This window comes from Somniosus microcephalus, chromosome 17 (genome assembly GCF_052327205.1).
Source record: "Somniosus microcephalus isolate GS21.2 chromosome 17, FLI_Smic_1.0, whole genome shotgun sequence".
Classification (NCBI taxonomy): Eukaryota; Metazoa; Chordata; class Chondrichthyes; order Squaliformes; family Somniosidae; genus Somniosus; species Somniosus microcephalus.
Genome location: NC_141003.1, coordinates 886,529 through 958,617, shown reverse-complemented (window position 1 = coordinate 958,617; position 72,089 = coordinate 886,529).

The following is a 72,089-nucleotide window of genomic DNA, read 5'->3' as shown; positions in this document are numbered from 1 at the left end:
GGGCAGGTACAGCACGGGTTCGATACAGAGTAAAGCTCCCTCTACACTGTCCCATCAAACACTCCCAGGACAGGTACAGCACGGGCTAGATACAGAGTAGAGCTCCCTCTACACTGTCCCATCAAACACTCCCAGGGCAGGTACAACACAGGGTTAGATACTGAGTAAAGCTCCCTCTGCACTATCCCATCAAACACTCCCAGGGCAGGTACAGCACGGGTTAGATACAGAGTAAAGCTCCCTCAACACTGTCCCATCAAACACTCCCAGGACAGGTACAGCACGGGTTAGATACAGAGTAAAGCTCCCTCTACACTGTCCCATCAAACACTCCCAGGTCAGGTCCAGCACAGGTTAGATACAGAGTAAAGCTCCCTCTACACTGTCCCATCAAACACTCCCAGGGCAGGTACAGCACAGGGTTAGGTACTGAGTAATTCTCCCTCTACACTGTCCCATCAAACACTGCCAGGGCAGGTACAGCACAGGGTTAGATACTGAGTAAAGCTCCCTCTACACTGCCCCATCAAACACTCCCAGGGCAGGTACAGCACGGGTTAGATACAGAGTAAAGCTCCCTCTACACTGTCCCATCAAACACTCCCAGGGCAGGTACAGCACGGGTTAGATACAGAGTAAAGCTCCCTCTACACTGTCCCATCAAACACTCCCAGGGCAGGTACAGCACGGGATAGATACAGAGTAAAGCTCCCTCTACACTGTCCCATCAAACACTCCCAGGGCAGATACAGCACAGGGTTAGATACAGAGTAAAGCTCCCTCTACACTGTCCCATCAAACACTCCCAGTGCAGGTACAGCACGGGTTAGATACAGAGTAAAGCTCCCTCTACACTGTCCCATCAAACACTCCCAGGGCAGGTACAGCACGGGTTGATAAAGAGTAAAGCTCCCTCTAAACTGTCCCATCAAACACTCCCAGGGCAGGTACAGCACGGTTTAGATACAGAGTAAATCTCCCTCTACACTGTCCCATCAAACACTCCCAGGGCAGGTACAGCACGGGTTAGATACAGAGTAAAGCTTCCTCTACACTGTCCCATCAAACACTCCCAGGGCAGGTACAGCACGGGTTAGATACAGAGAAAAGCTCCCTCTACACTGTCCCATCAAACACTCCCAGGGCAGGTACAGCACGGGTTAGATACAGAGTAAAGCTCTCTCTACACTGTCCCATCAAACACTCCCAGGGCAGGTACAGCACCGGTTAGATACAGAGTAAAGCTCCCTCTACACTGTCCCATCAAACACTCCCAGGGCAGGTACAGCACAGGGTTAGATACAGAGTAAAGCTCCCTCTGCACTGTCCCATCAAACACTCCCAGGGCAGGTACAGCACGGGTTAGATACAGAGTAAAGCTCCCTCTACACTGTCCCATCAAACACTCCCAGGGCAGGTACAGCACGGGTTAGATACAGAGTAAAGCTCCATCTACACTGTCCCATCAAACACTCCCAGGGCACGTACAGCACGGGTTAGATACAGAGTAAAGCTCCCTCTACACTGTCCCATCAAACACTCCCAGGGCAGGTACTGCACAGGGTTAGATACAGAGTAAAGCTCCCTCTACACTGTCCCATCAAACACTCCCAGTGCAGGTACAGCACGGGTTAGATACAGAGTTAAGCTCCCTCTACACTGTCCCATCCAACACTGCCGCGGTAGGTACAGCACGGGTTAGATACAGAGTAAAGCTCCCTCTACACTGTCCCATAAAACACTCCCAGGGCAGGTACAGCACGGGTTAGATAGAGAGTAAAGCTCCTTCAACACTGTCCCATCAAACACTCCCAGGGCAGGTACAGCACGGGTTCGATACAGTGTGAAGCTCCCTCTACACTGTCCCATCAAACATTCCCAGGGCAGGTACAGCACGGGTTAGATACAGAGTAAAGCTCCCTCTACACTGTCCCATCAAACACTCCCAGGGCAGGTACAGCACAGGGTTGAAACAGAGTAAAGCTCCCTCTAAACTGTCCCATCAAACACTCCCAGGGCAGGTACAGCACGGGTTAGATACAGAGTAAAGCTCCCTCTACACTGTCGCATCAAACACTCCCAGGGCAGGTACAGCACGGGTTAGATACAGAGTAAAGCTCCATCTACACTGTCCCATCAAACACTCCCAGGGCAGGTACAGCACGGGTTAGATACAGAGTAAAGCTCCCTCTACACTGTCCCATCAAACAGTCCCAGGGCAGGTACTGCACAGGGTAAGATACAGAGTAAAGCTCCCTCTACACTGTCCCATCAAACACTCCCAGTGCAGATACAGCACGGGTTAGATACAGAGTTAAGCTCCCTCTACACTGTCCCATCAAACACTCCCGGGGCAGTTACAGCACGGGTTAGATACAGAGTAAAGCTCCTTCGACACTGTCCCATCAAACACTCCCAGGGCAGGTACAGCACGGGTTCGATACAGTGTAAAGCTCCCTCTACACTGTCCCATCAAACATTCCCAGGGCAGGTACAGCACGGGTTAGATACAGAGTAAAGCTCCCTCTACACTGTCCCATCAAACACTGCCAGGGCAGGTACAGCACGGGTTAGATACAGTGTAAAGCTCCTTCGACACTGTCCCATCAAACACTCCCAGGGCAGGTACAGCACGGGTTAGATACAGAGTAAAGCTCCCTCTACACTGTCGCAGCAAACACTCCCAGGGCGGGTACAGCACAGGGTTATATACTGAGTAAAGCTCCCTCTATGCTGTCCCATCAAACACTCCCAGGACAGGTACAGCACGGGCTAGATACAGAGTAATGCTCCCTCTACACTGTCCCATCAAACACTCGCAGGGCTGGTACAACACAGGGTTAGATACTGAGTAAAGCTCCCTCTACACTATCCCATCAAATACTCCCAGGGCAGGTACAGCACGGGTTAGATACAGAGTAAAGCTCCCTCTACACTTTCCCTTCAAACACTCCCAGGGCAGGTACAGCACGGGTTAGATACAGAGTAAAGCTCCCTCTACACTGTCCCATCAAACACTCCCAGGGCAGGTACAGCACGGGTTAGATACAGAGTAAAGCTGCCTCTACGCTGTCCCATCAAACACTTCCAGGGCAGGTACAGCTGGGGTTAGATACAGAGTAAAGCTCCCTCTACACTGTTCCATCAAACACTCCCAGGGCAGGTACAGCACAGGGTTAGATACAGAGTAAAGCTCCCTCTACACTGTCCCATCAAACACTCCCAGTGCAGGTACAGCACGGGTTAGATACAGAGTTAAGCTCCCTCTACACTGTCCCATCAAACACTCCCGGGGTAGGTACAGCACGGGTTAGATACAGAGTAAAGCTCCCTCTATACTGTCCCATCAAACACTCCCAGGGCAGGTACAGCACGGGTTCGATACAGTGTAAAGCTCCCTCTACACTGTCCCATCAAACATTCCCAGGGCAGGTACAGCACAGGTTAGATACAGAGTAAAGCTCCCTCTACACTGTCCCATCAAACACTGCCAGGGCAGGTACAGCACGGGTTAGATACAGTGTAAAGCTCCTTCGACACTGTCCCATCAAACACTCCCAGGGCAGGTACAGCACGGGTTAGATACAGAGTAAAGCTCCCTCTACACTGTCCCAGCAAACACTCCCAGGGCGGGTACAGCACAGGGTTATATGCTGAGTAAAGCTCCCTCTACGCTGTCCCATCAAACACTCCCACGACAGGTACAGCACGGGCTAGATACAGAGTAAAGCTCCCTCTACACTGTCCCATCAAACACTCACAGGGCAGGTACAGCACAGGGTTAGATACAGAGTAAAGCTCCCTCGACACTGTCCCATCAAATACTCCCAGGGCAGGTACAGCACGGGTTAGATACAGTGTAAAGCTCCCTCTACACTGTCCCTTCAAACACTCCCAGGGCAGGTACAGCACGGGTTAGATACAGAGTAAAGCTCCCTCTACACTGTCCCTTCAAACACTCCCAGGCAGGTACAGCACGGGTTAGATACAGAGTAAAGCTCCCTCTACACTGTCCCATCAAACACTCCCAGGGCAGGTACAGCACAGGGTTAGATACAGAGTAAAGCTCCCTCTACACTGTCCCATCAAGCACTCCCAGGGCAGGTACAGCACGGGTTAGATACAGAGTAAAGCTCCCTCTACACTGTCCCATCAAACACTCCCAGGGCAGGTACAGCACGGTTTAGATACAGAGTAAAGCTCCCTCTACACTGTCCCATCAAATACTCCCAGGGCAGGTACAGCACGGGTTAGATACAGAGTAAAGCTCCCTCTACACTGTCCCATCAAACACTCCAAGGGCAGGTACAGCACGGGTTAGATACAGAGTTAAGCTCCCTCTACACAGTCCCATCAAACACTCCCGGGGCAGGTACAGCACGGGTTGGATACAGAGTAAAGCTCCCTCTACACTGTTCCATCAAACACTCCCAGGGCAGGTACAGCACGGGTTCGATACAGAGTAAAGCTCCCTCTACACTGTCCCATCAAACACTCCCAGGACAGGTACAGCACGGGCTAGATACAGAGTAGAGCTCCCTCTACACTGTCCCATCAAACACTCCCAGGGCAGGTACAACACAGGGTTCGATACAGAGTAAAGCTCCCTCTACACTGTCCCATCAAACACTCCCAGGGCAGGTACAGCACGGGTTAGATACAGAGTAAAGCTCCCTCTACACTGTCCCATCAAACAGTCCCAGGGCAGGTACTGCACAGGGTAAGATACAGAGTAAAGCTCCCTCTACACTGTCCCATCAAACACTCCCAGTGCAGGTACAGCACGGGTTAGATACAGAGTTAAGCTCCCTCTACACTGTCCCATCAAACACTCCCGGGGCAGTTACAGCACGGGTTAGATACAGAGTAAAGCTCCTTCGACACTGTCCCATCAAACACTCCCAGGGCAGGTACAGCACGGGTTCGATACAGTGTCTCTCTCTTTCTACACTGTCCCATCAAACATTCCCAGGGCAGGTACAGCACGGGTTAGATACAGAGTAAAGCTCCCTCTACACTGTCCCATCAAACACTGCCAGGGCAGGTACAGCACGGGTTAGATACAGTGTAAAGCTCCTTCGACACTGTCCCATCAAACACTCCCAGGGCAGGTACAGCACGGGTTAGATACAGAGTAAAGCTCCCTCTACACTGTCCCAGCAAACACTCCCAGGGCGGGTACAGCACAGGGTTATATACTGAGTAAAGCTCCCTCTATGCTGTCCCATCAAACACTCCCAGGACAGGTACAGCACGGGCTAGATACAGAGTAATGCTCCCTCTACACTGTCCCATCAAACACTCGCAGGGCTGGTACAACACAGGGTTAGATACTGAGTAAAGCTCCCTCTACACTATCCCATCAAATACTCCCAGGGCAGGTACAGCACGGGTTAGATACAGAGTAAAGCTCCCTCTACACTTTCCCTTCAAACACTCCCAGGGCAGGTACAGCACGGGTTAGATACAGAGTAAAGCTCCCTCTACACTGTCCCATCAAACACTCCCAGGGCAGGTACAGCACGGGTTAGATACAGAGTAAAGCTGCCTCTACGCTGTCCCATCAAACACTCCCAGGGCAGGTACAGCACGGGTTAGATACAGTGTAAAGCTCCATCTACACTTTCCCATCAAACAATACCAGGGCAGGTACAGCATGGGTTAGATACAGAGTAAAGCTCCCTCTACACTGTCCCATCAAACACTCCCAGGGCAGGTACAGCACGGGTTAGATACAGAGTAAAGCTCCCTCTACAGTGTCCCATCAAACACTCCCAGGGCAGGTACAGCACAGGGTTAGATACAGAGTAAAGCTCCCTCTATACTGTCCCTACAAACACTCCCAGGGCAGGTAAAGCACGGGTTAGATACAGAGTAAAGCTCCCTCTACACTGTCCCATCAAACACTCCCAGGGCAGGTACAGCACAGGGTTAGATACTGAGTAAAGCTCCCTCTACACTGTCCCATCAAGCACTCCCAGGGCAGGTACAGCACGGGTTAGATACAGAGTAAAGCTCCCTCTAAACTGTCCCATCAAACACTCCCAGGGCAGGTGCAGCATGGGTTGCTACAGAGTAAAGCTCCCTCTAAGCTGTCCCATCAAACACTCCCAGGGCAGGTACAGCACGGGTGAGATACAGAGTAAAGCTCCCTCTACACTGTCCCATCAAACACTCCCAGGGCAGGTACAGCACGGGTTCGATACAGAGCAAAGCTCCCTCTACACTGTCCCATCAAACACTCCCAGGGCAGGTACAGCACGTGTTAGATACAGAGTAGAGCTCCCTCTACACTGTCCCATCAAACACTGCCAGGGCAGGTACAGCACAGGGTTAGATACTGAGTAAAGCTCCCTCTACACTGCCCCATCAAACACTCCCAGGGCAGGTACAGCACGGGTTAGATACAGAGTAAAGCTCCCTCTACACTGTCCCATCAAACACTCCCAGGGCAGGTACAGCACGGGTTAGATACAGAGTAAAGCTCCCTCTACACTGTCCCATCAAACACTCCCAGGGCAGGTACAGCACGGGATAGATACAGAGTAAAGCTCCCTCTACACTGTCCCATCAAACACTCCCAGGGCAGATACAGCACAGGGTTAGATACAGAGTAAAGCTCCCTCTACACTGTCCCATCAAACACTCCCAGTGCAGGTACAGCACGGGTTAGATACAGAGTAAAGCTCCCTCTACACTGTCCCATCAAACACTCCCAGGGCAGGTACAGCACGGGTTGATAAAGAGTAAAGCTCCCTCTAAACTGTCCCATCAAACACTCCCAGGGCAGGTACAGCACGGTTTAGATACAGAGTAAATCTCCCTCTACACTGTCCCATCAAACACTCCCAGGGCAGGTACAGCACGGGTTAGATACAGAGTAAAGCTTCCTCTACACTGTCCCATCAAACACTCCCAGGGCAGGTACAGCACGGGTTAGATACAGAGAAAAGCTCCCTCTACACTGTCCCATCAAACACTCCCAGGGCAGGTACAGCACGGGTTAGATACAGAGTAAAGCTCTCTCTACACTGTCCCATCAAACACTCCCAGGGCAGGTACAGCACCGGTTAGATACAGAGTAAAGCTCCCTCTACACTGTCCCATCAAACACTCCCAGGGCAGGTACAGCACAGGGTTAGATACAGAGTAAAGCTCCCTCTGCACTGTCCCATCAAACACTCCCAGGGCAGGTACAGCACGGGTTAGATACAGAGTAAAGCTCCCTCTACACTGTCCCATCAAACACTCCCAGGGCAGGTACAGCACGGGTTAGATACAGAGTAAAGCTCCATCTACACTGTCCCATCAAACACTCCCAGGGCACGTACAGCACGGGTTAGATACAGAGTAAAGCTCCCTCTACACTGTCCCATCAAACACTCCCAGGGCAGGTACTGCACAGGGTTAGATACAGAGTAAAGCTCCCTCTACACTGTCCCATCAAACACTCCCAGTGCAGGTACAGCACGGGTTAGATACAGAGTTAAGCTCCCTCTACACTGTCCCATCCAACACTGCCGCGGTAGGTACAGCACGGGTTAGATACAGAGTAAAGCTCCCTCTACACTGTCCCATAAAACACTCCCAGGGCAGGTACAGCACGGGTTAGATAGAGAGTAAAGCTCCTTCAACACTGTCCCATCAAACACTCCCAGGGCAGGTACAGCACAGGTTCGATACAGTGTGAAGCTCCCTCTACACTGTCCCATCAAACATTCCCAGGGCATGTACAGCACGGGTTAGATACAGAGTAAAGCTCCCTCTACACTGTCCCATCAAACACTCCCAGGGCAGGTACAGCACAGGGTTGAAACAGAGTAAAGCTCCCTCTAAACTGTCCCATCAAACACTCCCAGGGCAGGTACAGCATGGGTTAGATACAGAGTAAAGCTCCCTCTACACTGTCCCATCAAACACTCCCAGGGCAGGTACAGCACGGGTTAGATACAGAGTAAAGCTCCATCTACACTGTCCCATCAAACACTCCCAGGGCAGGTACAGCACGGGTTAGATACAGAGTAAAGCTCCCTCTACACTGTCCCATCAAACAGTCCCAGGGCAGGTACTGCACAGGGTAAGATACAGAGTAAAGCTCCCTCTACACTGTCCCATCAAACACTCCCAGTGCAGATACAGCACGGGTTAGATACAGAGTTAAGCTCCCTCTACACTGTCCCATCAAACACTCCCGGGGCAGTTACAGCACGGGTTAGATACAGAGTAAAGCTCCTTCGACACTGTCCCATCAAACACTCCCAGGGCAGGTACAGCACGGGTTCGATACAGTGTAAAGCTCCCTCTACACTGTCCCATCAAACATTCCCAGGGCAGGTACAGCACGGGTTAGATACAGAGTAAAGCTCCCTCTACACTGTCCCATCAAACACTGCCAGGGCAGGTACAGCACGGGTTAGATACAGTGTAAAGCTCCTTCGACACTGTCCCATCAAACACTCCCAGGGCAGGTACAGCACGGGTTAGATACAGAGTAAAGCTCCCTCTACACTGTCCCAGCAAACACTCCCAGGGCGGGTACAGCACAGGGTTATATACTGAGTAAAGCTCCCTCTATGCTGTCCCATCAAACACTCCCAGGACAGGTACAGCACGGGCTAGATACAGAGTAATGCTCCCTCTACACTGTCCCATCAAACACTCGCAGGGCTGGTACAACACAGGGTTAGATACTGAGTAAAGCTCCCTCTACACTATCCCATCAAATACTCCCAGGGCAGGTACAGCACGGGTTAGATACAGAGTAAAGCTCCCTCTACACTTTCCCTTCAAACACTCCCAGGGCAGGTACAGCACGGGTTAGATACAGAGTAAAGCTCCCTCTACACTGTCCCATCAAACACTCCCAGGGCAGGTACAGCACGGGTTAGATACAGAGTAAAGCTGCCTCTACGCTGTCCCATCAAACACTTCCAGGGCAGGTACAGCTGGGGTTAGATACAGAGTAAAGCTCCCTCTACACTGTTCCATCAAACACTCCCAGGGCAGGTACAGCACAGGGTTAGATACAGAGTAAAGCTCCCTCTACACTGTCCCATCAAACACTCCCAGTGCAGGTACAGCACGGGTTAGATACAGAGTTAAGCTCCCTCTACACTGTCCCATCAAACACTCCCGGGGCAGGTACAGCACGGGTTAGATACAGAGTAAAGCTCCCTCTATACTGTCCCATCAAACACTCCCAGGGCAGGTACAGCACGGGTTCGATACAGTGTAAAGCTCCCTCTACACTGTCCCATCAAACATTCCCAGGGCAGGTACAGCACAGGTTAGATACAGAGTAAAGCTCCCTCTACACTGTCCCATCAAACACTGCCAGGGCAGGTACAGCACGGGTTAGATACAGTGTAAAGCTCCTTCGACACTGTCCCATCAAACACTCCCAGGGCAGGTACAGCACGGGTTAGATACAGAGTAAAGCTCCCTCTACACTGTCCCAGCAAACACTCCCAGGGCGGGTACAGCACAGGGTTATATGCTGAGTAAAGCTCCCTCTACGCTGTCCCATCAAACACTCCCACGACAGGTACAGCACGGGCTAGATACAGAGTAAAGCTCCCTCTACACTGTCCCATCAAACACTCACAGGGCAGGTACAGCACGGGTTAGATACAGAGTAAAGCTCCCTCGACACTGTCCCATCAAATACTCCCAGGGCAGGTACAGCACGGGTTAGATACAGTGTAAAGCTCCCTCTACACTGTCCCTTCAAACACTCCCAGGGCAGGTACAGCACGGGTTAGATACAGAGTAAAGCTCCCTCTACACTGTCCCTTCAAACACTCCCAGGCAGGTACAGCACGGGTTAGATACAGAGTAAAGCTCCCTCTACACTGTCCCATCAAACACTCCCAGGGCAGGTACAGCACAGGGTTAGATACAGAGTAAAGCTCCCTCTACACTGTCCCATCAAGCACTCCCAGGGCAGGTACAGCACGGGTTAGATACAGAGTAAAGCTCCCTCTACACTGTCCCATCAAACACTCCCAGGGCAGGTACAGCACGGTTTAGATACAGAGTAAAGCTCCCTCTACACTGTCCCATCAAATACTCCCAGGGCAGGTACAGCACGGGTTAGATACAGAGTAAAGCTCCCTCTACACTGTCCCATCAAACACTCCAAGGGCAGGTACAGCACGGGTTAGATACAGAGTTAAGCTCCCTCTACACAGTCCCATCAAACACTCCCGGGGCAGGTACAGCACGGGTTGGATACAGAGTAAAGCTCCCTCTACACTGTTCCATCAAACACTCCCAGGGCAGGTACAGCACGGGTTCGATACAGAGTAAAGCTCCCTCTACACTGTCCCATCAAACACTCCCAGGACAGGTACAGCACGGGCTAGATACAGAGTAGAGCTCCCTCTACACTGTCCCATCAAACACTCCCAGGGCAGGTACAACACAGGGTTCGATACAGAGTAAAGCTCCCTCTACACTGTCCCATCAAACACTCCCAGGGCAGGTACAGCACGGGTTAGATACAGAGTAAAGCTCCCTCTACACTGTCCCATCAAACAGTCCCAGGGCAGGTACTGCACAGGGTAAGATACAGAGTAAAGCTCCCTCTACACTGTCCCATCAAACACTCCCAGTGCAGGTACAGCACGGGTTAGATACAGAGTTAAGCTCCCTCTACACTGTCCCATCAAACACTCCCGGGGCAGTTACAGCACGGGTTAGATACAGAGTAAAGCTCCTTCGACACTGTCCCATCAAACACTCCCAGGGCAGGTACAGCACGGGTTCGATACAGTGTAAAGCTCCCTCTACACTGTCCCATCAAACATTCCCAGGGCAGGTACAGCACGGGTTAGATACAGAGTAAAGCTCCCTCTACACTGTCCCATCAAACACTGCCAGGGCAGGTACAGCACGGGTTAGATACAGTGTAAAGCTCCTTCGACACTGTCCCATCAAACACTCCCAGGGCAGGTACAGCACGGGTTAGATACAGAGTAAAGCTCCCTCTACACTGTCCCAGCAAACACTCCCAGGGCGGGTACAGCACAGGGTTATATACTGAGTAAAGCTCCCTCTATGCTGTCCCATCAAACACTCCCAGGACAGGTACAGCACGGGCTAGATACAGAGTAATGCTCCCTCTACACTGTCCCATCAAACACTCGCAGGGCTGGTACAACACAGGGTTAGATACTGAGTAAAGCTCCCTCTACACTATCCCATCAAATACTCCCAGGGCAGGTACAGCACGGGTTAGATACAGAGTAAAGCTCCCTCTACACTTTCCCTTCAAACACTCCCAGGGCAGGTACAGCACGGGTTAGATACAGAGTAAAGCTCCCTCTACACTGTCCCATCAAACACTCCCAGGGCAGGTACAGCACGGGTTAGATACAGAGTAAAGCTGCCTCTACGCTGTCCCATCAAACACTTCCAGGGCAGGTACAGCTGGGGTTAGATACAGAGTAAAGCTCCCTCTACACTGTCCCATCAAACACTCCCAGTGCAGGTACAGCACGGGTTAGATACAGAGTTAAGCTCCCTCTACACTGTCCCATCAAACACTCCCGGGGCAGGTACAGCACGGGTTAGATACAGAGTAAAGCTCCCTCTATACTGTCCCATCAAACACTCCCAGGGCAGGTACAGCACGGGTTCGATACAGTGTAAAGCTCCCTCTACACTGTCCCATCAAACATTCCCAGGGCAGGTACAGCACAGGTTAGATACAGAGTAAAGCTCCCTCTACACTGTCCCATCAAACACTGCCAGGGCAGGTACAGCACGGGTTAGATACAGTGTAAAGCTCCTTCGACACTGTCCCATCAAACACTCCCAGGGCAGGTACAGCACGGGTTAGATACAGAGTAAAGCTCCCTCTACACTGTCCCAGCAAACACTCCCAGGGCGGGTACTGCACAGGGTAAGATACAGAGTAAAGCTCCCTCTACACTGTCCCATCAAACACTCCCAGTGCAGGTACAGCACGGGTTAGATACAGAGTTAAGCTCCCTCTACACTGTCCCATCAAACACTCCCGGGGCAGTTACAGCACGGGTTAGATACAGAGTAAAGCTCCTTCGACACTGTCCCATCAAACACTCCCAGGGCAGGTACAGCACGGGTTCGATACAGTGTAAAGCTCCCTCTACACTGTCCCATCAAACATTCCCAGGGCAGGTACAGCACGGGTTAGATACAGAGTAAAGCTCCCTCTACACTGTCCCATCAAACACTGCCAGGGCAGGTACAGCACGGGTTAGATACAGTGTAAAGCTCCTTCGACACTGTCCCATCAAACACTCCCAGGGCAGGTACAGCACGGGTTAGATACAGAGTAAAGCTCCCTCTACACTGTCCCAGCAAACACTCCCAGGGCGGGTACAGCACAGGGTTATATACTGAGTAAAGCTCCCTCTATGCTGTCCCATCAAACACTCCCAGGACAGGTACAGCACGGGCTAGATACAGAGTAATGCTCCCTCTACACTGTCCCATCAAACACTCGCAGGGCTGGTACAACACAGGGTTAGATACTGAGTAAAGCTCCCTCTACACTATCCCATCAAATACTCCCAGGGCAGGTACAGCACGGGTTAGATACAGAGTAAAGCTCCCTCTACACTTTCCCTTCAAACACTCCCAGGGCAGGTACAGCACGGGTTAGATACAGAGTAAAGCTCCCTCTACACTGTCCCATCAAACACTCCCAGGGCAGGTACAGCACGGGTTAGATACAGAGTAAAGCTGCCTCTACGCTGTCCCATCAAACACTTCCAGGGCAGGTATAGCTGGGGTTAGATACAGAGTAAAGCTCCCTCTACACTGTTCCATCAAACACTCCCAGGGCAGGTACAGCACAGGGTTAGATACAGAGTAAAGCTCCCTCTACACTGTCCCATCAAACACTCCCAGTGCAGGTACAGCACGGGTTAGATACAGAGTTAAGCTCCCTCTACACTGTCCCATCAAACACTCCCGGGGCAGGTACAGCACGGGTTAGATACAGAGTAAAGCTCCCTCTATACTGTCCCATCAAACACTCCCAGGGCAGGTACAGCACGGGTTCGATACAGTGTAAAGCTCCCTCTACACTGTCCCATCAAACATTCCCAGGGCAGGTACAGCACAGGTTAGATACAGAGTAAAGCTCCCTCTACACTGTCCCATCAAACACTGCCAGGGCAGGTACAGCACGGGTTAGATACAGTGTAAAGCTCCTTCGACACTGTCCCATCAAACACTCCCAGGGCAGGTACAGCACGGGTTAGATACAGAGTAAAGCTCCCTCTACACTGTCCCAGCAAACACTCCCAGGGCGGGTACAGCACAGGGTTATATGCTGAGTAAAGCTCCCTCTACGCTGTCCCATCAAACACTCCCACGACAGGTGCAGCACGGGCTAGATACAGAGTAAAGCTCCCTCTACACTGTCCCATCAAACACTCACAGGGCAGGTACAGCACGGGTTAGATACAGAGTAAAGCTCCCTCGACACTGTCCCATCAAATACTCCCAGGGCAGGTACAGCACGGGTTAGATACAGTGTAAAGCTCCCTCTACACTGTCCCTTCAAACACTCCCAGGGCAGGTACAGCACGGGTTAGATACAGAGTAAAGCTCCCTCTACACTGTCCCTTCAAACACTCCCAGGCAGGTACAGCACGGGTTAGATACAGAGTAAAGCTCCCTCTACACTGTCCCATCAAACACTCCCAGGGCAGGTACAGCACAGGGTTAGATACAGAGTAAAGCTCCCTCTACACTGTCCCATCAAGCACTCCCAGGGCAGGTACAGCACGGGTTAGATACAGAGTAAAGCTCCCTCTACACTGTCCCATCAAACACTCCCAGGGCAGGTACAGCACGGTTTAGATACAGAGTAAAGCTCCCTCTACACTGTCCCATCAAATACTCCCAGGGCAGGTACAGCACGGGTTAGATACAGAGTAAAGCTCCCTCTACACTGTCCCATCAAACACTCCAAGGGCAGGTACAGCACGGGTTAGATACAGAGTTAAGCTCCCTCTACACAGTCCCATCAAACACTCCCGGGGCAGGTACAGCACGGGTTGGATACAGAGTAAAGCTCCCTCTACACTGTTCCATCAAACACTCCCAGGGCAGGTACAGCACGGGTTCGATACAGAGTAAAGCTCCCTCTACACTGTCCCATCAAACACTCCCAGGACAGGTACAGCACGGGCTAGATACAGAGTAGAGCTCCCTCTACACTGTCCCATCAAACACTCCCAGGGCAGGTACAACACAGGGTTAGATACTGAGTAAAGCTCCCTCTGCACTATCCCATCAAACACTCCCAGGGCAGGTACAGCACGGGTTAGATACAGAGTAAAGCTCCCTCAACACTGTCCCATCAAACACTCCCAGGACAGGTACAGCACGGGTTAGATACAGAGTAAAGCTCCCTCTACACTGTCCCATCAAACACTCCCAGGTCAGGTCCAGCACAGGTTAGATACAGAGTAAAGCTCCCTCTACACTGTCCCATCAAACACTCCCAGGGCAGGTACAGCACAGGGTTAGGTACTGAGTAATTCTCCCTCTACACTGTCCCATCAAACACTGCCAGGGCAGGTACAGCACAGGGTTAGATACTGAGTAAAGCTCCCTCTACACTGCCCCATCAAACACTCCCAGGGCAGGTACAGCACGGGTTAGATACAGAGTAAAGCTCCCTCTACACTGTCCCATCAAACACTCCCAGGGCAGGTACAGCACGGGTTAGATACAGAGTAAAGCTCCCTCTACACTGTCCCATCAAACACTCCCAGGGCAGGTACAGCACGGGATAGATACAGAGTAAAGCTCCCTCTACACTGTCCCATCAAACACTCCCAGGGCAGATACAGCACAGGGTTAGATACAGAGTAAAGCTCCCTCTACACTGTCCCATCAAACACTCCCAGTGCAGGTACAGCACGGGTTAGATACAGAGTAAAGCTCCCTCTACACTGTCCCATCAAACACTCCCAGGGCAGGTACAGCACGGGTTGATAAAGAGTAAAGCTCCCTCTAAACTGTCCCATCAAACACTCCCAGGGCAGGTACAGCACGGTTTAGATACAGAGTAAATCTCCCTCTACACTGTCCCATCAAACACTCCCAGGGCAGGTACAGCACGGGTTAGATACAGAGTAAAGCTTCCTCTACACTGTCCCATCAAACACTCCCAGGGCAGGTACAGCACGGGTTAGATACAGAGAAAAGCTCCCTCTACACTGTCCCATCAAACACTCCCAGGGCAGGTACAGCACGGGTTAGATACAGAGTAAAGCTCTCTCTACACTGTCCCATCAAACACTCCCAGGGCAGGTACAGCACCGGTTAGATACAGAGTAAAGCTCCCTCTACACTGTCCCATCAAACACTCCCAGGGCAGGTACAGCACAGGGTTAGATACAGAGTAAAGCTCCCTCTGCACTGTCCCATCAAACACTCCCAGGGCAGGTACAGCACGGGTTAGATACAGAGTAAAGCTCCCTCTACACTGTCCCATCAAACACTCCCAGGGCAGGTACAGCACGGGTTAGATACAGAGTAAAGCTCCATCTACACTGTCCCATCAAACACTCCCAGGGCACGTACAGCACGGGTTAGATACAGAGTAAAGCTCCCTCTACACTGTCCCATCAAACACTCCCAGGGCAGGTACTGCACAGGGTTAGATACAGAGTAAAGCTCCCTCTACACTGTCCCATCAAACACTCCCAGTGCAGGTACAGCACGGGTTAGATACAGAGTTAAGCTCCCTCTACACTGTCCCATCCAACACTGCCGCGGTAGGTACAGCACGGGTTAGATACAGAGTAAAGCTCCCTCTACACTGTCCCATAAAACACTCCCAGGGCAGGTACAGCACGGGTTAGATAGAGAGTAAAGCTCCTTCAACACTGTCCCATCAAACACTCCCAGGGCAGGTACAGCACGGGTTCGATACAGTGTGAAGCTCCCTCTACACTGTCCCATCAAACATTCCCAGGGCAGGTACAGCACGGGTTAGATACAGAGTAAAGCTCCCTCTACACTGTCCCATCAAACACTCCCAGGGCAGGTACAGCACAGGGTTGAAACAGAGTAAAGCTCCCTCTAAACTGTCCCATCAAACACTCCCAGGGCAGGTACAGCACGGGTTAGATACAGAGTAAAGCTCCCTCTACACTGTCGCATCAAACACTCCCAGGGCAGGTACAGCACGGGTTAGATACAGAGTAAAGCTCCATCTACACTGTCCCATCAAACACTCCCAGGGCAGGTACAGCACGGGTTAGATACAGAGTAAAGCTCCCTCTACACTGTCCCATCAAACAGTCCCAGGGCAGGTACTGCACAGGGTAAGATACAGAGTAAAGCTCCCTCTACACTGTCCCATCAAACACTCCCAGTGCAGATACAGCACGGGTTAGATACAGAGTTAAGCTCCCTCTACACTGTCCCATCAAACACTCCCGGGGCAGTTACAGCACGGGTTAGATACAGAGTAAAGCTCCTTCGACACTGTCCCATCAAACACTCCCAGGGCAGGTACAGCACGGGTTCGATACAGTGTAAAGCTCCCTCTACACTGTCCCATCAAACATTCCCAGGGCAGGTACAGCACGGGTTAGATACAGAGTAAAGCTCCCTCTACACTGTCCCATCAAACACTGCCAGGGCAGGTACAGCACGGGTTAGATACAGTGTAAAGCTCCTTCGACACTGTCCCATCAAACACTCCCAGGGCAGGTACAGCACGGGTTAGATACAGAGTAAAGCTCCCTCTACACTGTCGCAGCAAACACTCCCAGGGCGGGTACAGCACAGGGTTATATACTGAGTAAAGCTCCCTCTATGCTGTCCCATCAAACACTCCCAGGACAGGTACAGCACGGGCTAGATACAGAGTAATGCTCCCTCTACACTGTCCCATCAAACACTCGCAGGGCTGGTACAACACAGGGTTAGATACTGAGTAAAGCTCCCTCTACACTATCCCATCAAATACTCCCAGGGCAGGTACAGCACGGGTTAGATACAGAGTAAAGCTCCCTCTAAACTTTCCCTTCAAACACTCCCAGGGCAGGTACAGCACGGGTTAGATACAGAGTAAAGCTCCCTCTACACTGTCCCATCAAACACTCCCAGGGCAGGTACAGCACGGGTTAGATACAGAGTAAAGCTGCCTCTACGCTGTCCCATCAAACACTTCCAGGGCAGGTACAGCTGGGGTTAGATACAGAGTAAAGCTCCCTCTACACTGTTCCATCAAACACTCCCAGGGCAGGTACAGCACAGGGTTAGATACAGAGTAAAGCTCCCTCTACACTGTCCCATCAAACACTCCCAGTGCAGGTACAGCACGGGTTAGATACAGAGTTAAGCTCCCTCTACACTGTCCCATCAAACACTCCCGGGGCAGGTACAGCACGGGTTAGATACAGAGTAAAGCTCCCTCTATACTGTCCCATCAAACACTCCCAGGGCAGGTACAGCACGGGTTCGATACAGTGTAAAGCTCCCTCTACACTGTCCCATCAAACATTCCCAGGGCAGGTACAGCACAGGTTAGATACAGAGTAAAGCTCCCTCTACACTGTCCCATCAAACACTGCCAGGGCAGGTACAGCACGGGTTAGATACAGTGTAAAGCTCCTTCGACACTGTCCCATCAAACACTCCCAGGGCAGGTACAGCACGGGTTAGATACAGAGTAAAGCTCCCTCTACACTGTCCCAGCAAACACTCCCAGGGCGGGTACAGCACAGGGTTATATGCTGAGTAAAGCTCCCTCTACGCTGTCCCATCAAACACTCCCACGACAGGTACAGCACGGGCTAGATACAGAGTAAAGCTCCCTCTACACTGTCCCATCAAACACTCACAGGGCAGGTACAGCACGGGTTAGATACAGAGTAAAGCTCCCTCGACACTGTCCCATCAAATACTCCCAGGGCAGGTACAGCACGGGTTAGATACAGTGTAAAGCTCCCTCTACACTGTCCCTTCAAACACTCCCAGGGCAGGTACAGCACGGGTTAGATACAGAGTAAAGCTCCCTCTACACTGTCCCTTCAAACACTCCCAGGCAGGTACAGCACGGGTTAGATACAGAGTAAAGCTCCCTCTACACTGTCCCATCAAACACTCCCAGGGCAGGTACAGCACAGGGTTAGATACAGAGTAAAGCTCCCTCTACACTGTCCCATCAAGCACTCCCAGGGCAGGTACAGCACGGGTTAGATACAGAGTAAAGCTCCCTCTACACTGTCCCATCAAACACTCCCAGGGCAGGTACAGCACGGTTTAGATACAGAGTAAAGCTCCCTCTACACTGTCCCATCAAATACTCCCAGGGCAGGTACAGCACGGGTTAGATACAGAGTAAAGCTCCCTCTACACTGTCCCATCAAACACTCCAAGGGCAGGTACAGCACGGGTTAGATACAGAGTTAAGCTCCCTCTACACAGTCCCATCAAACACTCCCGGGGCAGGTACAGCACGGGTTGGATACAGAGTAAAGCTCCCTCTACACTGTTCCATCAAACACTCCCAGGGCAGGTACAGCACGGGTTCGATACAGAGTAAAGCTCCCTCTACACTGTCCCATCAAACACTCCCAGGACAGGTACAGCACGGGCTAGATACAGAGTAGAGCTCCCTCTACACTGTCCCATCAAACACTCCCAGGGCAGGTACAACACAGGGTTCGATACAGAGTAAAGCTCCCTCTACACTGTCCCATCAAACACTCCCAGGGCAGGTACAGCACGGGTTAGATACAGAGTAAAGCTCCCTCTACACTGTCCCATCAAACAGTCCCAGGGCAGGTACTGCACAGGGTAAGATACAGAGTAAAGCTCCCTCTACACTGTCCCATCAAACACTCCCAGTGCAGGTACAGCACGGGTTAGATACAGAGTTAAGCTCCCTCTACACTGTCCCATCAAACACTCCCGGGGCAGTTACAGCACGGGTTAGATACAGAGTAAAGCTCCTTCGACACTGTCCCATCAAACACTCCCAGGGCAGGTACAGCACGGGTTCGATACAGTGTAAAGCTCCCTCTACACTGTCCCATCAAACATTCCCAGGGCAGGTACAGCACGGGTTAGATACAGAGTAAAGCTCCCTCTACACTGTCCCATCAAACACTGCCAGGGCAGGTACAGCACGGGTTAGATACAGTGTAAAGCTCCTTCGACACTGTCCCATCAAACACTCCCAGGGCAGGTACAGCACGGGTTAGATACAGAGTAAAGCTCCCTCTACACTGTCCCAGCAAACACTCCCAGGGCGGGTACAGCACAGGGTTATATACTGAGTAAAGCTCCCTCTATGCTGTCCCATCAAACACTCCCAGGACAGGTACAGCACGGGCTAGATACAGAGTAATGCTCCCTCTACACTGTCCCATCAAACACTCGCAGGGCTGGTACAACACAGGGTTAGATACTGAGTAAAGCTCCCTCTACACTATCCCATCAAATACTCCCAGGGCAGGTACAGCACGGGTTAGATACAGAGTAAAGCTCCCTCTACACTTTCCCTTCAAACACTCCCAGGGCAGGTACAGCACGGGTTAGATACAGAGTAAAGCTCCCTCTACACTGTCCCATCAAACACTCCCAGGGCAGGTACAGCACGGGTTAGATACAGAGTAAAGCTGCCTCTACGCTGTCCCATCAAACACTTCCAGGGCAGGTACAGCTGGGGTTAGATACAGAGTAAAGCTCCCTCTACACTGTTCCATCAAACACTCCCAGGGCAGGTACAGCACAGGGTTAGATACAGAGTAAAGCTCCCTCTACACTGTCCCATCAAACACTCCCAGTGCAGGTACAGCACGGGTTAGATACAGAGTTAAGCTCCCTCTACACTGTCCCATCAAACACTCCCGGGGCAGGTACAGCACGGGTTAGATACAGAGTAAAGCTCCCTCTATACTGTCCCATCAAACACTCCCAGGGCAGGTACAGCACGGGTTCGATACAGTGTAAAGCTCCCTCTACACTGTCCCATCAAACATTCCCAGGGCAGGTACAGCACAGGTTAGATACAGAGTAAAGCTCCCTCTACACTGTCCCATCAAACACTGCCAGGGCAGGTACAGCACTGGTTAGATACAGTGTAAAGCTCCTTCGACACTGTCCCATCAAACACTCCCAGGGCAGGTACAGCACGGGTTAGATACAGAGTAAAGCTCCCTCTACACTGTCCCAGCAAACACTCCCAGGGCGGGTACAGCACAGGGTTATATGCTGAGTAAAGCTCCCTCTACGCTGTCCCATCAAACACTCCCACGACAGGTACAGCACGGGCTAGATACAGAGTAAAGCTCCCTCTACACTGTCCCATCAAACACTCACAGGGCAGGTACAGCACGGGTTAGATACAGAGTAAAGCTCCCTCGACACTGTCCCATCAAATACTCCCAGGGCAGGTACAGCACGGGTTAGATACAGTGTAAAGCTCCCTCTACACTGTCCCTTCAAACACTCCCAGGGCAGGTACAGCACGGGTTAGATACAGAGTAAAGCTCCCTCTACACTGTCCCTTCAAACACTCCCAGGCAGGTACAGCACGGGTTAGATACAGAGTAAAGCTCCCTCTACACTGTCCCATCAAACACTCCCAGGGCAGGTACAGCACAGGGTTAGATACAGAGTAAAGCTCCCTCTACACTGTCCCATCAAGCACTCCCAGGGCAGGTACAGCACGGGTTAGATACAGAGTAAAGCTCCCTCTACACTGTCCCATCAAACACTCCCAGGGCAGGTACAGCACGGTTTAGATACAGAGTAAAGCTCCCTCTACACTGTCCCATCAAATACTCCCAGGGCAGGTACAGCACGGGTTAGATACAGAGTAAAGCTCCCTCTACACTGTCCCATCAAACACTCCAAGGGCAGGTACAGCACGGGTTAGATACAGAGTTAAGCTCCCTCTACACAGTCCCATCAAACACTCCCGGGGCAGGTACAGCACGGGTTGGATACAGAGTAAAGCTCCCTCTACACTGTTCCATCAAACACTCCCAGGGCAGGTACAGCACGGGTTCGATACAGAGTAAAGCTCCCTCTACACTGTCCCATCAAACACTCCCAGGACAGGTACAGCACGGGCTAGATACAGAGTAGAGCTCCCTCTACACTGTCCCATCAAACACTCCCAGGGCAGGTACAACACAGGGTTAGATACTGAGTAAAGCTCCCTCTGCACTATCCCATCAAACACTCCCAGGGCAGGTACAGCACGGGTTAGATACAGAGTAAAGCTCCCTCAACACTGTCCCATCAAACACTCCCAGGACAGGTACAGCACGGGTTAGATACAGAGTAAAGCTCCCTCTACACTGTCCCATCAAACACTCCCAGGTCAGGTCCAGCACAGGTTAGATACAGAGTAAAGCTCCCTCTACACTGTCCCATCAAACACTCCCAGGGCAGGTACAGCACAGGGTTAGGTACTGAGTAATTCTCCCTCTACACTGTCCCATCAAACACTGCCAGGGCAGGTACAGCACAGGGTTAGATACTGAGTAAAGCTCCCTCTACACTGCCCCATCAAACACTCCCAGGGCAGGTACAGCACGGGTTAGATACAGAGTAAAGCTCCCTCTACACTGTCCCATCAAACACTCCCAGGGCAGGTACAGCACGGGTTAGATACAGAGTAAAGCTCCCTCTACACTGTCCCATCAAACACTCCCAGGGCAGGTACAGCACGGGATAGATACAGAGTAAAGCTCCCTCTACACTGTCCCATCAAACACTCCCAGGGCAGATACAGCACAGGGTTAGATACAGAGTAAAGCTCCCTCTACACTGTCCCATCAAACACTCCCAGTGCAGGTACAGCACGGGTTAGATACAGAGTAAAGCTCCCTCTACACTGTCCCATCAAACACTCCCAGGGCAGGTACAGCACGGGTTGATAAAGAGTAAAGCTCCCTCTAAACTGTCCCATCAAACACTCCCAGGGCAGGTACAGCACGGTTTAGATACAGAGTAAATCTCCCTCTACACTGTCCCATCAAACACTCCCAGGGCAGGTACAGCACGGGTTAGATACAGAGTAAAGCTTCCTCTACACTGTCCCATCAAACACTCCCAGGGCAGGTACAGCACGGGTTAGATACAGAGAAAAGCTCCCTCTACACTGTCCCATCAAACACTCCCAGGGCAGGTACAGCACGGGTTAGATACAGAGTAAAGCTCTCTCTACACTGTCCCATCAAACACTCCCAGGGCAGGTACAGCACCGGTTAGATACAGAGTAAAGCTCCCTCTACACTGTCCCATCAAACACTCCCAGGGCAGGTACAGCACAGGGTTAGATACAGAGTAAAGCTCCCTCTGCACTGTCCCATCAAACACTCCCAGGGCAGGTACAGCACGGGTTAGATACAGAGTAAAGCTCCCTCTACACTGTCCCATCAAACACTCCCAGGGCAGGTACAGCACGGGTTAGATACAGAGTAAAGCTCCATCTACACTGTCCCATCAAACACTCCCAGGGCACGTACAGCACGGGTTAGATACAGAGTAAAGCTCCCTCTACACTGTCCCATCAAACAGTCCCAGGGCAGGTACTGCACAGGGTTAGATACAGAGTAAAGCTCCCTCTACACTGTCCCATCAAACACTCCCAGTGCAGGTACAGCACGGGTTAGATACAGAGTTAAGCTCCCTCTACACTGTCCCATCCAACACTGCCGCGGTAGGTACAGCACGGGTTAGATACAGAGTAAAGCTCCCTCTACACTGTCCCATAAAACACTCCCAGGGCAGGTACAGCACGGGTTAGATAGAGAGTAAAGCTCCTTCAACACTGTCCCATCAAACACTCCCAGGGCAGGTACAGCACGGGTTCGATACAGTGTGAAGCTCCCTCTACACTGTCCCATCAAACATTCCCAGGGCAGGTACAGCACGGGTTAGATACAGAGTAAAGCTCCCTCTACACTGTCCCATCAAACACTCCCAGGGCAGGTACAGCACAGGGTTGAAACAGAGTAAAGCTCCCTCTAAACTGTCCCATCAAACACTCCCAGGGCAGGTACAGCACGGGTTAGATACAGAGTAAAGCTCCCTCTACACTGTCGCATCAAACACTCCCAGGGCAGGTACAGCACGGGTTAGATACAGAGTAAAGCTCCATCTACACTGTCCCATCAAACACTCCCAGGGCAGGTACAGCACGGGTTAGATACAGAGTAAAGCTCCCTCTACACTGTCCCATCAAACAGTCCCAGGGCAGGTACTGCACAGGGTAAGATACAGAGTAAAGCTCCCTCTACACTGTCCCATCAAACACTCCCAGTGCAGATACAGCACGGGTTAGATACAGAGTTAAGCTCCCTCTACACTGTCCCATCAAACACTCCCGGGGCAGTTACAGCACGGGTTAGATACAGAGTAAAGCTCCTTCGACACTGTCCCATCAAACACTCCCAGGGCAGGTACAGCACGGGTTCGATACAGTGTAAAGCTCCCTCTACACTGTCCCATCAAACATTCCCAGGGCAGGTACAGCACGGGTTAGATACAGAGTAAAGCTCCCTCTACACTGTCCCATCAAACACTGCCAGGGCAGGTACAGCACGGGTTAGATACAGTGTAAAGCTCCTTCGACACTGTCCCATCAAACACTCCCAGGGCAGGTACAGCACGGGTTAGATACAGAGTAAAGCTCCCTCTACACTGTCGCAGCAAACACTCCCAGGGCGGGTACAGCACAGGGTTATATACTGAGTAAAGCTCCCTCTATGCTGTCCCATCAAACACTCCCAGGACAGGTACAGCACGGGCTAGATACAGAGTAATGCTCCCTCTACACTGTCCCATCAAACACTCGCAGGGCTGGTACAACACAGGGTTAGATACTGAGTAAAGCTCCCTCTACACTATCCCATCAAATACTCCCAGGGCAGGTACAGCACGGGTTAGATACAGAGTAAAGCTCCCTCTAAACTTTCCCTTCAAACACTCCCAGGGCAGGTACAGCACGGGTTAGATACAGAGTAAAGCTCCCTCTACACTGTCCCATCAAACACTCCCAGGGCAGGTACAGCACGGGTTAGATACAGAGTAAAGCTGCCTCTACGCTGTCCCATCAAACACTTCCAGGGCAGGTACAGCTGGGGTTAGATACAGAGTAAAGCTCCCTCTACACTGTTCCATCAAACACTCCCAGGGCAGGTACAGCACAGGGTTAGATACAGAGTAAAGCTCCCTCTACACTGTCCCATCAAACACTCCCAGTGCAGGTACAGCACGGGTTAGATACAGAGTTAAGCTCCCTCTACACTGTCCCATCAAACACTCCCGGGGCAGGTACAGCACGGGTTAGATACAGAGTAAAGCTCCCTCTATACTGTCCCATCAAACACTCCCAGGGCAGGTACAGCACGGGTTCGATACAGTGTAAAGCTCCCTCTACACTGTCCCATCAAACATTCCCAGGGCAGGTACAGCACAGGTTAGATAGAGAGTAAAGCTCCCTCTACACTGTCCCATCAAACACTGCCAGGGCAGGTACAGCACGGGTTAGATACAGTGTAAAGCTCCTTCGACACTGTCCCATCAAACACTCCCAGGGCAGGTACAGCACGGGTTAGATACAGAGTAAAGCTCCCTCTACACTGTCCCAGCAAACACTCCCAGGGCGGGTACAGCACAGGGTTATATGCTGAGTAAAGCTCCCTCTACGCTGTCCCATCAAACACTCCCACGACAGGTACAGCACGGGCTAGATACAGAGTAAAGCTCCCTCTACACTGTCCCATCAAACACTCACAGGGCAGGTACAGCACGGGTTAGATACAGAGTAAAGCTCCCTCGACACTGTCCCATCAAATACTCCCAGGGCAGGTACAGCACGGGTTAGATACAGTGTAAAGCTCCCTCTACACTGTCCCTTCAAACACTCCCAGGGCAGGTACAGCACGGGTTAGATACAGAGTAAAGCTCCCTCTACACTGTCCCTTCAAACACTCCCAGGCAGGTACAGCACGGGTTAGATACAGAGTAAAGCTCCCTCTACACTGTCCCATCAAACACTCCCAGGGCAGGTACAGCACAGGGTTAGATACAGAGTAAAGCTCCCTCTACACTGTCCCATCAAGCACTCCCAGGGCAGGTACAGCACGGGTTAGATACAGAGTAAAGCTCCCTCTACACTGTCCCATCAAACACTCCCAGGGCAGGTACAGCACGGTTTAGATACAGAGTAAAGCTCCCTCTACACTGTCCCATCAAATACTCCCAGGGCAGGTACAGCACGGGTTAGATACAGAGTAAAGCTCCCTCTACACTGTCCCATCAAACACTCCAAGGGCAGGTACAGCACGGGTTAGATACAGAGTTAAGCTCCCTCTACACAGTCCCATCAAACACTCCCGGGGCAGGTACAGCACGGGTTGGATACAGAGTAAAGCTCCCTCTACACTGTTCCATCAAACACTCCCAGGGCAGGTACAGCACGGGTTCGATACAGAGTAAAGCTCCCTCTACACTGTCCCATCAAACACTCCCAGGACAGGTACAGCACGGGCTAGATACAGAGTAGAGCTCCCTCTACACTGTCCCATCAAACACTCCCAGGGCAGGTACAACACAGGGTTCGATACAGAGTAAAGCTCCCTCTACACTGTCCCATCAAACACTCCCAGGGCAGGTACAGCACGGGTTAGATACAGAGTAAAGCTCCCTCTACACTGTCCCATCAAACAGTCCCAGGGCAGGTACTGCACAGGGTAAGATACAGAGTAAAGCTCCCTCTACACTGTCCCATCAAACACTCCCAGTGCAGGTACAGCACGGGTTAGATACAGAGTTAAGCTCCCTCTACACTGTCCCATCAAACACTCCCGGGGCAGTTACAGCACGGGTTAGATACAGAGTAAAGCTCCTTCGACACTGTCCCATCAAACACTCCCAGGGCAGGTACAGCACGGGTTCGATACAGTGTAAAGCTCCCTCTACACTGTCCCATCAAACACTGCCAGGGCAGGTACAGCACGGGTTAGATACAGTGTAAAGCTCCTTCGACACTGTCCCATCAAACACTCCCAGGGCAGGTACAGCACGGGTTAGATACAGAGTAAAGCTCCCTCTACACTGTCCCAGCAAACACTCCCAGGGCGGGTACAGCACAGGGTTATATACTGAGTAAAGCTCCCTCTATGCTGTCCCATCAAACACTCCCAGGACAGGTACAGCACGGGCTAGATACAGAGTAATGCTCCCTCTACACTGTCCCATCAAACACTCGCAGGGCTGGTACAACACAGGGTTAGATACTGAGTAAAGCTCCCTCTACACTATCCCATCAAATACTCCCAGGGCAGGTACAGCACGGGTTAGATACAGAGTAAAGCTCCCTCTACACTTTCCCTTCAAACACTCCCAGGGCAGGTACAGCACGGGTTAGATACAGAGTAAAGCTCCCTCTACACTGTCCCATCAAACACTCCCAGGGCAGGTACAGCACGGGTTAGATACAGAGTAAAGCTGCCTCTACGCTGTCCCATCAAACACTTCCAGGGCAGGTACAGCTGGGGTTAGATACAGAGTAAAGCTCCCTCTACACTGTTCCATCAAACACTCCCAGGGCAGGTACAGCACAGGGTTAGATACAGAGTAAAGCTCCCTCTACACTGTCCCATCAAACACTCCCAGTGCAGGTACAGCACGGGTTAGATACAGAGTTAAGCTCCCTCTACACTGTCCCATCAAACACTCCCGGGGCAGGTACAGCACGGGTTAGATACAGAGTAAAGCTCCCTCTATACTGTCCCATCAAACACTCCCAGGGCAGGTACAGCACGGGTTCGATACAGTGTAAAGCTCCCTCTACACTGTCCCATCAAACATTCCCAGGGCAGGTACAGCACAGGTTAGATACAGAGTAAAGCTCCCTCTACACTGTCCCATCAAACACTGCCAGGGCAGGTACAGCACTGGTTAGATACAGTGTAAAGCTCCTTCGACACTGTCCCATCAAACACTCCCAGGGCAGGTACAGCACGGGTTAGATACAGAGTAAAGCTCCCTCTACACTGTCCCAGCAAACACTCCCAGGGCGGGTACAGCACAGGGTTATATGCTGAGTAAAGCTCCCTCTACGCTGTCCCATCAAACACTCCCACGACAGGTACAGCACGGGCTAGATACAGAGTAAAGCTCCCTCTACACTGTCCCATCAAACACTCACAGGGCAGGTACAGCACGGGTTAGATACAGAGTAAAGCTCCCTCGACACTGTCCCATCAAATACTCCCAGGGCAGGTACAGCACGGGTTAGATACAGTGTAAAGCTCCCTCTACACTGTCCCTTCAAACACTCCCAGGGCAGGTACAGCACGGGTTAGATACAGAGTAAAGCTCCCTCTACACTGTCCCTTCAAACACTCCCAGGCAGGTACAGCACGGGTTAGATACAGAGTAAAGCTCCCTCTACACTGTCCCATCAAACACTCCCAGGGCAGGTACAGCACAGGGTTAGATACAGAGTAAAGCTCCCTCTACACTGTCCCATCAAGCACTCCCAGGGCAGGTACAGCACGGGTTAGATACAGAGTAAAGCTCCCTCTACACTGTCCCATCAAACACTCCCAGGGCAGGTACAGCACGGTTTAGATACAGAGTAAAGCTCCCTCTACACTGTCCCATCAAATACTCCCAGGGCAGGTACAGCACGGGTTAGATACAGAGTAAAGCTCCCTCTACACTGTCCCATCAAACACTCCAAGGGCAGGTACAGCACGGGTTAGATACAGAGTTAAGCTCCCTCTACACAGTCCCATCAAACACTCCCGGGGCAGGTACAGCACGGGTTGGATACAGAGTAAAGCTCCCTCTACACTGTTCCATCAAACACTCCCAGGGCAGGTACAGCACGGGTTCGATACAGAGTAAAGCTCCCTCTACACTGTCCCATCAAACACTCCCAGGACAGGTACAGCACGGGCTAGATACAGAGTAGAGCTCCCTCTACACTGTCCCATCAAACACTCCCAGGGCAGGTACAACACAGGGTTAGATACTGAGTAAAGCTCCCTCTGCACTATCCCATCAAACACTCCCAGGGCAGGTACAGCACGGGTTAGATACAGAGTAAAGCTCCCTCAACACTGTCCCATCAAACACTCCCAGGACAGGTACAGCACGGGTTAGATACAGAGTAAAGCTCCCTCTACACTGTCCCATCAAACACTCCCAGGTCAGGTCCAGCACAGGTTAGATACAGAGTAAAGCTCCCTCTACACTGTCCCATCAAACACTCCCAGGGCAGGTACAGCACAGGGTTAGGTACTGAGTAATTCTCCCTCTACACTGTCCCATCAAACACTGCCAGGGCAGGTACAGCACAGGGTTAGATACTGAGTAAAGCTCCCTCTACACTGCCCCATCAAACACTCCCAGGGCAGGTACAGCACGGGTTAGATACAGAGTAAAGCTCCCTCTACACTGTCCCATCAAACACTCCCAGGGCAGGTACAGCACGGGTTAGATACAGAGTAAAGCTCCCTCTACACTGTCCCATCAAACACTCCCAGGGCAGGTACAGCACGGGATAGATACAGAGTAAAGCTCCCTCTACACTGTCCCATCAAACACTCCCAGGGCAGATACAGCACAGGGTTAGATACAGAGTAAAGCTCCCTCTACACTGTCCCATCAAACACTCCCAGTGCAGGTACAGCACGGGTTAGATACAGAGTAAAGCTCCCTCTACACTGTCCCATCAAACACTCCCAGGGCAGGTACAGCACGGGTTGATAAAGAGTAAAGCTCCCTCTAAACTGTCCCATCAAACACTCCCAGGGCAGGTACAGCACGGTTTAGATACAGAGTAAATCTCCCTCTACACTGTCCCATCAAACACTCCCAGGGCAGGTACAGCACGGGTTAGATACAGAGTAAAGCTTCCTCTACACTGTCCCATCAAACACTCCCAGGGCAGGTACAGCACGGGTTAGATACAGAGAAAAGCTCCCTCTACACTGTCCCATCAAACACTCCCAGGGCAGGTACAGCACGGGTTAGATACAGAGTAAAGCTCTCTCTACACTGTCCCATCAAACACTCCCAGGGCAGGTACAGCACCGGTTAGATACAGAGTAAAGCTCCCTCTACACTGTCCCATCAAACACTCCCAGGGCAGGTACAGCACAGGGTTAGATACAGAGTAAAGCTCCCTCTGCACTGTCCCATCAAACACTCCCAGGGCAGGTACAGCACGGGTTAGATACAGAGTAAAGCTCCCTCTACACTGTCCCATCAAACACTCCCAGGGCAGGTACAGCACGGGTTAGATACAGAGTAAAGCTCCATCTACACTGTCCCATCAAACACTCCCAGGGCACGTACAGCACGGGTTAGATACAGAGTAAAGCTCCCTCTACACTGTCCCATCAAACAGTCCCAGGGCAGGTACTGCACAGGGTTAGATACAGAGTAAAGCTCCCTCTACACTGTCCCATCAAACACTCCCAGTGCAGGTACAGCACGGGTTAGATACAGAGTTAAGCTCCCTCTACACTGTCCCATCCAACACTGCCGCGGTAGGTACAGCACGGGTTAGATACAGAGTAAAGCTCCCTCTACACTGTCCCATAAAACACTCCCAGGGCAGGTACAGCACGGGTTAGATAGAGAGTAAAGCTCCTTCAACACTGTCCCATCAAACACTCCCAGGGCAGGTACAGCACGGGTTCGATACAGTGTGAAGCTCCCTCTACACTGTCCCATCAAACATTCCCAGGGCAGGTACAGCACGGGTTAGATACAGAGTAAAGCTCCCTCTACACTGTCCCATCAAACACTCCCAGGGCAGGTACAGCACAGGGTTGAAACAGAGTAAAGCTCCCTCTAAACTGTCCCATCAAACACTCCCAGGGCAGGTACAGCACGGGTTAGATACAGAGTAAAGCTCCCTCTACACTGTCGCATCAAACACTCCCAGGGCAGGTACAGCACGGGTTAGATACAGAGTAAAGCTCCATCTACACTGTCCCATCAAACACTCCCAGGGCAGGTACAGCACGGGTTAGATACAGAGTAAAGCTCCCTCTACACTGTCCCATCAAACAGTCCCAGGGCAGGTACTGCACAGGGTAAGATACAGAGTAAATCTCCCTCTACACTGTCCCATCAAACACTCCCAGTGCAGATACAGCACGGGTTAGATACAGAGTTAAGCTCCCTCTACACTGTCCCATCAAACACTCCCGGGGCAGTTACAGCACGGGTTAGATACAGAGTAAAGCTCCTTCGACACTGTCCCATCAAACACTCCCAGGGCAGGTACAGCACGGGTTCGATACAGTGTAAAGCTCCCTCTACACTGTCCCATCAAACATTCCCAGGGCAGGTACAGCACGGGTTAGATACAGAGTAAAGCTCCCTCTACACTGTCCCATCAAACACTGCCAGGGCAGGTACAGCACGGGTTAGATACAGTGTAAAGCTCCTTCGACACTGTCCCATCAAACACTCCCAGGGCAGGTACAGCACGGGTTAGATACAGAGTAAAGCTCCCTCTACACTGTCGCAGCAAACACTCCCAGGGCGGGTACAGCACAGGGTTATATACTGAGTAAAGCTCCCTCTATGCTGTCCCATCAAACACTCCCAGGACAGGTACAGCACGGGCTAGATACAGAGTAATGCTCCCTCTACACTGTCCCATCAAACACTCGCAGGGCTGGTACAACACAGGGTTAGATACTGAGTAAAGCTCCCTCTACACTATCCCATCAAATACTCCCAGGGCAGGTACAGCACGGGTTAGATACAGAGTAAAGCTCCCTCTAAACTTTCCCTTCAAACACTCCCAGGGCAGGTACAGCACGGGTTAGATACAGAGTAAAGCTCCCTCTACACTGTCCCATCAAACACTCCCAGGGCAGGTACAGCACGGGTTAGATACAGAGTAAAGCTGCCTCTACGCTGTCCCATCAAACACTTCCAGGGCAGGTACAGCTGGGGTTAGATACAGAGTAAAGCTCCCTCTACACTGTTCCATCAAACACTCCCAGGGCAGGTACAGCACAGGGTTAGATACAGAGTAAAGCTCCCTCTACACTGTCCCATCAAACACTCCCAGTGCAGGTACAGCACGGGTTAGATACAGAGTTAAGCTCCCTCTACACTGTCCCATCAAACACTCCCGGGGCAGGTACAGCACGGGTTAGATACAGAGTAAAGCTCCCTCTATACTGTCCCATCAAACACTCCCAGGGCAGGTACAGCACGGGTTCGATACAGTGTAAAGCTCCCTCTACACTGTCCCATCAAACATTCCCAGGGCAGGTACAGCACAGGTTAGATAGAGAGTAAAGCTCCCTCTACACTGTCCCATCAAACACTGCCAGGGCAGGTACAGCACGGGTTAGATACAGTGTAAAGCTCCTTCGACACTGTCCCATCAAACACTCCCAGGGCAGGTACAGCACGGGTTAGATACAGAGTAAAGCTCCCTCTACACTGTCCCAGCAAACACTCCCAGGGCGGGTACAGCACAGGGTTATATGCTGAGTAAAGCTCCCTCTACGCTGTCCCATCAAACACTCCCACGACAGGTACAGCACGGGCTAGATACAGAGTAAAGCTCCCTCTACACTGTCCCATCAAACACTCACAGGGCAGGTACAGCACGGGTTAGATACAGAGTAAAGCTCCCTCGACACTGTCCCATCAAATACTCCCAGGGCAGGTACAGCACGGGTTAGATACAGTGTAAAGCTCCCTCTACACTGTCCCTTCAAACACTCCCAGGGCAGGTACAGCACGGGTTAGATACAGAGTAAAGCTCCCTCTACACTGTCCCTTCAAACACTCCCAGGCAGGTACAGCACGGGTTAGATACAGAGTAAAGCTCCCTCTACACTGTCCCATCAAACACTCCCAGGGCAGGTACAGCACAGGGTTAGATACAGAGTAAAGCTCCCTCTACACTGTCCCATCAAGCACTCCCAGGGCAGGTACAGCACGGGTTAGATACAGAGTAAAGCTCCCTCTACACTGTCCCATCAAACACTCCCAGGGCAGGTACAGCACGGTTTAGATACAGAGTAAAGCTCCCTCTACACTGTCCCATCAAATACTCCCAGGGCAGGTACAGCACGGGTTAGATACAGAGTAAAGCTCCCTCTACACTGTCCCATCAAACACTCCAAGGGCAGGTACAGCACGGGTTAGATACAGAGTTAAGCTCCCTCTACACAGTCCCATCAAACACTCCCGGGGCAGGTACAGCACGGGTTGGATACAGAGTAAAGCTCCCTCTACACTGTTCCATCAAACACTCCCAGGGCAGGTACAGCACGGGTTCGATACAGAGTAAAGCTCCCTCTACACTGTCCCATCAAACACTCCCAGGACAGGTACAGCACGGGCTAGATACAGAGTAGAGCTCCCTCTACACTGTCCCATCAAACACTCCCAGGGCAGGTACAACACAGGGTTCGATACAGAGTAAAGCTCCCTCTACACTGTCCCATCAAACACTCCCAGGGCAGGTACAGCACGGGTTAGATACAGAGTAAAGCTCCCTCTACACTGTCCCATCAAACAGTCCCAGGGCAGGTACTGCACAGGGTAAGATACAGAGTAAAGCTCCCTCTACACTGTCCCATCAAACACTCCCAGTGCAGGTACAGCACGGGTTAGATACAGAGTTAAGCTCCCTCTACACTGTCCCATCAAACACTCCCGGGGCAGTTACAGCACGGGTTAGATACAGAGTAAAGCTCCTTCGACACTGTCCCATCAAACATTCCCAGGGCAGGTACAGCACGGGTTCGATACAGTGTAAAGCTCCCTCTACACTGTCCCATCAAACATTCCCAGGGCAGGTACAGCACGGGTTAGATACAGAGTAAAGCTCCCTCTACACTGTCCCATCAAACACTGCCAGGGCAGGTACAGCACGGGTTAGATACAGTGTAAAGCTCCTTCGACACTGTCCCATCAAACACTCCCAGGGCAGGTACAGCACGGGTTAGATACAGAGTAAAGCTCCCTCTACACTGTCCCAGCAAACACTCCCAGGGCGGGTACAGCACAGGGTTATATACTGAGTAAAGCTCCCTCTATGCTGTCCCATCAAACACTCCCAGGACAGGTACAGCACGGGCTAGATACAGAGTAATGCTCCCTCTACACTGTCCCATCAAACACTCGCAGGGCTGGTACAACACAGGGTTAGATACTGAGTAAAGCTCCCTCTACACTATCCCATCAAATACTCCCAGGGCAGGTACAGCACGGGTTAGATACAGAGTAAAGCTCCCTCTACACTTTCCCTTCAAACACTCCCAGGGCAGGTACAGCACGGGTTAGATACAGAGTAAAGCTCCCTCTACACTGTCCCATCAAACACTCCCAGGGCAGGTACAGCACGGGTTAGATACAGAGTAAAGCTGCCTCTACGCTGTCCCATCAAACACTTCCAGGGCAGGTACAGCTGGGGTTAGATACAGAGTAAAGCTCCCTCTACACTGTTCCATCAAACACTCCCAGGGCAGGTACAGCACAGGGTTAGATACAGAGTAAAGCTCCCTCTACACTGTCCCATCAAACACTCCCAGTGCAGGTACAGCACGGGTTAGATACAGAGTTAAGCTCCCTCTACACTGTCCCATCAAACACTCCCGGGGCAGGTACAGCACGGGTTAGATACAGAGTAAAGCTCCCTCTATACTGTCCCATCAAACACTCCCAGGGCAGGTACAGCACGGGTTCGATACAGTGTAAAGCTCCCTCTACACTGTCCCATCAAACATTCCCAGGGCAGGTACAGCACAGGTTAGATACAGAGTAAAGCTCCCTCTACACTGTCCCATCAAACACTGCCAGGGCAGGTACAGCACGGGTTAGATACAGTGTAAAGCTCCTTCGACACTGTCCCATCAAACACTCCCAGGGCAGGTACAGCACGGGTTAGATACAGAGTAAAGCTCCCTCTACACTGTCCCAGCAAACACTCCCAGGGCGGGTACAGCACAGGGTTATATGCTGAGTAAAGCTCCCTCTACGCTGTCCCATCAAACACTCCCACGACAGGTACAGCACGGGCTAGATACAGAGTAAAGCTCCCTCTACACTGTCCCATCAAACACTCACAGGGCAGGTACAGCACGGGTTAGATACAGAGTAAAGCTCCCTCGACACTGTCCCATCAAATACTCCCAGGGCAGGTACAGCACGGGTTAGATACAGTGTAAAGCTCCCTCTACACTGTCCCTTCAAACACTCCCAGGGCAGGTACAGCACGGGTTAGATACAGAGTAAAGCTCCCTCTACACTGTCCCTTCAAACACTCCCAGGCAGGTACAGCACGGGTTAGATACAGAGTAAAGCTCCCTCTACACTGTCCCATCAAACACTCCCAGGGCAGGTACAGCACAGGGTTAGATACAGAGTAAAGCTCCCTCTACACTGTCCCATCAAGCACTCCCAGGGCAGGTACAGCACGGGTTAGATACAGAGTAAAGCTCCCTCTACACTGTCCCATCAAACACTCCCAGGGCAGGTACAGCACGGTTTAGATACAGAGTAAAGCTCCCTCTACACTGTCCCATCAAATACTCCCAGGGCAGGTACAGCACGGGTTAGATACAGAGTAAAGCTCCCTCTACACTGTCCCATCAAACACTCCAAGGGCAGGTACAGCACGGGTTAGATACAGAGTTAAGCTCCCTCTACACAGTCCCATCAAACACTCCCGGGGCAGGTACAGCACGGGTTGGATACAGAGTAAAGCTCCCTCTACACTGTTCCATCAAACACTCCCAGGGCAGGTACAGCACGGGTTCGATACAGAGTAAAGCTCCCTCTACACTGTCCCATCAAACACTCCCAGGACAGGTACAGCACGGGCTAGATACAGAGTAGAGCTCCCTCTACACTGTCCCATCAAACACTCCCAGGGCAGGTACAACACAGGGTTAGATACTGAGTAAAGCTCCCTCTGCACTATCCCATCAAACACTCCCAGGGCAGGTACAGCACGGGTTAGATACAGAGTAAAGCTCCCTCAACACTGTCCCATCAAACACTCCCAGGACAGGTACAGCACGGGTTAGATACAGAGTAAAGCTCCCTCTACACTGTCCCATCAAACACTCCCAGGTCAGGTACAGCACAGGTTAGATACAGAGTAAAGCTCCCTCTACACTGTCCCATCAAACACTCCCAGGGCAGGTACAGCACAGGGTTAGGTACTGAGTAATTCTCCCTCTACACTGTCCCATCAAACACTCCCAGGGCAGGTACAGCACGGGTTAGATAGAGAGTAAAGCTGCCTCTACGCTGTCCCATCAAACACTTCCAGGGCAGGTACAGCTGGGGTTAGATACAGAGTAAAGCTCCCTCTACACTGTCCCATCAAACACTCACTGGGCAGGTACAGTACGGGTTAGATACAGAGTAAAGCTCCCTCTACACTGTCCCATCAAACACTCCCAGGGCAGGTACAGCACGGGTTAGATACAGAGTAAATCTCCCTTTACACTGTCCCATCAAACACTCCCAGGGCAGGTACAGCATGGGTTAGATACAGATTAAAGCTCCCTCTACACAGTCCCATCAAACACTCCCAGGGCAAGTACAGCACGGGTTAGATACAGAGTAAAGCTCCCTCTACACTGTCCCATCAAACACTCCCAGGGCAGGTACAGCACGGGTTAGATACAGAGTAAAGCTCCCTCTACAGTGTCCCATCAAACACTCCCAGGGCAGGTACAGCACAGCATTAGATACAGTGTAAAGCTCCCTCTACACTGTCCCTTCAAACACTCCCAGGGCAGGTACAGCACGGGTTAGATACAGAGTAAAGCTCCCTCTACACTGTTCCATCAAACACTCCCAGGGCAGGTACAGCACAGGGTTAGATACCGAGTAAAGCTCCCTCTACAATGTCCCATCAAACACTCCCAGGGCAGGTACAGCACGGGTTAGATACAGAGTAAAGCTCCCTCTACACTATCCCATCAAACACTCCCAGTGCAGGTACAGCACAGGGTTAGATACAGAGTAAAGCTCCCTCTACACTGTCCCATCAAACACTCCCAGTGCAGGTACAGCACGGGTTAGATACAGAGTTAAGCTCCCTCTGCACTGTCCCATCAAACACTCCCGGGGCAGGTACAGCACGGGTTGGATACATAGTAAAGCTCCCTCTGCACTGTCCCATCAAACACTCCCAGGGCAGGTACAGCACGGGTTAGATAGAGAGTAAAGCTCCTTCGACTCTGTCCCATCAAACACTCCCAGGGCAGGTACAGCACGGGTTCGATACAGAGTAAAGCTCCCTCTACACTGTGCCATCAAACACTCCCAGGGCAGGTACAGCACGGGTTAGATACAGAGTAGAGCTCCCTCCACACTGTCCCATCAAACACTGCCAGGTCAGGTACAGCACAGGGTTAGATACTGAGTAAAGCTCCCTCTACACTGCCCCATCAAACACTCCCAGGGCAGGTACAGCACGGGTTAGATACAGAGTAAAGCTCCCTCTAAACTGTCCCATCAAACACTCCCAGGGCAGGTACAGCATGGGTTAGATACAGAGTAAAGCTCCCTCTAAACTGTCCCATCAAACACTCCCAGGGCAGGTACAGCATGGGTTAGATACAGAGTAAAGCTCCCTCTACACTGCCCCATCAAACACTCCCAGGGCAGGTACAGCACGGGTTAGATACAGAGTAAAGCTCCCTCTAAACTGTCCCATCAAACACTCCCAGGGCAGGTACAGCATGGGTTAGATACAGAGTAAAGCTCCCTCTGCACTGTCCCATCAAACACTCCCAGGGCAGGTACAGCATGGGTTAGATACAGAGTAAATCTCCATCTACACTGTCCCATCAAACACTCCCAGGGCAGGTACAGCACGGCTTAGATACCAGAGTAAAGCTCCCTCTACACTGTGCCATCAAACACTCCCAGGGCAGGTACAGCACAGGGTTAGATACAGAGTAAAGCTCCCTCTACAATGTCCCATCAAACACTCCCAGGGCAGGTACAGCACGGGTTAGATACAGAGTAAAGCTCCCTCTACACTATCCCATCAAACACTCCCAGTGCAGGTACAGCACAGGGTTAGATACAGAGTAAAGCTCCCTCTACACTGTCCCATCAAACACTCCCAGTGCAGGTACAGCACGGGTTAGATACAGAGTTAAGCTCCCTCTGCACTGTCCCATCAAACACTCCCGGGGCAGGTACAGCACGGGTTGGATACATAGTAAAGCTCCCTCTGCACTGTCCCATCAAACACTCCCAGGGCAGGTACAGCACGGGTTAGATAGAGAGTAAAGCTCCTTCGACTCTGTCCCATCAAACACTCCCAGGGCAGGTACAGCACGGGTTCGATACAGAGTAAAGCTCCCTCTACACTGTGCCATCAAACACTCCCAGGGCAGGTACAGCACGGGTTAGATACAGAGTAGAGCTCCCTCCACACTGTCCCATCAAACACTGCCAGGTCAGGTACAGCACAGGGTTAGATACTGAGTAAAGCTCCCTCTACACTGCCCCATCAAACACTCCCAGGGCAGGTACAGCACGGGTTAGATACAGAGTAAAGCTCCCTCTAAACTGTCCCATCAAACACTCCCAGGGCAGGTACAGCATGGGTTAGATACAGAGTAAAGCTCCCTCTAAACTGTCCCATCAAACACTCCCAGGGCAGGTACAGCATGGGTTAGATACAGAGTAAAGCTCCCTCTACACTGCCCCATCAAACACTCCCAGGGCAGGTACAGCACGGGTTAGATACAGAGTAAAGCTCCCTCTAAACTGTCCCATCAAACACTCCCAGGGCAGGTACAGCATGGGTTAGATACAGAGTAAAGCTCCCTCTGCACTGTCCCATCAAACACTCCCAGGGCAGGTACAGCATGGGTTAGATACAGAGTAAATCTCCATCTACACTGTCCCATCAAACACTCCCAGGGCAGGTACAGCACGGCTTAGATACCAGAGTAAAGCTCCCTCTACACTGTGCCATCAAACACTCCCAGGGCAGGTACAGCACAGGGTTAGATACAGAGTAAAGCTCCCTCTACACTGTCCCATCAAACACTCCCAGTGCAGGTACAGCACGGGTTAGATACAGAGTTAAGCTCCCTCTACACTGTCCCATCAAACACTCCCGGGGCAGGTACAGCACGGGTTAGATACAGAGTAAAGCTCCCTCTACACTGTCCCAGCAAACACTCCCAGGGCAGGTACAGGACGGGTTAGATAGAGAGGAAAGCTCCTTCGACACTGTCCCATCAAACACTCGCAGGGCAGGTACAGCACGGGTTCAATACAGAGTAAAGCTCCCTCTACACTTTCCCATCAAACACTCCCAGGGCAGGTACAGCACGGGTTAGATACAGAGTAAAGCTCCCTCTGCACTGTCCCATCAAACACTGCCGGGGCAGGTACAGCACGGGTTAGATACAGAGTAAAGCTCCTTCGACACTGTCCCATCAAACACTCCCAGGACAGGTACAGCGCGGGTTAGATACAGAGTAAAGCTCCCTCTACACTGTTCCATCAAACACTCCCAGGGCAGGTACAGCACAGGGTTAGATACCGAGTAAAGCTCCCTCTACAATGTCCCATCAAACACTCCCAGGGCAGGTACAGCACGGGTTAGATACAGAGTAAAGCTCCCTCTACACTATCCCATCAAACACTCCCAGTGCAGGTACAGCACAGGGTTAGATACAGAGTAAAGCTCCCTCTACACTGTCCCATCAAACACTCCCAGTGCAGGTACAGCACGGGTTAGATACAGAGTTAAGCTCCCTCTGCACTGTCCCATCAAACACTCCCGGGGCAGGTACAGCACGGGTTGGATACATAGTAAAGCTCCCTCTGCACTGTCCCATCAAACACTCCCAGGGCAGGTACAGCACGGGTTAGATAGAGAGTAAAGCTCCTTCGACTCTGTCCCATCAAACACTCCCAGGGCAGGTACAGCACGGGTTCGATACAGAGTAAAGCTCCCTCTACACTGTGCCATCAAACACTCCCAGGGCAGGTACAGCACGGGTTAGATACAGAGTAGAGCTCCCTCCACACTGTCCCATCAAACACTGCCAGGTCAGGTACAGCACAGGGTTAGATACTGAGTAAAGCTCCCTCTACACTGCCCCATCAAACACTCCCAGGGCAGGTACAGCACGGGTTAGATACAGAGTAAAGCTCCCTCTAAACTGTCCCATCAAACACTCCCAGGGCAGGTACAGCATGGGTTAGATACAGAGTAAAGCTCCCTCTAAACTGTCCCATCAAACACTCCCAGGGCAGGTACAGCATGGGTTAGATACAGAGTAAAGCTCCCTCTACACTGCCCCATCAAACACTCCCAGGGCAGGTACAGCACGGGTTAGATACAGAGTAAAGCTCCCTCTAAACTGTCCCATCAAACACTCCCAGGGCAGGTACAGCATGGGTTAGATACAGAGTAAAGCTCCCTCTGCACTGTCCCATCAAACACTCCCAGGGCAGGTACAGCATGGGTTAGATACAGAGTAAATCTCCATCTACACTGTCCCATCAAACACTCCCAGGGCAGGTACAGCACGGCTTAGATACCAGAGTAAAGCTCCCTCTACACTGTGCCATCAAACACTCCCAGGGCAGGTACAGCACAGGGTTAGATACAGAGTAAAGCTCCCTCTACAATGTCCCATCAAACACTCCCAGGGCAGGTACAGCACGGGTTAGATACAGAGTAAAGCTCCCTCTACACTATCCCATCAAACACTCCCAGTGCAGGTACAGCACAGGGTTAGATACAGAGTAAAGCTCCCTCTACACTGTCCCATCAAACACTCCCAGTGCAGGTACAGCACGGGTTAGATACAGAGTTAAGCTCCCTCTGCACTGTCCCATCAAACACTCCCGGGGCAGGTACAGCACGGGTTGGATACATAGTAAAGCTCCCTCTGCACTGTCCCATCAAACACTCCCAGGGCAGGTACAGCACGGGTTAGATAGAGAGTAAAGCTCCTTCGACTCTGTCCCATCAAACACTCCCAGGGCAGGTACAGCACGGGTTCGATACAGAGTAAAGCTCCCTCTACACTGTGCCATCAAACACTCCCAGGGCAGGTACAGCACGGGTTAGATACAGAGTAGAGCTCCCTCCACACTGTCCCATCAAACACTGCCAGGTCAGGTACAGCACAGGGTTAGATACTGAGTAAAGCTCCCTCTACACTGCCCCATCAAACACTCCCAGGGCAGGTACAGCACGGGTTAGATACAGAGTAAAGCTCCCTCTAAACTGTCCCATCAAACACTCCCAGGGCAGGTACAGCATGGGTTAGATACAGAGTAAAGCTCCCTCTAAACTGTCCCATCAAACACTCCCAGGGCAGGTACAGCATGGGTTAGATACAGAGTAAAGCTCCCTCTACACTGCCCCATCAAACACTCCCAGGGCAGGTACAGCACGGGTTAGATACAGAGTAAAGCTCCCTCTAAACTGTCCCATCAAACACTCCCAGGGCAGGTACAGCATGGGTTAGATACAGAGTAAAGCTCCCTCTGCACTGTCCCATCAAACACTCCCAGGGCAGGTACAGCATGGGTTAGATACAGAGTAAATCTCCATCTACACTGTCCCATCAAACACTCCCAGGGCAGGTACAGCACGGCTTAGATACCAGAGTAAAGCTCCCTCTACACTGTGCCATCAAACACTCCCAGGGCAGGTACAGCACAGGGTTAGATACAGAGTAAAGCTCCCTCTACACTGTCCCATCAAACACTCCCAGTGCAGGTACAGCACGGGTTAGATACAGAGTTAAGCTCCCTCTACACTGTCCCATCAAACACTCCCGGGGCAGGTACAGCACGGGTTAGATACAGAGTAAAGCTCCCTCTACACTGTCCCAGCAAACACTCCCAGGGCAGGTACAGGACGGGTTAGATAGAGAGGAAAGCTCCTTCGACACTGTCCCATCAAACACTCGCAGGGCAGGTACAGCACGGGTTCAATACAGAGTAAAGCTCCCTCTACACTTTCCCATCAAACACTCCCAGGGCAGGTACAGCACGGGTTAGATACAGAGTAAAGCTCCCTCTGCACTGTCCCATCAAACACTGCCGGGGCAGGTACAGCACGGGTTAGATACAGAGTAAAGCTCCTTCGACACTGTCCCATCAAACACTCCCAGGACAGGTACAGCGCGGGTTAGATACAGAGTAAAGCTCCCTCTGCACTGTCCCATCAAACACTCCCAGGGCGGGTACAGCACAGGGTTAGATACTGAGTAAAGCTCCCTCTACACTGTCCCATCAAACACTCCCAGGACAGGTACAGCACGGGTTAGATACAGAGTAAAGCTCCCTCTACACTGTCCCATCAAACACTCCCAGGGCAGCTACAGCACAGGGTTAGATACTGAGTAAAGCTCCCTCTACACTGTCCCATCAAACACTCCAAGGGCAGGTACAGCACGGGTTAGATACAGAGTAAAGCTCCCTCTACACTGTCCCATCAAACACTCCCAGGGCAGGTACAGCACGGGTTAGATACAGAGTAAAGCTCACTCTGCACTGTCCCATCAAACAATCCCAGGGCAGGTACAGCATGGGTTAGATACAGAGTAAAGCTCCCTCTACACTGTCCCATCAAACACTCCCAGGGCAGGTACAGCACAGGGTTAGATACTGAGTAAAGCTCCCTCTACACTGTCCCATCAAACACTCCCAGGGCAGGTACAGCACGGGTTAGATACAGAGTAAAGCTCACTCTACAATGTCCCATCAAACACATCCAGGGCAGGTGCAGCTGGGGTTAGATACAGAGTAAAGCTCCCTCTACACTATTCCATCAAACACTCCCAGGGCAGGTACAGCACAGGGTTAGATACAGAGTAAAGCTCCCTCTACACTGTCCCATCAAACACTCACAGGGCAGGTACAGTACGGGTTAGATATAGAGTAAAGCTCCCTCTACACTGTCCCATCAAACACTCCCAGGGCAGGTACAGCACGGGTTAGATACAGAGTAAATCTCCCTTTACACTGTCCCATCAAACACTCCCAGGGCAGGTACAGCATGGGTTAGATACAGATTAAAGCTCCCTCTACACTGTCCCATCAAACACTCCCAGGGCAGGTACAGCACGGGTTAGATACAGAGTAAAGCTCCCTCTACACTGTCCCATCAAACACTCCCAGGGCAGGTACAGCACGGGTTAGATACAGAGTAAAGCTCCCTCTACAGTGTCCCATCAAACACTCCCAGGGCAGGTACAGCACAGGGTTAGATACTGAGTAAAGCTCCCTCTACACTGTCCCATCAAACACTCCCAGGGCAGGTACAGCACGGGTTAGATACAGAGTAAAGCTCCCTCTACACTGTCCCATCAAACACTCCCAGGGCAGGTACAGCACGGGTTAGATACAGAGTAAAGCTCCCTCTACACTGTCCCATCAAACAGTCCCAGGGCAGGTACAGCACAGGGTTAGATACAGAGTAAAGCTCCCTCTACACTGTCCCATCAAACACTCCCAGTGCAGGTACAGCACGGGTTAGATACAGAGTTAAGCTCCCTCTACACTGTCCCATCAAACACTCCCGGGGCAGGTACAGCACGGGTTGGAAACAGAGTAAAGCTCCCTCTACACTGTCCCATCAAACACTCCCAGGGCAGGTACAGCACGGGTTAGATCGAGAGTAAAGCTCCTTCGAATCTGTCCCATCAAACACTCCCAGGGCACGTACAGCACGGGTTCGAAACAGAGTAAAGCTCCCTCTACACTGTCCCATCAAACACTCCCAGGGCAGGTACAGCACGGGTTAGATACAGAGTAAAGCTCCCTCTACAGTGTCCCATCAAACACTCCCAGGGCAGGTACAGCACGGGTTAGATACAGAGCAAATCTCCTTCGACACTATCCCATCAAACACTCCCAGGACAGGTACAGCACGGGTTAGATACAGAGTAAAGCTCCCTCTAAACTGTCCCATCAAACACTCCCAGGGCAGGTACAGCACAGGTTAGATACAGAGTAAAGCTCCCGCTACACTGTCCCATCAAACACTCCCAGGGCAGGTACAGCACAGGGTTAGATACTGAGTAAATCTCCCTCTACACTGTCCCATCAAACACTCCCAGGGCAGGTACAGCATGGGTTAGATACAGAGTAAAGCTGCCTCTACGCTGTCCCATCAAACACTTCCAGGGCAGGTACAGCTGGGGTTAGATACAGAGTAAAGCTCCCTCTACACTGTTCCATCAAACACTCCCAGGGCAGGTACAGCAAAGGGTTAGATACAGAGTAAAGCTCCCTCTACACTGTCCCATCAAACACTCACAGGGCAGGTACAGTACGGGTTAGATACAGAGTAAAGCTCCCTCTACACTGTCCCATCAAACACTCCCAGGGCAGGTACAGCACGGGTTAGATACAGAGTAAATCTCCCTTTACACTGTCCCATCAAACACTCCCAGGGCAGGTACAGCATGGGTTAGATACAGATTAAAGCTCCCTCTACACTGTCCCATCAAACACTCCCAGGGCAGGTACAGCACGGGTTAGATACAGAGTAAAGCTCCCTCTGCACTGTCCCATCAAACACTCCCAGGGCAGGTACAGCACAGGTTAGATACAGAGTAAAGCTCCCTCTACACTGCCCCATCAAACACTCCCAGGGCAGGTACAGCACGGGTTAGATACAGAGTAAAGCTCCCTCTAAACTGTCCCATCAAACACTCCCAGGGCAGGTACAGCATGGGTTAGATACAGAGTAAAGCTCCCTCTACACTGTCCCATCAAACACTCCCAGGGCAGGTACAGCACGGGTTAGATACAGAGTAAATCTCCATCTACACTGTCCCATCAAACACTCCCAGGGCAGGTACAGCACGGCTTAGATACAGAGTAAAGCTCCCTCTACACTGTGCCATCAAACACTCCCAGGGCAGGTACAGCACAGGGTTAGATACAGAGTAAAGCTCCCTCTACACTGTCCCATCAAACACTCCCAGTGCAGGTACAGCACGGGTTAGATACAGAGTTAAGCTCCCTCTACACTGTCCCATCAAACACTCCCGGGGCAGGTACAGCACGGGTTAGATACAGAGTATAGCTCCCTCTACACTGTCCCAGCAAACACTCCCAGGGCGGGTACAGCACAGGGTTAGATACTGAGTAAAGCTCCCTCTACACTGTCCCATCAAACACTCCCAGGGCAGGTACAGCACGGGTTAGATACAGAGTAAATCTCCTTCGACACTGTCCCATCAAACAATCCCAGGACAGGTACAGCACGGGTTAGATACAGAGTAAAGCTCCCTCTACACTGTCCCATCAAACACTCCCAGGTCAGGTACAGCACAGGGTTAGATACTGAGTAAAGCTCCCTCTACACTGTCCCATCAAACACTCCCGGGGCAGGTACAGCATGGGTTAGATACAGAGTAAAGCTCCCTCTACACTGTCCCATCAAACACTCCCAGGGCAGGTACAGGACGGGTTAGATAGAGAGGAAAGCTCCTTCGACACTGTCCCATCAAACACTCGCAGGGCAGGTACAGCACGGGTTCAATACAGAGTAAAGCTCCCTCTACACTTTCCCATCAAACACTCCCAGGGCAGGTACAGCACGGGTTAGATACAGAGTAAAGCTCCCTCTACACTGTCCCATCAAACACTGCCAGGGCAGGTACAGCACGGGTTAGATACAGAGTAAAGCTCCTTCGACACTGTCCCATCAAACACTCCCAGGGCAGGTACAGCACGGGTTAGATACAGAGTAAAGCTCCCTCTACACTGTCCCATCAAACACTCCCAGGGCAGGTACAGCACAGGGTTAGATACAGAGTAAAGCTCCCTCTACACTGTCCCATCAAACACTACCAGGGCAGGTACAGCACGGGTTAGATACAGAGTAAAGCTCCCTCTACAGTGTCCCATCAAACACTCCCAGGGCAGGTACAGCACGGGTTAGATACAGAGTAAATCTCCTTCGACACTGTCCCATCAAACAATCCCAGGACAGATGCAGCACGGGTTAGATACAGAGTAAAGCTCCCTCTACACTGTCCCATCAAACACTCCCAGGTCAGGTACAGCACAGGGTTAGATACTGAGTAAAGCTCCCTCTACACTGTCCCATCAAACACTCCCAGGGCAGGGACAGCACGGGTTAGATACAGAGTTAAGCACCCTCTACACTGTCCCATCAAACACTCCCGGGGCAGGTACAGCACGGGTTCAATACAGAGTAAAGCTCCCTCTACACTTTCCCATCAAACACTCCCAGGGCAGGTACAGCACGGGTTAGATACAGAGTAAAGCTCCCTCTACACTGTCCCATCAAACACTGCCAGGGCAGGTGCAGCACGGGTTAGATACAGAGTAAAGCTCCTTCGACACTGTCCCATCAAACACTCCCAGGACAGGTACAGCGCGGGTTAGATACAGAGTAAAGCTCCCTCTACACTGTCCCATCAAACACTCCCAGGGCAGGTACAGCACAGGGTTAGATACTGAGTAAAGCTCCCTCTACACTGTCCCATCAAACACTCCCAGGACAGGTACAGCACAGGGTTAGATACTGAGTAAAGCTCCCTCTACACTGTCCCATCAAACACTCCCAGGGCAGGTACAGCACGCGTTAGATACAGAGTAAAGCTCCCTCTACACTGTCCCATGAAACACTCCCAGGGCAGGTACAGCACGGGTTAGATACAGAGTAAAGCTCACTCTGCACTGTCCCATCAAACAATCCCAGGGCAGGTACAGCACGGGTTAGATACAGAGTAAAGCTCCCTCTACACTGTCCCATCAAACACTCCCAGGGCAGGTACAGCACAGGGTTAGATACTGAGTAAAGCTCCCTCTACACTGTCCCATCAAACACTCCCAGGGCAGGTACAGCACGGGTTAGATACAGAGTAAAGCTCACTCTACAATGTCCCATCAAACACATCCAGGGCAGGTGCAGCTGGGGTTAGATACAGAGTAAAGCTCCCTCTACACTGTTCCATCAAACACTCCCAGGGCAGGTACAGCACAGGGTTAGATACAGAGTAAAGCTCCCTCTACACTGTCCCATCAAACACTCACAGGGCAGGTACAGTACGGGTTAGATATAGATTAAAGCTCCCTCTACACTGTCCCATCAAACACTCCCAGGGCAGGTACAGCACGGGTTAGATACAGAGTAAATCTCCCTTTACACTGTCCCATCAAACACTCCCAGGGCAGGTACAGCATGGGTTAGATACAGATTAAAGCTCCCTCTACACTGTCCCATCAAACACTCCCAGGGCAGGTACAGCACGGGTTAGATACAGAGTAAAGCTCCCTCTACACTGTCCCATCAAACACTCCCAGGGCAGGTACAGCACGGGTTAGATACAGAGTAAAGCTCCCTCTACAGTGTCCCATCAAACACTCCCAGGGCAGGTACAGCACAGGGTTAGATACAGTGTAAAGCTCCCTCTGCACTGTCCCTTCAAACACTCCCAGGGCAGGTGCAGCACGGGTTAGATACAGAGTAAAGCTCCCTCTACACTGTCCCATCAAACACTCCCAGGGCAGGTACAGCACAGGGTTAGATACTGAGTAAAGCTCCCTCTACACTGTCCCATCAAACACTCCCAGGGCAGGTACAGCACGGGTTAGATACAGAGTAAAGCTCCCTCTACACTGTCCCATCAAACACTCCCAGGGCAGGTACAGCACAGGGTTAGATACAGAGTAAAGCTCCCTCTACACTGTCCCATCAAACACTCCCAGTGCAGGTACAGCACGGGTTAGATACAGAGTTAAGCTCCCTCTACACTGTCCCATCAAACACTCCCGGGGCAGGTACAGCACGGGTTGGAAACAGAGTAAAGCTCCCTCTACACTGTCCCATCAAACACTCCCAGGGCAGGTACAGCACGGGTTAGATCGAGAGTAAAGCTCCTTCGAATCTGTCCCATCAAACACTCCCAGGGCACGTACAGCACGGGTTCGATACAGAGTAAAGCTCCCTCTACACTGTCCCATCAAACACTCCCAGGGCAGGTACAGCACGGGTTAGATACAGAGTAAAGCTCCCTCTACAGTGTCCCATCAAACACTCCCAGGGCAGGTACAGCACGGGTTAGATACAGAGCAAATCTCCTTCGACACTATCCCATCAAACACTCCCAGGACAGGTACAGCACGGGTTAGATACAGAGTAAAGCTCCCTCTAAACTGTCCCATCAAACACTCCCAGGGCAGGTACAGCACAGGTTAGATACAGAGTAAAGCTCCCGCTACACTGTCCCATCAAACACTCCCAGGGCAGGTACAGCACAGGGTTAGATACTGAGTAAATCTCCCTCTACACTGTCCCATCAAACACTCCCAGGGCAGGTACAGCACGGGTTAGATACAGAGTAAAGCTGCCTCTACGCTGTCCCATCAAACACTTCCAGGGCAGGTACAGCTGGGGTTAGATACAGAGTAAAGCTCCCTCTACACTGTTCCATCAAACACTCCCAGGGCAGGTACAGCAAAGGGTTAGATACAGAGTAAAGCTCCCTCTACACTGTCCCATCAAACACTCACAGGGCAGGTACAGTACGGGTTAGATACAGAGTAAAGCTCCCTCTACACTGTCCCATCAAACACTCCCAGGGCAGGTACAGCACGGGTTAGATACAGAGTAAATCTCCCTTTACACTGTCCCATCAAACACTCCCAGGGCAGGTACAGCATGGGTTAGATACAGATTAAAGCTCCCTCTACACTGTCCCATCAAACACTCCCAGGGCAGGTACAGCACGGGTTAGATACAGAGTAAAGCTCCCTCTACACTGTCCCATCAAACACTCCCAGGGCAGGTACAGCACGGGTTAGATACAGAGTAAAGCTCCCTCTACAGTGTCCCATCAAACACTCCCAGGGCAGGTACAGCACAGGGTTAGATACAGTGTAAAGCTCCCTCTACACTGTCCCTTCAAACACTCCCAGGGCAGGTACAGCACAGGGTTCGATACAGTGTAAAGCTCCCTCTACACTGTCCCTTCAAACACTCCCAGGGCAGGTACAGCACGGGTTAGATACAGAGTAAAGCTCCCTCTACACTGTCCCATCAAACACTCCCAGGGCAGGTACATCACAGGGTTAGATACTGAGTAAAGCTCCCTCTACACTGTCCCATCAAACACTCACAGGGCAGGTACAACACGGGTTAGATACAGAGTAAAGCTCCATCTACACTGTCCCATCAAACACTCCCAGGGCAGGTACAGCACGGGTTAGATACAGAGTGAAGCTCCCTCTACACTGTCCCATCAAACACTCCCAGTGCAGGTACAGCACGGGTTAGATACAGAGTTAAGCTCCCTCTACACTGTCCCATCAAACACTCCCGGGGCAGGTACAGCACGGGTTGGAAACAGAGTAAAGCTCCCTCTACACTGTCCCATCAAACACTCCCAGGGCAGGTACAGCACGGGTTAGATCGAGAGTAAAGCTCCTTCGAATCTGTCCCATCAAACACTCCCAGGGCAGGTACAGCACGGGTTCGATACAGAGTAAAGCTCCCTCTACACTGTCCCATCAAACACTCCCAGGGCAGGTACAGCACGGGTTAGATACAGTGTAAAGCTCCCTCTACAGTGTCCCATCAAACACTCCCAGGGCAGGTACAGCACGGGTTAGATACAGAGCAAATCTCCTTCGACACTATCCCATCAAACACTCCCAGGACAGGTACAGCACTGGTTAGATACAGAGTAAAGCTCCCTCTAAACTGTCCCATCAAACACTCCCAGGGCAGGTACAGCACAGGTTAGATACAGAGTAAAGCTCCCGCTACACTGTCCCATCAAACACTCCCAGGGCAGGTACAGCACAGGGTTAGATACTGAGTAAATCTCCCTCTACACTGTCCCATCAAACACTCCCAGGGCAGGTACAGCACGGGTTAGATACAGAGTAAAGCTGCCTCTACGCTGTCCCATCAAACACTTCCAGGGCAGGTACAGCTGGGGTTAGATACAGAGTAAAGCTCCCTCTACACTGTTCCATCAAACACTCCCAGGGCAGGTACAGCAAAGGGTTAGATACAGAGTAAAGCTCCCTCTACACTGTCCCATCAAACACTCACAGGGCAGGTACAGTACGGGTTAGATACAGAGTAAAGCTCCCTCTACACTGTCCCATCAAACACTCCCAGGGCAGGTACAGCACGGGTTAGATACAGAGTAAATCTCCCTTTACACTGTCCCATCAAACACTCCCAGGGCAGGTACAGCATGGGTTAGATACAGATTAACGCTCCCTCAACACTGTCCCATCAAACACTCCCAGGGCAGGTACAGCACGGGTTAGATACAGAGTAAAGCTCCCTCCACACTGTCCCATCAAACACTCCCAGGGCAGGTACAGCACGGGTTAGTTACAGAGTAAAGCTCCCTCTACAGTGTCCCATCAAACACTCCCAGGGCAGGTACAGCACAGGGTTAGATACAGTGTAAAGCTCCCTCTACACTGTCCCTTCAAACACTCCCAGGGCAGGTACAGCACAGGGTTCGATACAGTGTAAAGCTCCCTCTACACTGTCCCTTCAAACACTCCCAGGGCAGGTACAGCACGGGTTAGATACAGAGTAAAGCTCCCTCTACACTGTCCCATCAAACACTCCCAGGGCAGGTACATCACAGGGTTAGATACTGAGTAAAGCTCCCTCTACACTGTCCCATCAAACACTCCCAGGGCAGGTACAGCACGGGTTAGATACAGAGTAAAGCTCCCTCTACATTGTCCCATCAAACACTCCCAGGGCAGGTACAGCACGGGTTAGATACAGAGTAAAGCTCCCTCGACACTGTCCCATCAAACACTCCCAGGGCAGGTACAGCACAGGGTTAGATACAGAGTAAAGCTCCCTCTACACTGTCCCATCAAACACTCCCAGTGCAGGTACAGCACGGGTTAGATACAGAGTTAAGCTCCCTCTACACTGTCCCATCAAACACTCCCGGGGCAGGTACAGCACGGGTTGGATACAGAGTAAAGCTCCCTCTACACTGTCCCATCAAACACTCCCAGGGCAGGTACAGCACGGGTTAGATAGAGAGTAAAGCTCCTTCGACTCTGTCCCATCAAACACTCCCAGGGCAGGTACAGCACGGGTTCGATACAGAGTAAAGCTCCCTCTACACTGTCCCATCAAACACTCCCAGGGCAGGTACAGCACGGGTTAGATACAGAGTAGAGCTCCCTCTACACTGTCCCATCAAACACTGCCAGGTCAGGTACAGCACAGGGTTAGATACTGAGTAAAGCTCCCTCTACACTGCCTCTTCAAACACTCCCAGGGCAGGTACAGCACGGGTTAGGTACAGAGTAAAGCTCCCTCTACACTGTCCCATCAAACACTCCCAGGGCAGGTACAGCACGGGTTGATACAGAGTAAAGCTCCCTCTAAACTGTCCCATCAAACACTCCCAGGGCAGGTACAGCATGGGTTAGATACAGAGTAAAGCTCCCTCTACACTGTCCCATCAAACACTCCCACGGCAGGTACAGCACGGCTTAGATACAGAGTAAAGCTCCCTCTACACTGTCCCATCCAACACTCCCAGGGCAGATACAGCACAGGGTTAGATACAGAGTAAAGCTCCCTCTACACTGTCCCATCAAACACTGCCAGTGCAGGTACAGCACGGGTTAGATACAGAGTTAAGCTCCCTCTACACTGTCCCATCAAACACTCCCGGGGCAGGTACAGCACGGGTTAGATACAGAGAAAGCTCCCTCTACACTGTCCCATCAAACACTCCCAGGGCAGGTACAGCACGGGTTAGATAGAGAGTAATGCTCCTTCGACACTGTCCCATCAAACACTCCCAGGGCAGGTACAGCACGGGTTCGATACAGAGTAAAGCTCCCTCTACACTGTCCCATCAAACACTCCCAGGACAGGTACAGCACGGGTGAGAAACAGAGTAAAGCTCCCTCTACACTGTCCCATCAAACACACCCAGGGCAGGTACAGCACGGGTTAGATACAAAGTAAAGATCCATCTACACTGTCCCATCAAACACTCCCAGGGCATGTACAGCACGGCTTAGATACAGAGTAAAGCTCCCTCTACACTGTCCCATCCAACACTCCCAGGGCAGGTACAGCACAGGGTTAGATACAGAGTAAAGCTCCCTCTACACTGTCCCATCAAACACTGCCAGTGCAGGTACAGCACGGGTTAGATACAGAGTTAAGCTCCCTCTACACTGTCCCATCAAACACTCCCGGGGCAGGTACAGCACGGGTTAGATACAGAGTAAAGCTCCCTCTACACTGTCCCATCAAACACTCCCAGGGCAGGTACAGCACGGGTTAGATAGAGAGTAAAGCTCCTTCGACACTGTCCCATCAAACACTCCCAGGGCAGGTACAGCACGGGTTCGATACAGAGTAAAGATCCCTCTACACTGTCCCATCAAACACTCCCAGGACAGGTACAGCACGGGTTAGATACAGAGTAAAGCTCCCTCTACACTGTCCCATCAAACACTCCCAGGGCAGGTACAGCACGGGTTAGATACAGAGTAAACCTCCCTCTACACTGTCCCATCAAACATCCCAGGGCAGGTACAGCACGGGTTAGATACAGAGTAAAGCTCCCTCTACAGTGTCCCATCAAACACTCCCGGGGCAGGTACAGCACGGGTTAGATACAGAGTAAAGCTCCCTCTACACTGTCCCATCAAACACTCCCAGGGCAGGTACAGCACGGGTTAGATAGAGAGTAAAGCTCCTTCGACACTGTCCCATCAAACACTCCCAGGGCAGGTACAGCACGGGTTCGATACAGAGTAAAGCTCCCTCTACACTGCCCCATCAAACACTCCCAGGGCAGGTACAGCACGGGTTAGGTACAGAGTAAAGCTCCCTCTACACTGTCCCATCAAACACTCCCAGGGCAGGTACAGCACGGGTTGATACAGAGTAAAGCTCCCTCTAAACTGTCCCATCAAACACTCCCAGGGCAGGTACAGCATGGGTTAGATACAGAGTAAAGCTCCCTCTACACTGCCCCATCAAACACTCCCAGGGCAGGTACAGCACGGTTTAGATACAAAGTAAAGCTCCATCTACACTGTCCCATCAAACACTCCCAGGGCAGGTACAGCACGGCTTAGATACAGAGTAAAGCTCCCACGACACTGTCCCATCCAACACTCCCAGGGCAGGTACAGCACAGGGTTAGATACAGAGTAAAGCTCCCTCTACACTGTCCCATCAAACACTGCCAGTGCAGGTACAGCACGGGTTAGATACAGAGTTAAGCTCCCTCTACACTGTCCCATCAAACACTCCCGGGGCAGGTACAGCACGGGTTAGATACAGAGTAAAGCTCCCTCGACACTGTCCCATCAAACACTCCCAGGGCAGGTACAGCACGGGTTAGATAGAGAGTAAAGCTCCTTCGGCACTGTCCCATCAAACACTCCCAGGGCAGGTACAGCACGGGTTCGATACAGAGTAAAGCTCCCTCTACACTGTCCCATCAAACACTCCCAGGACAGGTACAGCACGGGTTAGATACAGAGTAAAGCTCCCTCTACACTGTCCCATCAAACACTCCCAGGGCAGGTACAGCACGGGTTAGATACAGAGTAAAGCTCCCTCTTCACTGTCCCATCAAACATCCCAGGGCAGGTACAGCATGGGTTAGATACAGAGTAAAGCTCCCTCTACAGTGTCCCATCAAACACTCCCAGGGCAGGTACAGCACGGGTTAGATACAGAGTAAATCTCCTTCGACACTGTCCCATCAAACACTCCCAGGACAGGTACAGCACGGGTTAGATACAGAGTAAAGCTCCCTCTACACTGTCCCATCAAACACTCCCAGGTCAGGTACAGCACAGGGTTAGATACTGAGTAAAGCTCCCTCTACACTGTCCCATCAAACACTCCCAGGGCAGGGGCAGCACGGGTTAGATACAGAGTAAAGCACCCTCTGCACTGTCCCATCAAACACTCCCAGGGCAGGTACAGCACGGGTTGATACAGAGTAAAGCTCCCTCTAAACTGTCCCATCAAACACTCCCAGGGCAGGTACAGCACGGATTAGATACATAGATACATAGAAGATAGGAGCAGGAGTAGGCCATTCGGCCCTTCGTGCCTGCTCCGCCATTCGATGAGATCATGGCTGATCCTTTAATTCAGTATCCCGTCCCCGCCTTCTCTCCGTAACCCTTAACCCCTTTTGCCCGTAGAAATATATCTAATTCCCTCTTAAATATATTTAATGAGCTGGCGTACACTGCCCTCTGTGGCAATGAGTTCCACAGGTTCACCACTCTCTGAGTGAAGAAATTCCCCCTCATCTCTGTCCTAAATGGTTTAGCCCTTATCCTTAAATTATGTCCTCTAGTTCTGTTCTCACCCGCCAAGGGAAACATTCCTTCTGCATCCAGTCTGTCTAGACCTGTCAGAATTTTATACACTTCTATGAGGTCCCCTCTCAATCTTCTAAACTCCAATGTGTACATCCCTAAACTACATAGTCTCTCCTCATAGGTCATTCCCGCCATTCCTGGTATCAGCCTGGTGAATCGCCGCTGCACCCCCTCCATGGCAAGAACATCCTTCCTCAGATGAGGCGACCAAAACTGTACACAGTACTCGAGGTGTGGTCTCACCAGTGCCCTGTACAGCTGCAGCAAGGTATCCCTGTTCCTGTATTCTAACCCTTTTGCTATGAAGGCCAGCATACCGTTTGCCTTCTTGACCGCCTGTTGCACCTGCATGCTCGCCTTCAGTGACTGGTGTACAAGAACACCCAGGTCTCTCTGTACTTCCCCCTCTCCCAATCTATTGCCATTTAAATAATAATTTGCCCTCCCGTTCCTGCACCCAAGGTGGATAACTTCGCACTTGTCCACATTATAGTGCATCTGCCATTTATCCGCCCAATCGCCCAGTCTGTCCAAATCGCTCTGGAGCTTCCTGGTCTCTTCCTCTGAGCCCACCCCCCCTCCTAGTTTAGTGTCGTCTGCAAATTTGGAAATGCTGCATCCGACTCCCTGATCCAGGTCATTAATGTAAATTGTGAACAGCTGGGGGCCCAGGACAGATCCCTGTGGTACCCCACTTGTTACTGCCTGCCATTCAGAAAATGAGCCGTTTATTCCAACTCTCTGTTTTCTATCTGACAGCCAGTTCCCTATCCACGCCAAAACTTTCCCCTTTATCCCATGAGCCTCAATTTTCCATGCTAATCTTTTATGTGGGACCTTATCGAAGGCCTTTTGGAAGTCCAGGTACACCACATCTACTGGCTCTCCCCCATCTATTCTACCAGTTACTCCCTCAAAAAATTCCAATAGATTAGTCAAGCACGATTTACCCTTTGTAAATCCATGTTGACTCTGTCCTATCCTGTCCCCATTTGCTAAGTGCTCCGCTATTTCATCCTTAATGATGGACTCCAGCATTTTGCCCACAACTGATGTAAGGCTTACAGGTCTGTAATTACCTGCTTTTTCCCTACCCCCCTTTTTGAATAGTGGGGTAACGTTAGCTACCCTCCAATCCATCGGCACTGTTCCCGAGTCTAATGAATTCTGAAAAATCATCCTTAGTGCATCCGCTATCTCTAGGGCCACCTCCTTCAGTACCCTAGGATGCATGTTATCAGGCCCTGGGGATTTGTCCACCTTCAATCCCTTTAGCTTCCTTAACACCATATCCTTAGAGATATTGATTTGCGTCAGTTCCTCCTTTGCCAATGTCCCTATTTTTCCCGATATCCCAGGGAGGTTTTTTGTGTCTTCCTTCGTAAAGACTGACCCAAAGTATGCATTTAGTTGATCTGCCATTTCCTTATTTCCCATTATATATTCCCCCGTATCTGACTGCAATGGACCAACTTTGGTTTTCACCAGTCTTTTCCTTTTGATATACTTATAAAAGCTTTTGGAGTTAGTTTTTATATTTTCCGCCAGCTTGTTTTCGTAAGCTATTTTGCCCCTCTTGATTATGCCCTTTGCCCTCCTTTGCTCTATCTTAAACTGTTCCCAATCTTCCGCTCTGGCGCTTTTTTTGGCTATTTTATACGCCCTATCTTTGGATTTTATGCTGTCTCTAATTTCCCCTGTTATCCACGGTTGAGTCACCTTTTTAGATTTCCTTTTATGCCAGATTGGTATAAACAATTTTTGCAATTTTGTCATTCTATCTTTAAATGTTTGCCATTGTTTATCTACCTCCAGTCCTCCCAGGAACGTTGTCCAATCAGACCTACTCAGTTCCCGTCTCATGGCATCATAATTCCCCTTGTTTAAATTCAGGACCTTAGTCTCTGAGTCAATTTCTTCGCTCTCCATTTCGAGTGAGAAATCGATCATGTTATGATCGCTCTGACCCAAGGGTCCCCGTACAACAAGATTACTGATTAGTCCCTTCTCATTGCACAGTACCCAGTCCAATATAGCCTGTTCCCGAGTTGGTTCCTCGACATATTGATCCAGATAACCATCCCTCAAACACTCAAGGAATTCCTCCTCCTCATTATTTTTACTGATTAGGCTAGTCCAATCTATATGTAAGTTAAAGTCACCTATGATGACAGCTGTGCTCTTATTGCACGCTTCTCTAATTTCCCTCGTGATGCCCTCCCTAACCTCTATTTTACTATTTGGAGGCCTATATACCACTCCTATTAATGTTTTTCGCCCCTCGCTATTTCTTAGCTCCACCCATATAGATTCTGTATTAACTGAGTTAATATCCTTCCTTTCAATTGCATTTATCCCCTCTTTTACTAGCAATGCTACCCCTCCTCCCTTTCTTTTTTGTCGATCCTTCCTAAATACTGAATACCCCTGTATGTTAAGCTCCCAGCCCTGCTCACCCTGCAACCATGTTTCCGTAATCCCAATTAGGTCATAATTATTAACCTCTATTTCCACAGCTAATTCATCTACCTTGTTCCTGATGCTTCTCGCATTAAGGTATAAAACCCTCAGGCTTTTTTTATGCTCACATTTTTTATGAATTAGTTTGGCCCTTTGTTTTTTGTTCCTCACCCTTTTATCATTTATTTCTGTCTGCCTTTCACTTTCCTCTATTTCACTACATAGGTTTCTAGCCCCCTGCCATACTAGTTTAAATGCTCCCGAACTGCTTTATCAAAAATTACCCCGAGAACATCAGTTCCATCTCTGCACAGGTGTAGACCGTCCCTTTTGTATAGGTCACACCTACCACAAAACTGGTTCCAATGCCTCAAAAATTTAAAACCCTCCCTCTTACACCACTGCTCAAGCCACGTATTTAGCCTAACTATCCTGTTCTCTGTACTCTTACTAGCACGTGGCACTGGTAGTAATCCAGAGATTACTACCTTCGAGGTCCTACTTTTTAGCTTGGCTCCTAACTCCCGAAATTCTACTTGTAGGACCTCTTCCCTTTTTTTAGCTACGTCGTTGGTACCAACATGTATCACGACAACTGGCTGTTCCCCCTCCCCCTCCAGAATGTTCTGCACCCGCGCCGAGACATCCTTGACCCTTGCACCAGGGAGGCAACATACCATCCTGGAGTCTCGGTCGCGACCACAGAAACCCCTATCTATTCCCCTTACAATCGAATCCCCTATTACTATAGCCCTGCCACTCTTTTTCCCTCCCTTCTTTGCAACAGAGCCAGTCATGGTGCCATGAGCCTGGCTGCTGGTGCCTTCCCCCGATGTGTCACCCCCCCCGACAACAGTACCTAAGGCGGTGAACCTGTTGCTAAGGGAGACAACCCCAGGGGATTTCTGCACTACCTTCCTGCCCTTGCTCTGCCTTTTGGTCACCCATGTACTGTCTACGCTGGCCTTAACCTGCGGTGTGACCAACTCACTAAATGTGCTATCCACACCCCTCTCAGAATCGTGGATGCTCCAAAGTGAGTCCATCTGCAGCTCAAGGGCCGTCATGCGGTCCCACATGAGCTGCAGCTGGACACACTTCCTGCACACATAGTCGTCAGGGACACAGGAAGCGTCCCTGATTTCCCACATGTTACAGGAGGAGCATGACACAGGTCCGAGCTCTACTGCCATGACTTAACCCTTATATTACTTTTAATTTTCTAGTTTTAGTTTATTTATCGACTTTTGTTTTCCCGAAGCTTACTTAGACCAATGTATACTGTACTCCTCTTATTCCTTTTTAAACTAACCAAATCCCACTAGTTTTGGTTTTACTTCCTAGGAAGGTTTGAGGAAAGTACTTACCAGTTAGTCTTACCTCCCTGGTCTTTCGCTGACTTCCCGGTCCTGTGTCCCCTTGGTCCTACGCCGACTTCCCGCTCCTCCCGGTTCCTGCCCTGCTGAAAAGAAACTGAGACCAAAAAATTTGTGACCTCTGTTTTTAGACAGCTGCTAAAAGACTACTAGGTTAGAGGAGGGGGGCGGTGGGGGTTCCTACTCTGTAGGAACTCGGGTTTAAGCCACCACCCTCCTTAAATACCTTTCACCTGGGTGCTTCCCACCAGGTCCGCTTCTGAAAAAAAGCTCAAGAGCTGGACTTCCGCCTCAGCTGTTTTTTAAATGGCCCCGAGTCTCGCCGACTGCTGCCTCTCCGCTGCTGCTCTCTCCCGACTGGTCTCGGGCCTCGCTGGTCGCCGGGTTTCCTGCCGAGCTCCTCCTCGCTGCTCCCGCTGGTCCCGACTGGTACAGAGTAAAGCTCCCTCTACACTGTCCCATCAAACACTCCCAGGGCAGGTACAGCACAGGGTTAGATACAGAGTAAAGCTCCCGCTACACTGTCCCATCAAACACTCCCAGTGCAGGTACAGCACGGGCTAGATACAGAGTTAAGCTCCCTCTACACTGTCCCATCAAACACTCCCAGGGCAGGTACAGGACGGGTTAGATAGTGAGTAAAGCTCCTTCGACACTGTCCCATCAAACACTCGCAGGGCAGGTACAGCACGGGTTCGATACAGAGTAAAGCTCCCTCTACACTTTCCCATCAAACACTCCCAGGGCAGGTACAGCACGGGTTAGATACAGAGTAAAGCTCCCTCTACACTGTCCCATCAAACACTGCCAGGGCAGGTACAGCACGGGTTAGATACAGAGTAAAGCTCCTTCGACACTGTCACATCAAACACTCCCAGGACAGGGACAGCGCGGGTTAGATACAGAGTAAAGCTCCCTCGACACTGTCCCATCAAACATTCCCAGGACAGGTACAGCACGGGTTAGATACAGAGTAAAGCTCCCTCTACACTGTCCCATCAAACACTCCCAGGGCAGGTACAGCACAGGGTTAGATACTGAGTAAATCTCCCTCTACACTGTCCCATCAAACACTCCCAGGGCAGGTACAGCACGGGTTAGATACAGAGTAAAGCTCCCTCTACACTGTCCCATCAAACACTCCCAGGGCAGGTACAGCACGGTTTAGAGGCAGAGTAAAGCTCCCTCTACACTGTCCCATCAAACACTCCCAGGGCAGGTACAGCACGGGTTAGATACAGAGTAAAGCTCCCTCTACACTGTCCCATCAAACACTCCCAGGGCAGGTACAGCACGGGTTAGATACAGAGTAAAGCTCCCTCTACACTGTCCCATCAAACACATCCAGGGCAGGTACAGCTGGGGTTAGATACAGAGTAAAGCTCCCTCTACACTGTTCCATCAAACACTCCCAGGGCAGGTACAGCATGGGTTAGATACAGATTAAAGCTCCCTCTACACTGACCCATCAAACACTCCCAGGGCAGGTACAGCACGGGTTAGATACAGGGTAAAGCTCCCTCTACACAGTCCCATCAAACACTGCCAGGTCAGGTACAGCACAGGGTTAGATACTGAGTAAAGCTCCCTCTACACTGCCCCATCAAACACTCCCAGGGCAGGTACAGCACCGGTTAGATACAGAGTAAAGCTCCCTCTACACTGTCCCATCAAACACTCCCAGGGCAGGTACAGCACAGGTTGATACAGAGTAAAGCTCCCTCTAAACTGTCCCATCAAACACTCCCAGGGCAGGTACAGCATGGGTTAGATACAGAGTAAAGCTCCCTCTACACTGTCACATCAAACACTCCCAGGGCAGGTACAGCACGGGTTAGATACAGAGTAAAGCTCCATCTACACTGTCCCATCAAACACTCCCAGGGCAGGTACAGCACGGGTTAGATACAGAGTAAAGCTCCCTCTACACTGTCCCATCAAACACTCCCAGGGCAGGTACAGCACAGGTTTAGATACAGAGTAAATCTCCCTCTACACTGTCCCATCAAACACTCCCAGGGCAGGTACAGCACAGGGTTGGATACAGAGTAAACTCCCTCTACACTGTCCCATGAAACACTCCCAGGGCAGCTACAGCACGGGTTAGATACAGAGTAAAGCTCCCTATACACTGTCCCATCAAACACTAACAGGGCAGGGACAGCACGGGTTAGATACAGAGTAAAGCTCCCTCTACACTGTCCCATCAAACACTTCCAAGGCAGGTACAGCACAGGGTTAGATACAGAGTAAAGCTCCATCTACACTGTCCCATCAAACACTCCCAGGGCAGGTACAGCACAGGGTTGGATACAGAGTAAATCTCCCTCTACACTGTCCCATCAAACACTCCCAGGGCAGGTACAGCACAGGGTTGGACACAGAGTAAAGCTCCCTCTACACTGTCCCATCAAACACTCCCAGGGCAGGTACAGCACAGGGTTAGATACAGAGTAAAGCTCCCTCTGCACTGTTCCATCCAACAGTCCCAGGGCAGGTACAGCATTGGACAGATAGAGAGTTAAGCTCCCTCTGCACTGTCCCATCAAACACTCCCAGGGCAGGTACAGCACGGGTTAGATACAGTGTAAAGCTCCATCTACACTGTCCCATCAAACACTCCCAGGGCAGGTACAGCACGTGTTAGATACAGAGTAAAGCTCCCTGTACACTGTCCCATCAAACACTCCCAGGGCAGGTACAGCACAGGGTTAGATACTGAGTAAAGCTCACTCTACCCTGTCCCAACAAACACTCCCACGGCAGGTACAGCACGGGTTAGATACAGAGTAAAGCTCCCTCTACAGTGTCCCATCAAACACTCCCAGGGCAGGTACAGCACGGGTTAGATACAGAGTAATGCTCCCTCTACACTGTCCCATCAAACACTCCCAGGGCAGGTACAGCACAGGGTTAAATACAGAGTAAAGCTCCCTCTACACTGTCCCATCAAACACTCCCAGGGCAGGTACAGCACGGGTTGATACAGAGTAAAGCTCCCTCTAAACTGTCCCATCAAACACTCCCAGGGCAGGTACAGCATGGGTTAGATACAGAGTAAAGCTCCCTCTACACTGTCCCATCAAACACTCCCAGGGCAGGTACAGCACGGGTTAGATACAAAGTAAAGATCCATCTACACTGTCCCATCAAACACTCCCAGGGCAGGTACAGCACGGCTTAGATACAGAGTAAAGCTCCCTCTACACTGTCCCATCCAACACTCCCAGGGCAGGTACAGCACAGGGTTAGAAACAGAGTAAAGCTCCCTCTACACTGTCCCATCAAACACTGCCAGTGCAGGTACAGCACGGGTTAGATACAGAGTTAAGCTCCCTCTACACTGTCCCATCAAACACTCCCAGGGCAGGTACAGCACGGCTTAGATACAGAGTAAAGCTCCCTCTACACTGTCCCATCCAACACTCCCAGGGCAGGTACAGCACAGGGTTAGAAACAGAGTAAAGCTCCCTCTACACTGTCCCATCAAACACTCCCAGGGCGGGTACAGCACAGGGTTAGACACTGAGTAAAGCTCCCTCTACACTGTCCCATCAAACACTCCCAGGGCAGGTACAGCACAGGGTTAGATACTGAGTAAAGCTCCCTCTACACTGTCCCATCAAACACTCCCAGGGCAGGCACAGCACGGGTTAGATACAGAGTAAAGCTCCCTCTACACTGTCCCATCAAACACTCCCAGGGCAGGTACAGCACGGGTTAGATACAGAGTAAATCTCCCTCTACACTGTCCCATCAAACACTCCCAGGGCAGGTACAGCACGGGTTAGATACAGAGTAAAGCTCCCTCTTCACTGTCCCATCAAACACTCCCAGGGCAGGTACAGCACAGGGTTAGATACAGAGTAAAGCTCCCTCTAGACTGTTCCATCAAACACTCCCAGGGCAGGGACAGCACGGGTTAGATACACAGTAAAGCTCCCTCTACACTGTCACATCAAACACTCCCAGGGCAGGTGCAGCACAGGATTAGATACAGAGTAAAGCTCCCTCTACGCTGTCCCATCAAACACTCCCAGGGCAGGTACAGCACAGGGTTGGATACAGAGTAATGCTCCCTCTACACTGTCCCATGAAACACTTCCAGGGCAGCTACAGCACGGGTTAGATACAGAGTAAAGCTCCCTCTACACTGTCCCATCAAACACTCCCAGGGCAGGGACAGCACGGGTTAGATACAGAGTAAAGCTCCCTCTACACTGTCCCATCAAACACTCCCAGGGCAGGTACAGCACAGGGTTAGATACAGAGTAAAGCTCCATCTACACTGTCCCATCAAACACTCCCAGGGCAGGTACAGCACAGGGCTGGATACAGAGTAAATCTCCCTCTGCAGTGTCCCATGAAACACTCCCAGGGCAGCTACAGCACGGGTTAGATACAGAGTAAAGCTCCCTCTACACTGTCCCATCAAACACTCCCAGGGCAGGTACAGCACAGGGTTAGATACAGAGTAAAGCTCCCTCTGCACTGCTCCATCAAACAGTCCCAGGGCAGGTACAGCATTGGACAGATACAGAGTTAAGCTCCCTCTACACTGTCCCATCAAACACTCCCAGGGCAGGTGCAGCACGTGTTAGATACAGTGTAAAGCTCCATCTACACTGTCCCATCAAACACTCCCAGGGCAGGTACAGCACGGTTAGATACAGAGTAAAGCTCCCTCTACACTGTCCCATCAAACACTCCCAGGGCAGGTACAGCACAGGGTTAGATACTGAGTAAAGCTCCCTCTACCCTGTCCCAACAAACACTCCCACGGCAGGTACAGCACGGGTTAGATACAGAGTAAAGCTCCCTCTACACTGTCCCATCAAACACCCCCAGTGCAGGTACAGCACGGGTTAGATACAGAGTAAAGCTCCCTCTACACTGTCCCATCAAACACTTCCAGGGCAGGTACAGCACAGGGTTAGATACAGAGTAAAGCTCCCTCTACACTGTCACATCAAACACTCCCAGGGCAGGTACAGCATGGGTTAGACAAAGAGTAAAGCTCCCTCTACACTGTCCCATCAAACACTCCCAGGGCAGGTGCAGCACAGGGTTAGATACAGAGCAAAGCTCCCTCTACACTGTCCCATCAAACACTCCCAGGGCAAGTACAGCACGGGTTAGATACAGAGTAAAGCTCCCTCTACACTGTCCCATCAAACACTCCCAGGGCAGGTACAGCACGGGTTAGATACAGAGTAAAGCTCCCTCTACACTGTCCCATCAAACACTCCCAGGGCAGGTACAGCACAGGGTTAGATACTGAGTAAAGCTCCCTCAACACTGTCCCATCAAACACTCCCAGGGCAGGTACAGCACGGGTTAGATACAGAGTAAAGCTCCCTCTACACTGTCCCATCAAGCACTCCCAGGGCAGGTACAGCACAGGGTTAGATACTGAGTAAAGCTCCCTCTACACTGTCCCATCAAACACTCCCAGGGCAGGTACAGCACGGGTTAGATACAGAGTTAAGATCCCTCTACACTGTCCCATCAAACACTCCCGGGGCAGGTACACCACGGGTTAGATACAGAGTAAAGCTCCCTCTACACTGTCCCATCAAACACTCCCAGGGCAGGTACAGCACGGGTTAGATAGAGAGTAAAGCTCCTTCGACACTGTCCCATCAAACACTCCCAGGGCAGGTACAGCATGGGTTAGATACAGAGTAAAGCTCCCTCAACACTGTCCCATCAAACACTCCCAAGGCAGGTACAGCACGGGTTAGATACAGAGTAAAGCTCCCTCTACACTGTCCCATCAAACACTCCCAGGGCAGCTACAGCACGGGTTAGATACAGAGTAAAGCTTCTTCGACACTGTCCCACCAAACACTCCCAGGACAGGTACAGCACGGGTTAGATACAGAGTAAAGCTCCCTCTCCACTGTCCCATCAAACACTCCTAGGGCAGGTACAGCACGGGTTAGATACAGAGTAAAGCTCCCTCTACACTGTCCCATCAAACACCCCCAGGGCAGGTACAGCACGGGTTAGATCCAGAGTAAAGCTCCTTCGACACTGTCCCATCAAACACTCCCAGGACAGGTACAGCACGGGTTAGATACAGAGTAAAGCTCCCTCTACACTGTCCCATCAAACACTCCCAGGGCAGGTACAGCACGGGTTAGATACAGAGTAAAGCTCCCTCTACACTGTCCCATCAAACACTCCCAGGGCAGGTACAGCACGGGTTAGATACAGAGTAAAGCTCCCTCTAAACTGTCCCATCAAACACTCCCAGGGCAGGTACACCACATGGTTAGATACAGAGTAAAGCTCCCTCTACACTGTCCTGTCAAACACTCCCACGGCAGCTACAGCAAGGGTTAGATACAGAGTAAAGCTCCCTCTTGTAAGATTCGCAATTTTCAGCAAAAATCACGCAAGAAAACTGGATAAAATAAGACTGTTTATTGACCAAAGTAAGCTTGCACAGAAAAACCTTAGATAAAAGGGCATACAAAATGGCCGCCAGGCCCCGTGATCAGTTTATGAACCATTTTATTTCTGTTACTGCAAGCCAGACAGGCTTGTGGATTGAAGACAGTGAGCCCGCGAAAGCCAGTATCTGGGAACCGAAACTCAGAGCAACAGCATACATATTCAATGGATTATAAGTACAGGATGGGGCCCATCAAGATATGGGCGGACAATGTAAAAACACTTATACCCATTTATCGTACAAAGGAAAAACCGTTTAGCAGCCATCAAGGAAAATGTCCGGACCGATCAATATGCGAACCGAGCCGCGGTGACAATGCAAAGGACATTAACAGACATTATCGGCCAGGAAGGCCAGTTCAAGTTATCACCGGCTCCGTTACAAGACAAAGCGCCCCTGCAGAGATTTCTGCCCGCCAAAATTAATACAAAGACAGGACTATGATTTGGCGGGAGATAAGACTGTCCCAAAAGAGTATAACTATGGATTGAAAGTCCATCTAAGTTACTTCGGACTTCGGGTTACTTGAACAACTTCTTCTTCACTGCTACGGCTTCTTGTTGGGCGACTTCAGGCTTCCATTTCTTCAAGAACTTTCTTCTACGAGGAACGAACGAAGGGCGGACGGTGCCCGGATCGGCGCCTCTTCCACTTCGGCAGATCGATGAAAACGTTTTCGTCTTTTTTTAAAGACGGACGGTTTCGGAAAAAGGACAACGTGGCCGGTGTTCAGCCAAACAAGGCTCGGCCACGACGAGAAGACGACAAGGGTGGCCCGGGTACTGGGGTCGGGAGATCATCGACGACCCAGGCCGACGGAGAAGAAACCCTCTGGAGAACCGGCGATCGATGCCACAAGATTCTCCCATGTGCATAACCTGCATCTAGGTCTACTCCACGAACAAAAATCCACGATTGTGGATCTCAACCTTGACGAGCGCTCATCGAGGCTGGGTCTACCCCACCGCCTCGAGGGAGGAGAGAATATCAACTGCGCCAGAAGCTTCCAATCCACGTGACGACGGGAAGCGGTGTCAAAAAGTCTGCGAACCCCTTTTCGCGATTTCGAGAGTGGTGAGCATGATCCCAAGTTCCCCAGGTCGAAACTTAGTTTAGGTATAGGGGAGGGAGTTAAGGGAAATCGTAATGTGTTTCCCCTTTTACGATGTGCCGTGTGTTCCCCATTTCCATAGAGTCAAGTTCATAAATTTGTGCATGATTGTAGTTACTTTAATCTGTGCCTATGACATGTATTTTGTAATGCTTCAAACTGTTCAAAAATAAAAGCATCCATTTCGTGCTATTCAGCCTGGTCTATTGAGTCCTCTTCTCTGCACTACTGTTCTCTGCATCTAAGTCCAAGGTCTAGAACCGTAGGGGGGGGTGGGTCGAACCACTCAAGGGTAATTCTTGCACGAAGCCTGGCAGGGGGCCAGAACGGGCAAGAGAGCAGGAAAAAAAAACCTACAGAAATGGTGACCGCGGCAGGACCTTGGCAGCAGGAAAGTAGTGTGTTAGATCAAGATCTGAATAAACGAAATGTGATGGATGAAAGAATAGCAGATTATGTTTTCGGAAAAGTCAACTTCACAAAACAATGGATATCTGATCTACTAAGGGATAGGCGCCTGCTAGACGCAGCCATCAAGTGGACAGCGGGTAGAGAGCATAAGAAATCTGTAGAAAAGGCGGTCTGGCTGATGTGCTACAAGAAGCAAGTCCAGCTTTTGGACCAGGTAGTTGCAGCACAGACAGTCCAGATCAACGGCTTGCTTAAAGACGTAGAGGAAAAGGTTGCGGGAGGTCAAAAACTGATTGAATCGCTTGACGCGCTGAATCAGGAACGCCGCTCTGTAATTCGCTGCCACGAAACCCGGGTAGAATATTTAAAATGTCAGGTCATTGAGGCCAAGGCCAGTGAAGGTAGAATGAGAGAGAGGTGTTTCCGTCTAGCCAAACAAGTAGATGCCCAAGAGGAAAAGCTCCTGGGAGCCAGGGCAGCATATAAGATGGCCATGGAGGATAGATCTGAGAACACCGACCACAGCGCTTGCCGCCGGGAGCTAGAGGACCTGAGAAAGGCCCTAGCGAAGGCAAACGGGTTGGTGTGTCTCATAAATCCACCAGCGAGTCAGCTGTTGCTAGCCAAGGAATCCAAAAGACCGATTCCACAAGAGGCAGTTGGGGTACCAACCCCCGAACCCTCTGCGCCTCCTGCCTATGAGGAGTCTTGGACTCCGGGACAGGAGACGGAGACGGTAGAGGAAGAGAGCCCTGAGGTAGAGCAACCCCAGACAGTAGAGTCGGGGCCGGCGCCAATATGTCCAACGAGACACCGGAGGATCGGTCCAAATGAAGAAAATGGCGATGACGGACCCCTTGAGAGTCAGATCATAATGCCTCATAGCGCACGACAGCTAAGAGAGATGATAAGTCACATCCCAAAACTCTCCGAATCGGGAGATCCCTCCGTGCATTTCAGGGACGTGGAGCAGACCGCAGCAGTCAATGACTGCGACGGGGTTGAACAGTCTAAAATGCTGCTGTTCTCCCTGGACAGTTCGCTCCTCCAGTGTCTCCCTGACGAGAGCAAGAGAGGGCACAGGGACTATGAGTTGCTACGGGATGAGATTCTGGAGATCATGGGAGAGGGGGACGGAACTCCGTTCCTCCGTTTAGAAAAGACAGTGCAGCTAGAGGGAGAACCCCCACGGGTTTTCGCCGACAGGTTGTGGCCAGTGTATCGGCGCAGCTGCCCGGGCGGGCCGGCCCGGGCCGGGCTGGATGGCGAACAAAGGGCTCACTGGCTTCGGTGCCTGGTAGCAGGTTGCCTGCCAGTAGTGAAGGAACAGGCCAAAGCATGGTTTGACCCCACTAACGCCCGCTCCACGGAGGAAGTAGTACTAGATCAGCTCACGATCAGTTATAGAAACAACAAGGGCAAGAAAACGCCTGTTGTGAAAGGAAAGGTGCATGAGGTGAGACCCGCAGCCTCTGCTAAAAAGGAATGGCGTCAGGAGGGAAATCGCCATCCCCAAGCAAATAGCAGTTGTTACGGGTGTGGGAAGGAGGGTCATTGGCGCAAGGACTGTAGGAATCCTTGGAAGGATAAGAGGGAGAGAGCGTTCGCCGCAGCCCAAGATCAAGCCCAAGCCCGAGTCGCCAACGGCCCGAGAGTTTACCCAACACCAGCACAACCACAAGTGCAGGCCGCTGCCCCAACACCAGTCCAGAACCCAACCGTAGCCTCTGCCCCGAATAAAGGGGGTGGTGCGGTTGTGGACCCCGCTGCGATCGAGTCAGTCTTGGAGACTATGCGGTCTCTGATGACCTGGCAGGGGAAGGTAGCGGTTGCTAACAGCCCTATCGCCCCCGAGACCCCAGCCGAAACACCTAAATGACTGACGCCCGCGCAGCCCGTCTACTTGTGTCCGCTCCGCTATGACGCTTGGAGAAGACCTGTGGTGGAGATGGAGGTGGAGAAACAAAGGGGTAGTTACCTGTTGGATACGGGAGCTTCGTGTACCGTGATCCACACGGACAAACCTTTTGCCTCACCTCTGTCCGCCCAGGCTCCATATTTAGTAGCGGGTTTCACAGGTAGAGAACAGGCTGGCGCGTACTCCCTCCCGCTCTCCATTCAGTTGGGAGTGCTCCACACCACATGGACGTGCATCCTATTGAAGTGGAATGAGGAGGGGGGGAAAAGGCATCCTCGGGGCTGATTTCTTGGTGGAACACGGGATCCTCGTGGACCTGAGAAATCACTGTCTCTGGGGAGCCGAGGGCGGTTTAGGTAAGGTAGTCGTAATCCCGGGGAAGGAAGAAAAGGGGGCCCTGTGCACTATGAAGCCGTCAGGAGGTTACGATCTCGAGCTCATGATAACAAACGTCCCAACGGACTTGCAGGCGCGTGTGTCAGAAAATCTGACCGCGTTCGCCACCCACAAGCACGACTGCGGGAGAGTCACTGGGCTCGAAGTCAGCGTAGACGGGGACCCCATGATCCGACCCCAAAAGCAGTATAATTTCCCCAAGGAGGCAGTACCCGACATGGAGACAGCAATATCTTCATTGGTACAGCAGGGCGTGTTGAGGACGATAGCCACCCACGTGAACTCCCCATTATGGCCGGTAAAGAAACCGGACAATTCGTGGAGAGCCACGGTGGACTACAGAGTCCTCAATAGTAATATCCCAGCCTGCGCGCCCACGGTAGCAGCAGTTGCAGACTTAATAGGGAGTATTCCAGCATCGGCGACCACATTCACAGTGCTGGACATCTCGAACGGTTTTTGGTCCATTCCGCTGCGGCGGGAGGACCAGTACAAGTTTGCCTTTACTTTCAAAGGGCAACAGTACACTTGGAACTGCTTACCACAGGGTTTTCACAACAGCCCCAGCATTTTCCATCAGTGCATGGCGGGGAGTTTGAAAGAGTTCAGCCAGCCCAACCAGATAGTGCAGTATGTGGACGACTTACTCCTGTTCACAGATACAAGGGAGCAGCACGGCCCACTGTTAGCCGAATTGTTGGAACTGTTAGAAAGGAAGGGTTTCAAAGTAAACCCAAAGAAAGCCCAGATCGGCCAGCAGGAAGTTAAATTCCTGGGTCTGGCCATCCGCGCTGGGGAAAGAGCCATAGATAAGGCCAGACGGGAATCTATACAAGATCTGCCGATTCCCAACACAGTAACGGGTGTAAGGTCCTTTTTGGGATTGACCGGGTACTGCAGAGATTTCATCGAGGACTATGCTGCCACAGCGGCCCCGCTACTTCGACTCTTACACAAGGGAGTCGAGTGGTCTTGGGACGAGGGGTGCCAGGCAGCATTCGAGAAGTTGAAAAGAGATCTGCAGACCGCGCCAGCCCTAGGGGCCATAGATGGGGGAGAGGAGTTCTTTCTGGAGGTAGCCGCTAGTGGGGACAGCCTGAGCGCAGTGCTGCTCCAAGAGCGGCACGGCAAGCTAAGACCAGTAGTTTATTCCTCCAGGGTGCTCACGGATGTGGAGAGGAGTTTCTCCAATTGCGAACGGCATCTCCTGGCCACGCATTGGGCTGTGAACAGATCAGTGATCTTCACAGGGACCTCTCCCATTACGCTCCTCACCCATCACACCCCCATGAAGATGCTTCTGGACGGGAGGATTAAGGATGGGACCGTAAGCAGCGCTCGGATTGCGCGCTGGACCCTCCTCCTTTCCCAGATGGATCTCAAAGTTAAAGGCCTCTGCGCGCCAAGGCTCGCAGCCAATATGGCATATCCTGGGACAGCCCATCAATGTTCCGTAGAAGGGGTATGGGAAGTTAACATAGGTTTACGGGCCGGGATACATCCCACGGGCCGCGAGATCTACGTAGACGGTTCTAGCACTGTAGCTGACGGCAAGCGACTCACAGGGTGTGGAGTTTATGACCCTGCGGCAAACATTGCCCTGGCAATTAAGCTCCCCAGCACTATGAGCGCGCAGCAGGCTGAACTGTCCGCGGTGGCGTACGTGGTTACCCACCCCGAGATTTTCCCAACCCCATACACGATTTGCTCAGACAGCATGTTCACGTGCAATTCGTGTACAGAGTACCTCGCCATCTGGTCCCGACGCGGGTACACCTCCGCGGACGGGCGGCCTTTAACAGTTAAGCCCTTGCTGGAGAAGATCCTAGCAGCTGTGGGGGAGAAAGGAGAGGTGTTCATCCATAAGGTGAAGGCTCACTCCACTACAGAACCCCGCAGTCAGGGCAACCGGCAAGCGGATGCGCTAGCCAGGGAGGGTGCCCGCAACGGCATTCTCTGGGACCCATACGAACCCGGACCCGTGGCGGCGATCCAAGGCAGGGAGGGAATTCCCGGGAACACAGGGGTGACACCGCCCCCAGACCTAAAGACCGTCCAAACCCTGGATCCCGCCCTAAAAGCAGTCCTAAAAGCCATCACAGAGGGCAAACAGGTAGAAGGTCCGTACAGTATGGCAGCCCTCACAGTCAAAGAAGGTATGCTGTTCCGAGAGGAGCAGTGGGTTGTGCCGCAGCAGCACCGAAGGGAATTCCTGCAATTGGCCCACGAGGGTCCAGGAGCGGGACACCCCGGACCTGAGGTCACCTGGCAACGGGTGGAGCAGGCGGGATGGTGGCCGGGACTTCGGGACGATGTCCGCGAGTTCTGCGCAAGCTGTCTTGTGTGTGCTGCTAACAACCCAGACCCCCACAAAAGGAAGGTGCCCATGGGGCACATCAGGAGGGTAGAGGGACCATGGCAGTCGATTCAGGTCGACTACATAGGGCCCCTGCCCGCCGCCCAGGGAGGCTATAAGTACTGCCTTGTCCTGGTAGATGTGTTCACCAAATGGGTAGAAGCCTTCCCGTGCAGAACAGCTACGGCACTGGGTACTGCTAAGATCTTGATTCGGGAAGTGTTCTCACGGTGGGGACTCCCCCGTTTTGTAGAGTCCGACCAAGGGAGTCAGTTCACCGGTCAAGTAATGCAGAACGCCCTCATGCTCTTGGGCATTGAGGGAAAGTGGCACTTAGCATAAAATCCCCAGTCATCCGGGATTGTTGAGCGTATGAATCGGACCCTCAAGGAAAAGCTGAGGAAAGAGACAATGGGCTCGCCCCAGAAATGGGCGGAGGTCCTGCCTTTAGTCCTCATGGGGATCCGAGCCAGCCAGTCCAAAAGCACGGGGTATTCCCCGCACGAGTTAATGACTGGAAGGATCATGCGAACACCCACCCATGTGCTAGCCCCGGTGCTCACTGAGGGCCAGCTCCGAGAGGTGAAACGGGACAAATTCGCCCAAACCCTCTTGGAGCGCCTGAGACAGATTTATGGGCAGGCGGCTGGGAACATGGGAAGACAGCACCAGGGAAATAAACTGTTGTTGGAACCTCGGAAACAACAAGAGTGGGTAGTCGGAGACCAGGTCATGGTCCGAAACTACGCCAGGATAGGGAGTTTTGAACCACTGTACATGGGGCCATACAGCATTGTAGACAAGGCCAGCCCCATGGTTTATGCAGTGAAGACGCCCCGACGTACCAAATGGTTTCACATCAACCAGTGTAAACTGTTTAAACCGGGTACACAAGGGCCACCAAAGGGGACCAGGTCTGAGAACAAAGATCCTCAGCCTGTAACAGAGTCACAGACCACACAGGCTGGAGCAGTAGCCTGCGTGAAGGGAGAGGCCATCCCATTGGAGTGGGAGGTCTCATCTTTTGAATGGGATTTAGGCAGGGGAGAGCCCGAACAGCTCAACCTCGCTTTAGACCCAATCACAGAGGAGGAAGAGTCAGAGGACGGCAGTCCTGCCCTCGACTCAAGCTTGGGGGAGGTAGGGAGTGGGGGCGGAGACTCGTTACCTGTAGGGACAGGTGAGGTGGGGTCGGAAGCCACAGATCCCGACCCCGGGGGGGCGGAGCCTGAGGAAGGGGAGCTGGAACCGGCAGCTGTGGAGGAACCACAGGCTGTAACGGTAACAGTCACAACCCCCGGTCCAGCGGCCCCGGGAGCCCAACCCAAAGCAGCCCCTCGTAGGTCGGCTCGAGCGCCCCAGCCCAGAAAATTTTGGCCCGATTCTCCCCATCCTCCCCAACCACGGTTTAAAGCAGCCCCAGGAAGACATGATCCCCGTTCAGCAGCGACAGGCTGCGGGGGATCAAAGCCAAAGATCAATGCAGCCCCACCGCAGGGTGTGGCACACGACAGACCTCACAGGGATTCGGAAAGCCGCCCCATGGAGGGCGGCGCTGTACATAAGTTAAGTTAGGTAATTATGGTCATAGTTTAAGGAATGTAAAGTATATGGTGTTAAGAGTACAATTTTGAGGTCTGCCCGGTATGTGTGTTTGTTAGGGAGCGGGGTCCAGGAACCCACGCGTCCAATTAATTTAGGCCAGCACCTATCGGGAGCCCGGCTACATCATTTTGTTGGTTACAGAAACCTGGGATACGATGGAAAGGATTGTCGGCGCGTTCATGGCGATCGGGTGCGGGTGGGCCTACCGAGGCCGCACCAAGGACGTCATCATTTTCGGGTGCTCCGGGGACACGGCCCCCATCGCAACGGATGGGACGGGGGAGCGAGAGGTAGAGGAAACCGCCACCTACTTCCACCAAGGGAGATGGCCAGGTTGGCTGGGAACGAATTCTACGGAATATTCCAGCAATTTCGGTTTTGCCTACCAAGAGACTTCATTAACGTGCACTCGAGTGAGGATCCTAGCGCCCAGAGTCAGCGTCACCGTGGGAAAGAGGATTTGTCTGGTGTGCAATGGGAACGTACCACCAAGGCGATGGTGGTGGCTACGAAAGCTGGGAAAGGACATGAGAAACTCTACGGTCGAGTGGGAGCGACTGGGTAATAATACCCATCGGACT